Source organism: Rhipicephalus sanguineus, chromosome 4 (genome assembly GCF_013339695.2).
Source record: "Rhipicephalus sanguineus isolate Rsan-2018 chromosome 4, BIME_Rsan_1.4, whole genome shotgun sequence".
NCBI lineage: Eukaryota > Metazoa > Arthropoda > Arachnida > Ixodida > Ixodidae > Rhipicephalus > Rhipicephalus sanguineus.
Genome location: NC_051179.1, coordinates 137,202,445 through 137,274,533, shown reverse-complemented (window position 1 = coordinate 137,274,533; position 72,089 = coordinate 137,202,445).

The window sequence follows — 72,089 nt, the reverse complement described above, 5'->3', positions numbered from 1 at the left end:
TCATGAGACTTGTTCACAGCCACTGCGCTCTGCTGCATACTTCAATGCGTGCGGCGTCTTTCGCACAAATTCTGATGCCGCTATACTGTCGCTATCGAAGTTTGTTTGCATAGTGCTTAGTTGCAGTCTCAAGAATGCAAGAATGGGGCTGCTTTGCGTCCCGTGCCTTTCGCACATCAGCGATTTGAAAGATCTTGTTGATGTAAGCTTGACTTACATAGCACGATGAGATTACATAGTACATGCAAAGGAGATTCTAACAACCGTCCCACTATCGGGTCCGACGTTAGATGCAGTAGAAGAAGCATTTACGTACCAGCAAATATTTTGACGTACTGTGTCTTTGTTCTTCGTGCTAAATTATTCGAGAAGTTCTTTTAATGATAAATTGATTCTTAGCACAAGTGCTTTCTTTGCTGTCCACCGTCTGCGTCCCATACATTGCCTAGTTTTCTGCATAGTTTTTCGCCCATTTGTTTATTGTAATATGTCTTTTGTAACTATACTGCTAAAATGCGTTCTTTGCTTTATTCTTATTTTTGAACTGTCTGCGAACGTGGTTTTATTTCATATTTCGCGGGCTTTGTTTATAATCCTGAAAATATTCACCACGCAGCATGTACGCTGCCAAGAAAAGTTGGATCGGTTTTTTTTTAATGCGCTCTACGATGTGTCGCAGCGCAGTTGGCCCTAAAGCGAATAATAAATATGTCGCATAATTGACCTTATTTAATTAACCAGTTAAGCTTAGATAAAACATCCCATAACGAGCGCCGCATGACGGCAAACCAAATACCTTCGGCTTCTTTCAGCGGCTGTTAACCACTTGTTTTTCTTTTAATATTTGTTTCTACTTACGTGAAACACCCTGTATACTTATTCACTTTGATCGCTTAATACGGAACCACCTTGCTATTTGTCTTAAATGTATTCGTTTTCCTTTTTTTATGTCACCTTAAAGCATTCTTATTCTTACAAATTTGCAGGTAAGCAGAGCTAGAAATGGCAATAGTGTGAATGGCAATGATAACCTGCGGCGTTTTGTGCCGCTAGAAAACGTCTGAGGCGCTTCCTGGCGGCTCAGGTTCTCTCGGACAACAAATGGTAAAAGATTGCACGTTAGTGAATATGTTCCTAACGAACGCTTTACGCCAGCAGATAAGTAAAATATGGAAAATGACTGCAGTTTTATGTCCTCAATTAATTGCGAGCGCCAACTATGTCGTTCATCGTCTTCACACGATGCGTCACAAACAATATCACTACCAATGTTTTTGCCGCTGTACACCTGTCAATGGATGCGGTATTACGAAAACTATACGCTTGCGGACAAGGTAATACTGCACAGTGGTATTTGCGTCATCGTGCGGTGGCACTTAAAAGTAGATGGCAACCAGCTAGATGGTCGCCAAGTAGAACAGCGACACCAATAAATTACAGAAGTGTCAGGAAAAACCACTAACAGCGCAGCGGTTAAAGAGCTATCGTTTTAAGCAGCCAAACAAATCCCAATAAGTCGTTTAGAAATAAAACTAATATACCTTGAACAAGATAGTTTGTATCTTGTGATACGAACAGGTATTGTGTTAAAATTAAACTAAGTTGGTCACGGTTAAGAAATTGTCAAGTAAACACATTTCTACATAGGCCTTTGCTGCTTCAATATATAGATCCATAACAGCAAATTTGCAAATGTATCGAAGTATCTTAAGATACAATTGGGAAGTATTGTATCGGATACAATTATTCCGCAAATATCTTGTATCTGTATCTCAAATACTTCTTGCCCGAGTATCTTGTATTGTATCGCGATACAATTTCAAGGTATCTTTGCCCAGCCCTGTTTACAGGGAACCCAAGCTCAAGTTTGGACGCTCGCGCGGCTGAGGTGTGCGTTACTCGGGGCAGACGGTGCCCGGGAAGTCGATTTGTTGCCGGATTTGCCAGCGGCCGTGGCAAGGACACGTACGCACATTCAGCCCGGAGCACCGCTAGTCAGCAATAGTTACATTGTGACGCACTACATATGCAATCCGAGAGCTCTCCGCGTGCGCGGAAGCGGGGGTGGCAGTGATGTGGCCGTGGATGCCCCCAGTGGCGATAAGACCAGTGGCGCCGCTCGACGTTCCTCTGGAAGCCTACAGCTACACAGGAACGGCGAGAACAGACATTGGTAATGAAAGTGCGAGGACACTTAAATTACCAATTCAGCGTTCACCTGAGGAATGCAAAGAACACAAATTGCCATCCCAGCTGGAATCGAAACCAAGCATTCTGCGTGGCAGTCGGGCATATTCTACCACAGAGCCACACCAGGTCTAGAAACACCCTACCAGGCGTCATGTTGGTGCAACGTCAATTGTGGTTGTAGTGCCGGCTATCAAATTTTATAAAAAAGCATGACACACTACACATGTACTCTTGCGACGCAGGCGTCATGTCAGGTTAACGTCAATTGTGGTTCCAGTGTTGGCTCCGCTTTTATAGCAGCGTAATAAACATTACATGTGTATTCCTATGATTCAGCCAGATATATTCAAGCCTTGCTCGACCCTGGAGCAATACGCTAACGAAACTTATGTGTGATGTTCACATCATCGCACCGTAAAGTGCTTTTCATTTCGATAATACTGACGTATATAATGGAATGTGAGCGCTGACGTTACGTCAGACCAAAAGTTACCCTTTAAACGCCGGTGTTGTCGACGTGCGTGGTAAGCATACGATGTGCGCACAACTACCAGACCTACAAAAACACGTCGATTCACCTCGTACCGCTTGGCTCAAAGCCAAATAACTCGCTCACTACTTCGCATGAAACGGATTCTCACAACACCTGCGATTTCCCGATTTTTTTGTCGCCAAGCTTTATTCAGCAGCTCTATTATACAGTATATGTTGCACTTTCGCTTCCTACAGAAAGATACAATAGCATAAACATAAAGAATTATTGCTCAACTATGTTTATTTGCTCGGAAAAAGAAAAGGCTTTGTGGAGATATCGTACTTCATCCTGCCATCTGAATTCTGATACAGAGGGTTCTTTTTTCTGCAGCGAACCTGTAAATGGCTAGTGCTTCGTGTATATCCTGTGTGCAATAAAGAAACCACCAGAAATAAATAACACAAAATAAGGTTTCTTAGCGGGGCTGTAATTGGACCCCGGCCCCTGTGGCCCGACGGAGAGTGTATCAACCACCCGCCTACGCAGCCATGATTTAAGAAAGTGAATATATGTCAACCATATCAATGCATTGTACCCGCTGCGCAACACAAAGGAAAATGTATTCAGGAAAGATTTAACTTCGTGAAGGCGGATGACCAGCGAAGTTGTGTAGCACACAACACTGTTGACGCGCGCGGCGCACACACGCACACACACACACACACACACACACACACACACACACACACACACACACACACACACACACACACACACACACACACACACACACACACACACACACACGCATATGCACGGACGCACACGCAAGCACAAGCGCGCGGACGCAGACACGCGTATGCTCAAATTTATTCTTGGTCAGTTGTCATTACTTCACTTGATAGGCGTCTTCCTCCTCGGAAGTATGCACTTCACGCGGCCTTCCCGTTACGGACATAAGTGAAATTTGATATGGTGAAAGGAAGTTTGTGTTTCTGTTTGACCCTTTCGCTACCGAAGACACAGATTGTACCATTCCTGCCGAAGATGAGCTGGACTCGTCCACTATGAAGCAAGCATTTTGGGGCGCAGTAGTTAAGCTAACCTCATTCATTATGCTTTGTTCTCTTTGGCTTCAACAGATAGCGCAGAAAAATGTAACGCGCTCAAAGCATACATTTTGGTCTAAAAAGGACTTGACGCATGTAAACTGACTTAGAAGAAGGTGTCCTCCTTATGCGCGAGCGGAGCGCGCGCGGCGGTACTGCTCCATTCATAAAAAAAAGGCCCTTGTCTGCCGCAATTTTGTGAAATAAAGAATTTCAGTGTGCGTGGCAGCGAGTCACATAGTAGCAAAGTTTCTCTAAATCATCAGGTTCGGAAGACGACCGCGTTCCGACATATCGAGAGCGGACGCCGTTAAATGTAAGCAAACCCCACCGGCACGTCCATTGCTTGTTTTCACGGACTCACTTCGCTGCACTTCATTTTTTAGAATTGAAATTAGCACTTTCTGCACCGAAGGTTAGGGCACTTGCCGTGGTGAAATGCAGTGAAGCGTATCCTCTGTAGATTAAAAAAAATATTTTGCTTGTTTCTTGTGAACAAAGCGCCTTTCAATAATTTTTCGGATGTTATAAGCCACATAGAATTAAATAGGAAAATTTAAAGAAATCGGTATTTTTGTATTGTGTTCTGCCAAAAAGCTCTCCAGGGAAAGGTTTAACAGCCACGCCCACAGCAAAGGCGAACATTAAAAGACGAACGACCAGCAAGACGCCTTGCCCACGCTTGCCCCGGGAAACGCTACTCCCTACTTCGCTCTAGGTCTGAGCGAGAGGTCATATGCGTTTGTTTTTGTTTACTATTTCACTCTTACTTTTCAGGGGGAGGTTTTTCACGTGGATGCCCCAAAATCCCATGTACTAGGCGTAGGCATCTTCGCTGTAAAAAATAGAACACTTCCCGTGAATCTTCGTTGTATTCGGTGTGGCGAAACCAAATCTCTCTGCAGGACAAGATGTAGAGGCGACATGTATAATTGTGCACATCAGGAAAATTCCCAATTTGCCATAAGTTCATGTCCAACATGTGTTTCGGCCATCGCGCAATGCGCCTTTTAAGGGGCCGCTCTCGACGTCGACGAACGCTATAGAAAACGCGACACGCCAATACGGCTCAATCAGCATCAGCACAATAAAGGATTTCGTACCTTTCTTGAGAATTGTGTGCCATCTCTGCGTTGAAAGCTGAACAGCTTCGTTGGACATCCACCGCGTTTCAGAGGGGGAGTGGATAGGGCGAGAGGGGAGTGGAGAGGAGGTGTGCGGAGAGGGTTTGCGCATGCGCAGCAAGTGTGGTCACGCCGCACACCACCACCACCACCACCGGTTTGAACTCCGCCATAAGATGCTTCGCATCTAAAAACATTTCCTTCCGACACCTTGTGATGTATATTATGAAGCCAGTCGTTCACATTATTCTGCTGTTCGGGCGATACCTAAGCATCCCGGAGTAATCGCCCCGGAATGGCGCAACCTCGCATGACAAAAAAGGGGAATTGGATGAAACTACACACGGGAAGACGGAAATGAGTGACCGAATCGTTACAGAATGACACAACAATCTCGCAGTGGCGAGCAGCTGAAAAGAGCTGCTCTTAAAATCGAGGAATATGCCTAATGTCTCCACAAAGAACTCCAAGTCAACAAACGATCGTATTAGTTCTATGTGCTGAATACTGTAGCAAGTTATCGTTGGCCTAATTGGTGTGTACCAAAGGACATAATATCCACAAGAAAGAGAAAACACGGATGCATATTTGTTTAGGTAGGTTGTCTGAATATCGATGTATGACACAGCTGAGCCCACGTCAAAATCTATCAGCATCGATGTATTTCTCAGAGTCTTGGTCAGACGGAAATAAAATAACAGCTGTGCTGCAAGACGGGAGTGGGAGGGGACGCATTTAGTATGAGCCTCATTTTGGAGATTACAGGAGCCCGTATGTAAGCGTTGATTTCGGCGTTACGGCCTAAATCTACTGTGGTACCTCAAATGAAGCATTGGCGCTCTTAAGCCACCACTGGCCCGTGAACAGTGAGGTTGTCAGCACCTCAAGTGGAAGTTCTGGGCATTGAATGCACGTGCTGGATTAAGTTTCTGCGCGCACTTATATTGCTGCGTGTTTTAGAGCTTTCGTAACTACGTGAATTGTGTCAGCGAGGGTTTCAGTATTCTCGTCAGAAAATGGCCAGGCTGAGTGAACTCACGGATATTCCTCATATACCAATGTCTCAGCTTCCGTCATGCAAAAAAGAAGAAAGCGCTTCTGATAATGTTGGCGACACAACCATGTAGTTTGCGTTTCGTATTACTCGGGATAGGTGAACCTGGAGATAGAGTTTTTAACGGGCATAGAAATTATTCAGCTACGTCCACGTCATGATCTGTAGCTACCGACCAGATGTATAACATTTAACAGGCCCAGATGCAGATGAAACTCCACCAGTGTAGAAATATGAGACTGCTGGTGAAGTATCTTGCAGTTATTTTTTATGTATGGCAACTAGCACAAAACTAGATATTGCTCTCCTTGTGCGTCCTTGTTCTATTTTCGCGTAATGACAAAAAAACTGCAGTTTAGATGTGTATAACCCCAAGTGATGTCAAGGCATTGGAGATTTTGATCGGGTACACACAAACACACACACACACACATATACGTCAAAAATGTAGCGTCAAGTATATTTGGGCTCGCAACCTCTAGCTCCCAAACACAGGTGTATACTATTAACTACTCAGCCACAGGCGCGTTTTATTATTTCTTTTTTTATTTATTTGGTTTCGATACACAGAAAAGACGAAGAGACAGAGGAAATAGGGAGAGAACAGGCTGACAACCGCCACCTAAAGTGGTACTACGCCTGCCTGCTCCTTGCGTTCGCGGCAACCATTTATGGATCTCTCTTGCGCGAGCCAGGGCTTTCATCCAGAAACAATCCAGAACGTCGATTGTTTCCAAAGTATCTACATTCTTCAACTTTCGCCGCATTGCGCGTTTTCCTAACACTGTTTGAGTGTCCTGAAGTTGCAGTGCAAGCTAAGACGGCTGCAATTTAGTGCTGTGGCAACGTTTCATCGACAACACTATACACATTAAACATTTTCGGGGCTTGTTTTAAATTTATATCCGCACCAACGCCCATTTAACGCCCATTTTGCTGGAAACAACTTATTAAAAGGGTGTACATGGCCGCATGGTGCGAAGCTCCCGCGCATAATGATTTGTGTGAAATTCGGAAATCAAGAGAGTTCAGCGCGCCCTTATATTGATTTGCAGTTGTCGCAGACAACTGCAGTCATCAGAGGCCTCCCCGAAGCTCCTTAAGCATGAATGCAAATATTAATAATTTTCGGATGCGCTAATTAGCTGTCTTTATATACAATCCGCAAGATACCTCTACAACTGGTGAAATAATACGACTAATCGTAATGCAAGGCAACCTCCAGTGAATTGATGTTCGGTCCCTGGCAAACGGGCCCTGGGAATTTCTTTAGCCTAACCAATTCTGGGCAGGCGAACTTGGGAAAGGGAAGCACAAAATGCTGAACAGAAAAAAAAAATCATACTCCGGGCAAACACGTATGGGTGGCTCTAGGATTAGCGCCTCAGTACGATACGAAAAATATGACAGATTTACTAAACTCCTATAATCATGTATGTGTTCTCTGCTCGTATGCTCTCCTATTTTGACGCAGCGCGTGTATGACCGGGCACGCTTGTCAAACACAGCGCATGACAATGCGCAAGAGTGAAGCTGAACGTAGCCAAAAGTAGCAATACCGCACAATCACGGCGCGAAATTTGTGGCCAAATCAAACAGAAGTCATATTCTGAATTGATATTTTGTTGTTGAACGATCAGTGTATCTACCGAATTGATGCGAACGTAGAGTAAAGTGCACAATTTCTTTAATTTTGCTTCATGGTTATTGAAGGCCCAAAAGCAACTTGCTAATAAGAAAATATAACTTCAATCCGGAGAGTGTTTGCTGCAGGCAAGGCAAGAAAAGCTTGGAGGACGCTTGAGCTTATCTGTAAGAGCAGAACGCGACAGCATCACAGGGCCTCCTGCACATCACCTTCCGAATATTTAGCCTCGCTTCACTTTGTGGACACCTGAGCCATGCCGCAAGGATAGAAAGGCCTGCGCGCGTAACACTGACCGTTTCAAACTATCCCAGAATGCCTACTGCAAGTACTGTTGCGAAGTACCCACCACGCCATAATTCGTCATTTTGCGAATTGCCGAAGTACCCACTAGGCGTCCTAAAGGTGTCACGCGCACCCGAGCTACACGCTTTGTTGATACTGTTGCTGATATTGACGCTTAATTAGTCCTCAGCGCATTATAATGGCTGGGTAGCTTTGAGCCACCCGCTCGTTGCGCGATCCACATGTTTTGACGCCTGGTGCAATGCTACGCTTCTGCCATGCAATATTACATGCGTTAAAGAGACTCCTCGCACTACATGATGTTCGTGTAGGTTTCTTTTTTAGAAAGAGTTTTAATCGTTGGCGTTGCTCTGTGGTAAAATATCTGCTTGGCACGCGGAAGGCCAGGGTTCCATTCTCACTCGAACCGAAGATTATTATTTGTTATTTGCACCTATATCAAATTTTGGATCGCGGACAACACCGATATTTCGCTTACAGCCAAGGACTCCGGCACGAGCGCCGACGCCGTGACCGCAATTTCTTCAAAACGAGCTCTTTAACGCTATCGCGTTAAAAAAACACACTGCTGCTATCCCTTACGTTCACGGCGTGAGATACGCACTAAAGAGTGTTGCCAAAGTGAGCTTCAAGCTGTATTTTCTGCTCCCCGAAAAAGAGAGCATTCTGAGCAAACGTACCATTTCCCAAGATCCGAAGCCATGTATATATGTGTCAATAAGCGCATGGAGCGCTACGTAGGCTTTGGAGAGCACATCTTCCACGATATCCCGTTGTCGTGTGGACGATTCTACACAGGGAAGACCGGGCAGTATGTAAATAACCATCTGAGGAAACATCCCAGCAATATCAGGTCCTCGTCAGGCATCACGTTGTCAGCGCATCGTACACAGTGCTATGGCTGTATACCACACTTCACTAACTTTTACTGTGACTGTGCACCACACTTCACGTATTTACTAACTATTTATTCGGTGAACAACGCACATCACATCACCACGCAGCACTTCACAGACGCAGAAAAACACGGCGTGAGCATGCACGCGCATGTATACGCAGCAGGAGACGAGCGTCATAAATGAGTGGCGTCAGAGGCCATGCCCTAAGCAGTGAGCAGGCCTGAAGGTATTCTAGAGGACGCGGTTTAGAGGCCAGTGATTCGTGGTATCGACAGACTCCACGTTCGCTGTCTTTATTCCTGTTCGCCGTATCGATTCAAAGTCTCAAAATTGTAGCAATAAGACATCGAGCGATTGCAGCGTAAGCACTCTCATGCCAAATTCTATGACGAGGTGGAGTTCCCGCTACCTCACGATTCCATTCGTTCAGCATGGTGATAGGATACTGTTGTGTTGTGTCTATGCCACAAAGAAGTGCATATTAAGCAGCACAGAGATGCCAGCAATGTCTCTGTACTCTACCTGGTTAGTCCTTCTCGCAGCTATTCCCAAAGCCTGTAGCGTCGGTAGGTTCCAGCGCCACAAGTGCCACAATCTGGCCCGTAGCAGACTCATTTTTTTCTGAACTAGGGCTGTTGGTGAATTATCTGCGCAAGTTTTGACTGAGCGCTATGCGCGATGCAAGTGCGCTGAGGTGGTAAAAAAGCTCCTGTCTTCGACCCCATGTGTAACTTGCTGGGAGTGTATCATTTAAAATGCTGCAAAGTCGGCCCCAGTCTTGTTAGAACGACATACTGCAAGTAAAGCGCAAACGGTTGTCGGTGAGAGGGAGGCCTTGCCTCCTTATGTCGCAGTCTGCTTGTGTCCTTGCGCTCTTTGCGCTTTAATTAGTAAATCTGCAATTTAGTAAGCACGCAAACCTTCTCTGGGCTTAGGTATCATTACGTTACACTGTTGTATACTTCCTGTTGCTTCGCACCTGTGGATTTCGATGTTTGTAGAAGCTTATTTCGTTGCTTCTTCGAGCGAGTAGGTTTATACAAGGGAATCATATGACTGGCCCAGCTCCACATATTTTCCTTAATATCCGTTAGAATGTCTTGCAGTGCAAGCCCATTGCAGGGCAAAGACGACTCCCGTGTTTATCCACTTAATCCGGTCCTGTGCTTGCTGCGGCTACGTTTTCCCTCGAACGTCTTTGTAGCATCTGCCCACCTAACTTTCTAGCTCAATGAGGCGCTCTTTTCTCTTGAAATCTAGCGCGCTACTCCTAATGACCAACGGTTACCTTGCCTTCTCGCTAAATATTGTGCTCATGCACACTTCCGGATTGCCAGATATGCCATTAACACGCGTTTTTTCTCTGGCCCACAATGCTCCCTCCTTTCGTCATAATATCACACCTCTAGTTCTGCTTTCGTCCTCTATTTAAGTTGAAACCTTTTTGTAAGCCTCTAGGCTAACGCCCAGTGGGTCAGCACTGGTAAGGTGCAGCTATTATGAACTTTCCTGTTGCGGTATAGCTGGTAAACTGCCATCCATGATCTGACAATGCCTACCAAGCACGCTCCTTCTAACAGATTGCTTCTAGTCAAATGACTAGAAGAAATCACATGATGTTTCGCATCTGCTGTCACTGGCTGCCGCAATTAGATGTATTCGACGACCATTTACAGTGTCTCACTGTCTCTCGCAAACTGTTGCCTTCCGATAGTGTTGAGCATTAATATCATGTACGTATTAGTCTTAAAGGATCAGTGACATGAAATTTTAAGCTTGAGATGCGGCTCAAAAGATTTTTGAGCGTTGTATCGATTGCGTCCGTTGCGTGGAAGTTATTTTATTTCGAGGGCGAACAACGTGCCAAAGCTGAACTGGGCGTTCAGCACCCTGCGACATCCCCAGTATTTTGACGTGTTCAGCTGGCCCCCAGGCCACGCCCCAGGCGCTGAGTGACGATGCGCTAGAAACAATAACGTCAACAATATGAGTGTTGTCATCGTGGTGCCGACTAGCAGTGACGCCTGGCAGCGGCAGAACTTCGATTGTGTGGGTTGGTTGTCTCAAATCCTGCGTCTTCGCTGTGCCGCTTCGAATGATCTGTCGCATGTTCGTCAGCGTGTGATAATTGGGAGCGGCGATCCCAGCTGCATTACGTGCCAGCATGTCGTGAAACAGTTCTGCGTATCTTACACCAGTGGCATTTCAACGGCCGCAAGGAGGAATGTCTTTGTCGCGGTCAGCTGCAACGTTTGTTTATAAAAGCTACCAGGCACGACTGCGCGTACAATATGAGTCTATTCACGCGTCTCCGTGATGCATTAAACGTTGGTCTTACCACCAACGCCTCCTCAGGCGCTGGCCTTACACACCCAGAAAATGTGCTGTTCTTTGGAGCTTGATGGTGACATAAGCGAAACGCGCCAGCACGGACGCCTGGCTGGGGGCGAGACTCGCAGAGCGTCGACAGCGTTTGTGTGTGTGTGTGTGTGTGTGTGTGTGTGTGTGTGTGTGTGTGTGTGTGTGTGTGTGTGTGTGTGTGTGTGTGTGTGTGTGTGTGTGTGTGTGTGTGTGTGTGTGTGTGTGTGTGTTGGGGGGGGAGAGGGTGAAAGAGGGCATGCCCGGCGTAATGGATGAATCGGCAGACGCGAATGGTGTTCTGAGCTGTATGGACGTATTTCACCTTTAATAAATCGTTGAATAAATAGTTCGTTGTTCTTCGCCACCGGACTGCTTACTTTTGTGGACAGGATAGGAGTGCCTGTCCTGTCCAAAACGTTTCTTCCTGTTTTGTGCTCTTGCCAGCCAACATGGCCCAAGCGTGCGTCTCCAGATGCCTACTCGTCGCTGTTCGAACCGGCGTCGATTTAAGAATCACTTCTTTGCAGATGATCGAAGCGAGAATGATTCGCGACGTCGCGAATCGCAGCGATTTTCAATACCTCAGTTTTTTCTTCATTACTTGTAGACACTAATGACGGTGGCGACCGCGGTGGTGGTGACCAAGAATTAACTACACGTGCGCGCCTAGCAGACGAAATGACAGCTGAAACTCACGTCACGTTTTGTGTGGCCACGCGATCAGATGGGGTCCTTTCGGGTTGTGACCGCGGGAGTGACCGCGCTGGCAGCGCTGGAAAGTGGTGGGCTTTGCACCCGTTCTCAACAGCGCTCGTTACTGGTCATGCTGATCAATATTACATGCATTTATTCATCCCCCGTGGCATAATCAGTGGTAAATCAGTACTAGGGGGTTGATAAGTGCACGTGGACGTAAAAAGCGCGACATGCGTAAAGTTGATGTCCCTGCTTCTTTATCAGCGAAGCTGGTTAACATATCGTTACTTATAAATCGATCGCAGAAGCACATCATCTTAATGGGTATGTGCCTCTGTGCGGCCTACCAGAAAACTATCGTCTTCGTAAACTGGTATGTGGCACAGAAATTAGGTAAATCCCACTATTCACCACTGGCCCACCGCGAAATGACGGCGGCGAGCCGAAGACCCCGAGTACGTACATCAAGGTAACCCTGGGGAACGGGAAAAGCAACGGCGGCTGCGAGGAGACCCCGAGGCAATGGAACGCTTACGCCAACGACAATGTGCCCGTAGATCTATATGAGAGATGCAAACGCTTGGTTTCATCGCAAGTTTCTGTCTCTGATGTTTGGACATCTGTGTCGTGTCTGTGACTGTCTGTGGTTCAACTCAAACCTCTCTGCGCTGAGAATAAGCGTAGAAACAACCTACATCACCTATCCAAGGCTTAAAGACAACCTAGAAGCAACGAGATTAGTCTTCGGAATCGTCCAGTTTCGCTGTTTCAAGCCTTGCGTGGCTTAGCGCAAGCTTCGCCAATTCTTTTAAAGACGATAGTCTTTCTTGGGGAACTTAAACGCAGAAATTTTGGTCTGTCTGTCTTTCTGTTTGTCGGCACGTCCCTCGATTCAGCCACTCGGCCAAAGTTGAACCACTTGCCCAAGGGCCAGCCGTCTTGAACTGGTACGGCTGTTCATACTTGTGAACGTTGTCGATCAAAAAGTAAATATCATGCATATCTGAGGTACAGCATCACTGGGTAAGTATTAGGTGGCGTGTTCCTTTAATAGAAAATGCATACATACGTAATTTTAAGGACCCTAGTTTCTTAAGCTGCGCTGAAAATGCATAAGAATGGAAGCTTGAGTGAGTTGGTATGCGTTCATCTTTGTTGAAACAGCGCTCACTAGACGACGACGAAGTAAAAGAAGGCACAGGACAGGCAGCGCCTGTCCTATTGCAATTTGGTATTTTATAATTCTTTTCTCTAATTGATTATTCTCGATATTACGGTTCTTTTCTCATTCTATTGGCACATAACCCAAAGATTCTTATTTTATTTTCAATACTCGCTTGTAGTCCGATTAATTCAATTACTTTTGCCTAAATTTTAAATTTCCATGTAATGTTTACCGCCGGTTTCATGGCCAATCCCCCTTTGTGGGTAAGAGCCACTAGAAGAGGATCAAGCAAGCAAGCAAGCAAGCAAGCCTGTCCTGCGCCTTCTTTTACTTCGTCGTCGTCTAGTGAGCGCTGTTTCAACAAAGCTGAAAATGCGACTGCGCTGAAATTTGCCTTCCTCCGTGCCCTTCGCACGAGCTCATTGTTGTGTTTCGGTTTCGGTTCTGTTGCACTGTACGAATGCCATGGGTTGGTGTTGAAAAATTTTAGTTTTGAGAAGGCCAAGAAGGTGAAAAAAAATATTTAAAAAATGAAAAAGCAGCGTTGTGGGCGGCCTTCAGGCTGCCGGTTGTGGGCGCCGCTCTGGCGTTCCTGTTTTACCCAGGCGACGTGTAAATAAAAGAGTGTGTGGAGAGTACTCGTTGAGTGCGGACGTTTCTCTGCTTCAGCGCTTCGCGCCAAACCGCGTTTTCGGGCTGGCTGGCGTCCCCACCGGTCGCGTTGGTCACCGCCGGTCTTCGCCTGCTGCTGCGCCGGGACTACCAGCACGCAACACAGCACTCATGTTTCCCGACGTATTGCCAGATGGCGTCCATATCTCACACAGCGCCTCTTCTATCGTCTTTACACGACATTTGCAGCGAAGCACGCAGATACGCGGCCATTTTTTTTAGACCCACCGTTCTGCTTAGCCTGTACGATTCAGTAATCTTGTTAGGCAATTCGTTTCTTGAGTTACTCCGCAAAGTGATGCCATCGGCATATTGCAGGTTACTAAGCCATTTGCTGATAACAGTTTCATGAAGTATTATCCCAGAATACACCCCCCCCCCCCCCGCCCATTCACGGCCCTGAAAACCTCCTTTAAATATGCGGTTACCATCACTCGTGAAATCGTATCTTCCTGCCTTGCATCTTCCTGTTACTGGGATTTTGTTGCTTTCTTTATGGAGAACTATGGTAGCTCTGGAGCTGCTGTAGATTTTTTTCAGTATTTTTATATACGATTCGTCTACACCATCACTACGTAAGGCCTCTATAACTGCTGAGGTTTCAACCGAATCAGACGATTTCTCGTAATCGTTGAAGGCTCTATGTAGTGACTGGTTATATTCCGCGCATTTATACATGATTTGATTGGTAGTGTCAATGTTCTTTATTATCAAGTAGCCTCTCGGAAACCCTGCTTGGCAATTTGGCTAATCACCGTGAACGCTCCAGCTCATCGTTTTCATAGGCGAATTTCTGTTTTCTGCGTAAGCTGCCCTTTTTAAGATTTTTAATGCGCTAGACAATAAACAAAATACTATCACGACTTAGTTTCTACGCATGTGCTGCTTCTAAAACATTTCTGCCAGTGCTTGGCGGCGGCGCTTTTCGCTTTGTGGAGTGCACGATGACTTTTTTGAAACACTATATTTCTGCTTTTTTTCTGACATGCCAAGCAAAACATAATATAACTGAATAAGGGGTAGGCTTACATACGCACACGTGCATTTCAAACCTTTTACATAAAAAACGGCATGATTTTACAGGTGATGCTCCGCTTACACTGCCGCTGAAAAAAAAATGTGGTGCCCTTGTTTTCAGAAACGCTCCTAACTGCACATGTTTCGAATCCATAGAAAGCTGTCCACAAGCCTTGCAGTAAGCGCTGCGTATATTTAGCATTCATGAAGAGTAGTGGAGCGGACTTCAAAGAGCTTAGAGACCAAAAAAAGAAGAAGCGATAACTACAGGAAAGTAGGCACGCGAACAAGTGTTGACGCATATGGGCAACTATGCATATTGTGCTCATGAAGCGGAAGCAACAGCTAAAATATTGTCAATACAGAGACCCAGTGGCGGCCGTTCCATTGGAAAAACGTCGTGAAACGAGGCATAATAGCCTTCCCGAGAATAAGCGACTGGCAAAAGAGGGAGGGATTGTGGGCTTCGCCGTCTACTAGCGGTTTCCGGTTCGAGGCAAGCAGGCGGCGAACCGCTCCGCCGTAGGGATTTCATCGTTCTGCATTCTCGTACGCGGCATTATCGCCTTTCAAAAGCATGGTCGGCTGTTCAGCCGTTGGCTGCTCCAACTCGAGCGTTAAAGGCAAACGTATATATTGGTTCCCGTGGAACGAAAATGAAAATGTAAGTGGGCCGTGACTGTGAAGACAGCCACAGCGACTGGTAGTTTTTGGATCCCGAGCATTGGAGCCAGAGTGCGCGAAGACCATTTTGTCACTGGTACGGGTGTATTCTGTGCTACAGGCAAGCTTACGCATGTATTTTCTGCTAATATTATATCGAGAATGGAATTCTCGCGCAGGCCCACGTGGCAAGGACGCACCGAGCAAAAATCTCTAAAATGATGCTTCTCACGTGCAGCAGCGCATTGTGCAATAAAAACTATTCTCTGAATCCGCTGGTCTGCCAGAAAAACAGTTACAGTACCTGCGACCAGCAGAAAAGCATCGCATATCACTTGTGCGGAGTAAAAAATATTATTGCTTTTCATGGCATGCGGGGCTCGTCATTATTGCAGTCACGATTAAGCAAAACACCATATCATCTTCTGAAGCACTGACATCGCTGAGACTTGGACGGATAGGCAGACTTTTTTACGCAGTGGAAAAAAAAAGCCTGTGCGTGCCGCTGCTCACGCTCGTGTTCAGTCGAACGGGAATCGGCCGCATCCCATAGTTCCCTGCGATTGCTTATTTTACGGGTCGCCTAATCCACAATCACGTCTCTTCGTGTTGGGTGCCTGTGCGGATGCTATTTTTACTTCCGCAGAAAAAGGCACGTGCAAGGCGGACTCGCGCGTGACGCACATACCTCGTGCTAACAGTGGCAGACGTCGGAAAAGGTAGCGACTATGCACATGAATCCGACGCTTGCCATTGGAACAACCTGCGGAAGTCCGGGAGGACAATATTCAAGCTTCACAGATAAGCGAAACGCTGCACGTTCAATCGTTTTTAGGTGAGCAAACATTTTACAGACCGATTTGGCCGTACTGTCATGTGGCAATCAAAAGTACCGTTTGCAAGTCTTCATAAAAAGACCTGGTTTCAGTGCATGCTTCTGGTGAAATTCATTAGTATCAGAAAAAAAAAATGACGCAGCTCCACTAAGCCGCGCAAGCTTGAAACCGGACAACTGGATGATTGTGAAAACTAATCTTCTTGCTTCCAGGTTGTTTCTAGGCCTTAGCTAGTTGATGGAGGTTCTATGTTGCTTTTAGGTTGTGGCTGCGCTTTAGCTAGGTGAAGCTAGGCTACTTTTAGGTTGATTCTCAGGGCATAAAGGTTCCAGTTAAACCACAGACAGCCAAAGACACGATATGGTTGTCCAAACTCCAACGACAGCAACTCGCGCTGAAACCAAGCGTTCGCACCTCTCATAGATCTGCGGGCACGTCGTCGTTGGCGTAGGACTTTCATCGCCATGGGGTCTTCTCCCAGTCACCGTTGCCTTTTCAGTTACCTAGTATTTATCCTCTCGTTGTACGTACTCGGGGTCCTCGGCTCACCTCCGCCGCTTGGCAGCCATTTGTTGGAAGAACTGTTGCCTTCTCCACTTTTAATGGAACAGTGGTGAGTAGTGGTATTTACCGAATTTATGTGTCACATGTCCGTTTGTGATGATGATATTTTTCTGCGATCGACTCCCAAGGAACGATTTGCTAAACAGCTTTGCGGTTGAAAACAATGCACTTGAAGCCCGGAGCCATCACGAATATCTCAGTAAGAAAAATATCACCGACCATTAGGATACTGCCTAATGCGGATACTAGGCGCAGCTATTTAGGTGTTTTCATTTTGCGATAAGTTGAGACAAACAATTTGAGAGAGTCATGCACGTACGTACAGTTGCATACCACTATTTATTCGCATTAAGCATCTTCACACCCAGATGTCTCAGTGCCTGCGTGCAATCCACGTCGACCTTGTCTTTGACATTTTCTTGCACTGCCCGCTTCAGATTGGACATACTTCGTTTGGCCTTATTTACATATTTCACCAAGTAAGTGGCACATGCATGCCTGAAAAACACTATCGGAAGATCCATGTTTGAATCTAGGATGGGCACCACACCACCCATGGCTTAAAGCAATTCACCAACTTTTGCTGTACGGTGCGGCGTATCATGAGGGTGGGACGAGGAGTGCCCGCTCGGAGAACCAAAATGTACTCTGCCTTGTCCATGACTCCGTGATGTTCCCAAAACTGCGGCATTTAATCATAGCTGGTCGTTTCCAAGGCCTAGTGCATGGCTTGGTACTTGTTTGTTTCGCAGGCTCTCGATGTGTTTCTTCTGCACGGCGATGGCGACGCCACTCAACGCAGAAACGGGCGCCTAAGAGTGCCTCCGACCAACGCAGGTCTTCTATGCTTGCCCAATTCCTGTGGCACGTAATTCCCTTTCATTGGACACGGTAAACGAGTAGACAAATTTCTGTGGCACGTACTCGTTCAAACGGTTACGTCACCGACGGCTGCTATTACGCCACTGACTGCTGATATCTGCTGTGTTGGCCCGCCTTGACGACAGGTTCCTGTCTTAACAGCCTGTGCTACAACGGCGACCCGAACTGTCGTCGCGCCGTAAATCAGTTAAAGCCTTCTCGTGCTGTTTTCGTGGCCGTGGCCTAGTGGATATGTTATAATATTCCTGCTCCGCACCTTTTAGGCGCGAAGCTCCTTATAGCATCACCTGGTCGGTCGTCGCTCCATCCGGCGTTCTCCCGCCGTCCCGTCTCCCGTATCATTCAATAGATGGCGCTGTCCCATAGAGATGCATGCATACTGCAGTTGGGTGACGATATACATGATGGCGCTGTCCCATAGAGATGTGTGCAATACGTGTGCAAAAAAAGAAAAAGAAAAAAAGAAGAGAAAGTAAAAAAAGGGAAAAAAAGAAAAAAAAAGCAGCGGCACCCTGCACGCTAGATGGCGTGCAGTAATCAAAGCGGCGTATCGCTTTGATTACTGCTGGGCGAAAGCACTGAACATTTCACGGTGTAACCATAATTGCTTCAGGAGCTTCGCCCAAGCTCTTCATAATTCACCCGTGGATGTGCTGTAATTTTTTTCGTTTTCGCGCGCCTGCTTTTCTCTCCGCTATACTTTCCATCTTTCTTTCCCCTCCCCTTAGTGTAGGGTAGGAAACCGGATTTTTTAACTCTGGTTGAGCTCCCTTCCATTTGCTTATTTTTTATATGTCTGTAATTCTTAGCGACTAACTCTTAGCGACTTAGCAATAGGCTGTTTCAAGTAGACACTCCTCCTCCCGCTTTATTTGTCCTTGGAATTCATTTTTGCTTGAACATACCTCTATGGGCTTTTAAAAGGAAGGTTTTATTATATCGAACACCTCAACGTACGCCGAAGATGGGGGACTTCCTTGCCGTCAGGCAAGAGCCTGAAGTGCTTGGATTCAACTCGTGCGTGTAAGCGCGCACAACTTCGCGTGACAAAGAAAGACCTAATGTGGAAATGCATCCATCGCAAGCGTATTATTACGCCCTTACAGCAACGATCAGCGCCGCTTTTGGGATATGGGAAAGGACACTCGCTCAGTGGAGCTTGCACGAATGAAATTTTCACATAGCCAACATGCGAAATAAAACAAGGCCTTAATTACAAAAAGTTTGATACTTATACCTCGTTGCTTTCCTGAGTTCCAGTTGAAAGTAAGATGCTTAGTCTAACATTTATCTGAATGTGGAACCTTCTCTTGCGCGTGTTGTTGGTTGCGCGTGCTCTGCCTGAGTATAGTGATTGTAGCAAACACATTTCCGCGAATATAGCACAGGCTCCTTGTACGCTTATCAGTTAAAGAAAGCCGGATGGCCGGAAACCGTTTATACTGCAAGCAGTGGTGGGAACTGTAAAGGAAAGGAGGCAGACGGAGACGAGCTAACACACATAGGCAACTAGGCTACGTTGATAAAGCGGGTCCCAGAGCTTGATAACCGTCTATTCAGAGACCCAGCGGCGGCAATGCTTTGCAAACGTTGTACAACGCATCGTCATAGGTCGTTCCAAAATTCTGCCATCGCATCTGTCCGCGTAGATGCATATTTACGCGGCAGTTTGACTGGCGCAGAAGATAGGTCGTAGAGGGCGACTACATGGATGACCTGCACGCAACGTAACGACAGCAGCAGACGTCGTAAAATATAGCGTCTATGTAATTCGCGACTTGTCGACTGAAGAAGCCGCGGAAAGCCGAGAGGACGACCTCTAAGCCTCACAGCCAAGCGAAACGCAGAACACTAAGTCGCTCGCAGGTGAGCGGCCTTTTTTTTCGCCGGTTGAGGTGTATATAGTGAAATCTCGTAAAAAAAACGTGGGCTACGCCATGGCTTGGATAAATGAAAACAGGCTTGCATCGGTATAATCATACAAATTTCACTCAAAGTTCACGAATTGAATGGGTCGTTATTGTCGAAAAATTACAGGTTGTTCATCAGAAAAAAAAGCATAACTCTGCTGCTTGAGTGCAGCGGCCTCACTGCTTATTTCTTTTTCAGCCAGGGGTGTATTCGGAGCAAGATGAAAATGAGTGACCTAATGTCTTAGCGTAACATACTGCACGTTCTGTTTTGCTATAATGTTAACTGTGTCATCTTTTGGGTTTAACTTCTTTTTTTCAATGTCACGTCTTGATTATAAAGTTTCCAAAGTACAAATGTACTGCACTCATTAACTTGCTTAGTTTTTATAGCAAAATGAGAAGGTGTGTTTAGTTAGATCTGTTTCAGCTCTCAGCTCGTGCCTCGATGGCATTCGGAGAAGAAACAATCAGTTGTTCAATTTACGTGGAGGCTCAAGTGTGGATTCATGAATGCTTACACAACGACGCGTGTGATTGTTGAGAAGCATCTGGCAGACAAAGCCTAAAAGAATGTTGTGTGTGTGGTCGCAGTGGGCTCAAATCTTGTTTTACCCAATTAGCTTAGCGAGCCTAAAGGACCGCAAGTTTTTACTCGACGAATGATAACGTACACCCTAGAATCAAAATTTCGACTGGTGACATTCCTTTGTATAACAGGCTAGAATAAATTCACAGTAATCATGTCATTTGTTCTTGTAGTAGAGGTACGCGAAACGACACAAAGCGAAACAAAATGCAATCATGTTGGTTTTACAAAACGTATAAATGTATCTACATTGACCTAGACACTACAACTATTTAAGCAGAACACGTGCTGTGGCCTGGTTTCTTTCCATCTGCCCCAAAACCCATGTCGTGGTTTTGGTTAATTCGAATAATGCGTTTTCATTTGCAGTTGTCGTACCCTGCCTGTTTTTTAACGAGCACTCCTTTTAACAAGGAGGTGTGATATGAGTCTACTACAATACGACTGCTTTGATCTAACTAAATACTAAAAATATTTTGTGGTGCTTTCAGCATCTCTCTGTATGCTGTTTCTTAATATACTAGGTGTCTTCAAACTGTGTCGAACCTTTGGTCAGTAAAAATGCAATTATTGATTGCGAGGTACAAAACCCTAATCTCCTTTAACCCTTTCAGTCCCAGATTAGTTATTTTAAATGTAAGCAACCAGTTTTTAAATTTTGAGGTGTGCATGATGATGGTAATCCAAAAAAATGAAAAAAAAAACTCTTTGCTCACACTTTTCAATGAAGAGTAATTAATGTCGAAATTTTAGTTAATCATTATAATTTAATAATATTTCCTTTATTTTTACTTAATTTATTACACAAACAGTTATTTAGATGAGATAGCATAATGCCCAATAGCCAACATTTCAATTTTCGACGCAAAACTAAAATAAATGCCCTACTTCTGTATGGTGAAAGAAGCTGCCTCAGCGAAATGCGCGAACAGCATGACCGTTTCTGTAATTTCTTTGTTCACACGTGACCTGGCTATGCTGTACGTACCAGGTTAACACCACATGTAGAGCAGATGCTAAATGTGAGCTCTTGAAAAAGAACAACGCTTTATCTTTACCAGGTGCTTGCCGAGTGACCTAGAAAATTGATTATTCCAATTGGAATCACTGGGTCTGAAAGGGTTAAGCTAGTCTCATTGGTGACGCGCACGCATCTACCAGTGCTCCCTTCATTATTGGAAACGCTTCTTGAACGCATATTTAGGAAGGGTGATCAGCCGGGCCGTCGCATTCCACAGGTTGTTATGTCTTGTCTCTAATCAGGCCCTTTCAGTTTTCAGTTTCATAAAAAATCGAGTCCCACGGATCGATGTCGAGGAAGCAGGTAGCCCGGCGAACCGCAGGAATGTTTACCAGGCGAAGTTTCTTCCGCTCCAGAGATTTCTAGAAGTATTCGTACGGATTTCGTGGACACTAACCTTATGCCCAAATCCTTGGTCAAAATTTGAAGCAATCATTACCGATCTTGTTTGGAAGTGCTCTGACTATTACGCGACGGTCACACTTGACCAATGTCTAAGCTTCCTCAACGACATTCTCATTTCGACCTGCTGATGGCCTGTCTTAACGCGGCTCGCTGTCCACTGAGGTGCGGTCACCTTTGAAGCGGTTATAGCGCTTTTTACTGGAGAGGGCTCAAAGCGTCGCCACTGAAGGCATGTTGAATCTTCTCATTGGTCTTAGCTTGGTTATCGCCAACTTCTGCCAAAAATTTCATCAGACATCGGTGCTCATCTTTCGTAAATCTACAACTTAAGCAAATCTGACAAGCGCTCAGTGACGTCCTCGCTCGTGGGTTAGCAGCCAGCGAGTCAGGGGCGTAGCAAATTTTTTTCGGGGGGGGGGGGGGGGGTTCAACCAGACTTTATGTATGTTCGTGCGTGCGTTTGTATGTGCGCGTGTATATATACGCAAGTAAAGCTGAAAAATTCCGGGGCGGAGCTTGAACCCCCCCCCCCCCTTGGCTATGCCCCTGCAGCGATTGTTGCTTTTCACGGGTGGAACAATATTCACGTGTGCGCATGGATGTCCACCCTACCTGCCTGGCGTGAGTGAGACTTTGGCCCGTGTTCTGCGCAAGTACGACGTACGCGTAGCTCATGTACCCACGCGCAAGCTCAAACACACTCTCGTAAGCGTGAAAGAAAAATTACGAAAAGAGTGCTTTCCTGGTATTGTGTACGAAGTACCGTGCGCGAACTGCGATAGTGTGCACATATGTGAATCCGCGAACTTCGAGCGACGGCTGAAACAGCACAGTAATGACAAGGTATATGTAAACTGGTAGCGTAACTTCCGTAGAAGCCCACGTGTCAAGCCGGTGGCTAGTTGTTGCAACAGTCGCCCTCTATGTGAGGAGGGTACAAACAGAATTAAAAAAAAGAAAAAGATGACGTCACGACCGGAAGCGGAAATGACGTCACGTTTTAACGCGATGGGCGCGAAATTATGAAATTTTTTGACAGGGCGCCGCTTCTTACTTTTTTTATAGCTGCATGTTCTTTTTCTTATCACTATGACGGCTCCATAATGGAAGCCTGCAAGATAACGGGAAGACGAAAAAGACAGATTTGATAAATAAGGTGCATTTTATTGGCGAAATATTGCAGTTGAACAGGATATTACCCCAAAATATATAACACAAAATCAGAAGTAGCATAACAATTCAACGTGCACACTGTGATGGTGTAATGTGGGCCCAGGATCCGAAATAATTCAACCGGCAGTCAGGCAATTTTGTACATACAACACAGACTTTAACACAACCGACAACTCTGACGATTCACACACAACACACTACAGCATTCCTTATTTACATCCTAAACGTCCTACGCGCCTCGCACACAACTGTCCTACTCGCCGTTATGAACTGCTGCCGCTGCGGCGAGGTCGGTCGTAACCGGTACTCCTTGGTCAGTCAACAGTCACGCTACCTTGACCGTGGCGAGGTGGTAGTGGTGGCGATGATGGCACTGCAGGCCGGTAGATCACCAGGCCACTGCAGCGCAGGTTAGCTGCCCGTCGCCAACATGAGCCGCGGCCACCTCGTGACACCACTCGGGCCCCAGGACTTCAGGCCAGGAACAGACTAGGCTGCCGGTCACCGTGTCAGCAAGGGGCACAGAGCGGGAATCAGGCTCACCAGGTCCACATGGCTGCCGGACGCCTGGTTAAGCGATGTCGCGACCCGAACCGCCGACCAGCGGCTGCCGTTCCAACCGTGTCGTGCTCCAACTCCTCAAACCGCACGCCCCGCTCGCGCTTCCTTTTCGTCGTCTTCCCCTCCAAGGCGTACAGCAGAGCAGAACTGTCGTTCCCTCTTCGCCCCGTCACGGGCCACACAATCCACATCACACACACAAACCTTGCACACGTGTTGCTCTTGCATCCGTAGACAGCGCAGCGTTTCTTCGCGTAGCGTGGCGGACTCATCGTCCCGAAGGGCGACAGCACGCCGGCCGTGCGCTGGCAAAACACAGTCACTGAAACGGTTCCCGATGGCTGCGATGGGCTATATTACGTTCTGCCAGTACCACGACTAGAAAACAACGGTTATGCGAGGAAATATCTACGGACGACAGGCACAAACCTACTGCGCAAAAACGAGCAACGCCATTTGCATCTCAAAATTATCAAAATGCGCAAAACCGTTGGCCCATGTTACGAGACTGCCTGCATGTGCCCGCTGTTTCTGAAAATAAACGAAAAAAACTGGCCACTCAACCACATACCCAAGACTAAAGTTTGATTAAAGTAATCTACTAATTTAATTCGTGACAAATAAATTTAAAACTAATGAAAATAAACGCTTAATTAATTTTTTGTTTTCATTATTTGTCCCCCCCTCACCTAGTAGCGCTTTAATCGTCACGCGGGTGTTGATGTTTGTCGCAATAGGTTTCCGACCACTTTTCGTTCCGACTTTCGCGACCTATTTAGATTGACCTTGGTAATGATGTGAAAAAACGAGAAGGCGCCATCAAACGCCCTCGCCGAGCATGCGCAAGCCTCAAATAATGAGACTGGGGCAGAGCACGTGTCGTTGCTACCAAGAAGGACTTGACTTCTAGATTGTAGCTGGAATCTTTAATGATACAAACGAGAAACAACACGCTCAACCGCACGGACGGTAATCTGCCCCCCGCATACGCAAGATGTTTAGGTCATGTGCTGTAGATTGTTTAAACGCTTAGCTTCCGCCTTTCGCTCTCATTGTGAACAAGGCTCCCGTTCTGGGTGCCGAAACGTCATTACATTTTTATTCTCTTGTGGTCGGCATCTTCGTCTTTTTTTATTCAACCACTCCATCATTCCGCCGAAGGAAACCTACCGTACCTCGTTGGCTTACGCGAAAACATAGAAGGTAGGGCACGTTTTGGACACACCTCGTACTGCGGCACGAACATGTAGTGCGTACATAGAAACAAAACTGACACTTAAAATACCAGCGCAGTGACACAGCACTACAGCAATGCTGGATCACAGGAGAGTACCGAGCGTGTTCCACATAGACCTCGCGAGCGTATTAATATTTGCTGCTGCGTCGCTTCTTTAAGACTATAAGACGGAAAACGCGTGTTCTTCTTATAGATGGTGCCAGAAAGGTGCAGGACCACTGCTCTAGAAGTAGTTCTAAACCATGATGTCAGGGTTATCCATTCGAATTTTCATTACGATATTAGTTTATCATCTCTAAAAGCAAAATCCGGCTTGTCTAAACACTCTCTTCACCGTCTTACTGCCGCGATGTCTTTATTCCAGAATTTTTTACACTAATCTCGGCCATCCATCTTAGCTCGTTCCATTTTCCCTTACACCTCATCACGGTAGCCTTCAACTTCAAGCGTTGCGCACACATGGGCCCATCGTTAAATTTTTCTCTTGATTTTCTTTACCGCACAGCATTATATGGGAACGAACTTTCCCACCAAGTTGCGGCAGTCACTACACCTTCAACCTGCTTAGATGATGCAACATACTTAATTTCCGAATAACGTTACGTCATTATACTGTTAATCTGTCTCTTACGTAATAGCCCCTTTTGGGGTCTTTAATACATTAAAGCGATGTCAAGTGATGTTATAACAGGTGTATCAAACACGCGGTCCGCGGGCCGTATGTGGCCTGCGCACCTTGCGCTAGCGGCCCGCGGCTCACACGTGGCTGCCTTCATCCCATATTTTCCGTGAGGCACCTATGAAGTCACCAAGCTTTGAAATATAACCGTGCAACGAAAACTATATTTAAGAATCAGCGTTCCGATTTCAGTCATTCTGGAAATCGGCATAGATGTTTTTAATGTCCTGAGGCCCAATCCCTATCAGAAATGACTTATAAATGAGGTTGGAAAGGCCCGTCTTCTTTGAAGCGACAACGTTATCTCACATTTCGCAGGGTGTACCGTTGGACGAATTGATGCATAGCGTAACGAAATACGTATTTGTGGAGCGACGGAGAACAACGAAGAAAAACGAGAGAAGACAGTTGATGATCGCCTTAGGGAGCATGTATTGTCGATTAAGAATGGTGTGGGTTGACACCTGCCGTTCTATTGTGCTTCCTATGCACAACTGCTGGGTGTGCACCGCTGTTTATAGAAGCGTGTATTATATACGTCATCAGAGTAGAGGCCGGATTTTTAGGCACTAAAAAGCTAGTTTTAGGCGCCAAAAATAGGCGGGCAAAGCAATGTTTCAGGCTTCCAAAATCGTAAATATAAGCACAATAAATTTTTACATAAATGCAAATAATTTCAAACGAAGACGTGCGCGACCTCTGTCTACGACAGGTAAACAAAAATTGGCCGCGTATCTGCGTGCTTCGCTGCAAATGTCGTCTAAAGACGACAGAAGAGGCGCTGCGTGAGATATGGACACCATCTGGCAATACGTCGGGAAACATGAGTGCTGTGTTGCGGGCTGGTAGTCCGGGCGCAGCGGCAGGCGAAGACCGGCGGTGACCAACGCGACCGGTGGGGACGCCGGCCAGCCCGAACACGCTGTTTGGCGCGATGCGCCGAAGGAGAAGAAACGTCCGCACTCAACGAGTACTCTCCACAAACTCTCTTACTTACGCGTCGCCTGGGTAAAACAGGAATGCCAGAGCGGCGCCCCCTGTCATTCGTCCAATGCAATACTGAACCGAAACCGAAACACAACATGAGCTTGTGCAGAGGGCACGGAGGAAGACAAGTTTCAGCGCTGTCGCATTTTCAGCGCACCTTAAGAAACTAGGGTTGTAACATTGTAGGGCGAGTAGGGCCAGAAGGACCGTCACGACGAAAACCTGCCTCCTCAGTCGTATTCTCCTGGAACATTGGTGTGGCTTCGCGTTCTCTCCTCCGCTCCTGGCCTTTCCAGAAAGCTACTGCCTAAGTACGAAGGCCCCTACCGCGTCCTACGTCAAGCATCCCCAGTTAACTATATGACTTTAAGTTCCCCAAGAAAGACTATCGTTTTTAAAAATGTTACAGCTTAAGATGGCACAAAGGCGCTACATTTGAACATAGCGTGCTTTGTCCTGCGCGGTTCGCACTCCCGTGTTCCGCCGAGTGAGTCATGTGTGCACCGTCGAATCAACACTCCTGAGTGTTTTTCCGGCATGACTGAGAAGTGCAGAACAGGAGCAGACAACCAGATTCCCAAAAGACCAGAAGGGAGGGATTTCTCCTATTGCCCGGGTCGAATTGCGTAGAGCCAATTTCTCCCCTGGCAGTGAACCACCAGCGTAGCCAGGCGGGGGGGGGGGGGGGGGGGTTTCTACCTTCCCCCCTACCCCGAAACTCTTGTTTTGCGAGTGTGTATCTATACACGCACACATACAATCGCACACACGAACATATATAAAGTATGGTTGTCCCTTCGTCGCCCCCCCCCCTGAAAAAGATTTCTGGCTACGCTACTGCAGTGAACACCTTAAAAAGTAAATTACAAACAAAACAAAAGCTGCGTAGACATCACATTTTTCTTTCTTTTTTGTTTTGGGTCCTCACTCTCCTTTCCTCTGACGTCTCTCCGCGGTTTCGCATTCGCCAACCGCTCGGGCCGTGTCAGCGCGGCGGCGAGTGCTCGCCGGCGTGTCCCGCTTCACTGCTGCCAGCGGTTGTTGGTTGGTTGACCTAGAGGACTAGAGTTGGTTGAACTAGAGGACTTGGTTGAAACCCGTAGTTCCCAACAGTCAATCTTACGCGGCAACATGAATAACGGTCTCAAACAGCACCCGGGAGCGAAACTTGAGGCTAAATAGCGTTCATATAAGCGCAAATTTTGAAAATAGGCATTTATAGGCATTTTTAAGCATTTAGGCACGAACGCCAAAAATAGGCATTCCTACGCACTATAAAACACGATAAAAGCCCTTCTTAACCTCTAATTCATGCTCATATATCAAAATGGCGCGATAGAAGCGCAAGGAACAAAATAGGCATTTGCCTAAAATCCGGTTTCTAGTCATCACGTGAAGTGCTTGAAGCATATCACATACAGAAGAAGGGGGATGGATGCATCGGTGTCCCTTCGGTCTCTTTGTACAAGAGTAAATGCTTATTTTTAGATAGCGCTGTGCGATTCTTTTTTGCTTTGTAGTGCTGTTTGATAGTTTGCATGTGCTGCGCCGTCATTTTGTGCGGACTTCTCAAAATATGTATATTTGGGTGATGTGCGGAAAATGAACTAGTTGAAAGGGCGGGCGCCCTACCGTATCTTCTCGTTGTTCCTCGTCGTTCTCAGTCTCACCACAAACACTGCGATATGGTACATTTCATTGAAGATGCCCCCTTCCCGCTTTAACCGTCATTTCTGTCCAGACCCCAGCGCGAACAAATTTCGTAACTGGGTCCCGCTAGCTGAGGTGAGTTTGAGACCTCTGTGTTCAAGAGTATTACCGGGAGAAAAGACTACTTTATAGCTAGTGGTTAATCTAAGTGCTTGCGATGGCCGCGCACCGGTCGGCTGAAACACGACATTGATTAAACAAGAGATACTATTAATGTGAGGTGAAATAAGCTAATGACTTAAACCACCAGAAAAACAGGAAAGCACCTAAAAATTCAGGGCATCAGCGCGAGTTACAAGTCTTTGCCTACTCGGGTTATACGAACTTTTGGGATTTCATGTTGCTATACTCACAGAACTAATTGAAATCTACAGGCAATGAAGCCAAGAAAAGCATAGGGAACATTATTTGTGGTTTGTTAGCGGTAGTGTAATAGTGTTCATGTAAATTCAAAGGATTTAAAATGGAAAACAAATCACGCTTTCTGTCCGTAGGATCCGAACCCACAACCTTATAATTAGGCCTCCGATGCTCACCCATTTGAACTACGACAGAAGGCGCTCCCTCGTCCACTTTTTTGTAGTGCTGTTATGTGTGCCTAATAATTGGAGTGTTAGCCAGCGCCACTTGTAGCCCAGGCGGCGAGTGTTGAAATTTTGTTTTTGCCAGCGGACGTCACGGGGCACGTGACCTTGGCCCGAGGTGGCGGCTGACCGAAAAACCCTCGCATGCTACCTAAGGCATCATGTCAGCTGGGACGAAGCCCGCGCGATGAAAGTAGGAAATAAGGGGAATTGTCCGAAGAGCTCGTTTTTCTGTATTATGCACAACTAATAAAACGCACAGAAACTTAAGTCAAGGAAAGCATAGGGGACACTATTTGTGTTTTTTAACAGTGGCGTAATCATTCTCACCTGAATTAAAATGAATTAAAGTGGACGAAAAATCACCCTTTCCGCCGGTGGGATCCGAACCCACGACCTTCGAATTACGCATCCGATGCTCTACCATTTGAACTACGAAGAAGGGTGCTACTTTGTCCATCCACGCGGGAAATTAGTTCTCATCTTTTGATCCCATTTCGTATGCATGGGAGAGGCTGCTGGCTTAACACATGACATTCGTATCGAAAGCAAAATCCAGCGCTTGCTTTTTTTTCTATTGCATACCGCTCAAGGAACCTAAGAATTTTGACACATACCTAGCAGGCCTTAAAGGTAAATATTTCGGCAAGTTAAGCGATAGATATTTATTTGAATGTGGTAGAGTAATGGTTTGGGAAGCCGGAATAAAATTCACCAGCATAGCATGCTAATCTACTCGGCTTTGTTTCTAATGACAGAATGGTTCCGTTGCACTGTAGTCCTTATATCCTCATGTCAGAAACCCGCACGTGTTACACGTATCAAGGTCTTTTTATGGAAATTTACAGCCTACATACAGACGAGGTGAGGACATTCACGCGGCAATAGCCGGGCACGTTAAGGTGTGCAAACAACTATACCTGCCTGCCTAAAACTGGACGTCCTGATGTGATTTTGCAGCTTCTTTACGAGTGTTTAGAATAGGAATGACAGCACTAACATCTGTAATCAAGCTGGGATAAAGAACAAAAGGGAGCTTTATTGATTGCGACCACTCATTTCAACTCAGCCAGGAGAGGAATGACATTTATTAGGCCCTCGAAGAAGAGACAGAATTACTATGAATAAAGTGCCAACACATCCAGAATTATGAATAGGTTGCCTGCGTTGTTACAGGAACAGATATGGTGCACTCACTTTCGCGAGTTTATTGGTGAAAGCTGTGGCATACGAAATGGAATAAGTGGTAATGCTGTGCATAAGAATTAGGCTGGCGCTGCCGGCGCAACATAAAAAAAAACGTTTTAGCGAATGAGCATCTACAAATCGGTGCCATGACAAGGCGAATATTTATGTGCATGCTCGAAGAACTGATCCCCGTTGCTATTGAAAAAAAAATAATTTTTTTGCGCCGGTGAAATGGCGCAGCACACCTTTTTTCTGTCCTAATGCTTGCATTCTCCATGCTTCGTTCTTGCTTCGTTTTTGTTCGTTTTGTCGAGTATAAAGTGCTGCCGTACAGTTGTGACAAGAGTAATATCATAATGAGCAATTAGAACCTGAATTTACCATCCCAGTATCTCGAACTTGTTTTCTCTCTGATTTTCACGCAGGTGCCTGCGCTACTTCATCTTTCTTTGCTATGGCAGGCAGGCGTTCTATGAGATTCCTGTTCGTCGCCATACGAAATACTTTTCAGACTAGCCGGACTGAGGCATCATGGCCGATAGTGCTTATAAGTGCTATCACTCTATTGGCAGGCGAGAACAAAGCATTTGTTACTCCATAAGTAGGAGGAAACGCAATTAGGTTGTGTGCAGTTATTCAACTTGGAGAACTGCATTTCTTGCGCAATTTCTCGGACATAACTTGCAAATACCATGGAATACAGATTACAGGCACGCAAGCTGTTACTTATTAAATTGAAAATAATGGAACGAAACGAGTCGTGCGTCGATATGTAAATTGGCATGAAAAATGAGGTAGTTAATACCAAAAGGTTTATAGATGTGTCTCCATAGTGTTTTTTTTCCTCTAGTAACAAGGGCAAGTTCTCAAACCTAAGCTGCCAGCCGTCGCGCGGCCTTTCTGTGGCTTGAGATCATGTTTACCACTTATTAGAAGTGGAGGGCGGTTTAGGCTAGCAAATATTTATTGCACAGCACCATTCCCGGCAAGCAAGGATAGCCGGCTACACTCACGGCGCGGCTGATGTTTTGCGTGCAGAAGCCAACGGATGTGAACTGCACGCTAGTATATCAGAACTATCAATGGCAGTATCGATACTATGGATAGTTGTAACATTATCTAACTATCCATGGTAAAAAGAACTGTCTATAGCGCTGCCGATAGTAAATTCGATAGTACTATCGATAGTTCAAACTCCACCGACTCTTTGCAGCACAAACTTTCTTACTCGAGCGTGTGGCACAGCTAAATTTGAGCTAAGGAAGCCCGATTTTACGCATTTCCTATCTAACGAAAACATTTACATTCCCTGGCAATCACCCATAAGGTTCAGTGCTATCATTAACCCAATTTAGCCTACTAACCTGGCCACCAAATCTGATATAAAGATGTTTTTGCTGAAATGACTGAATGAAAAAGCGGGGATTCCCTTCTCATTTTCACCAGGACTGGTTTTTGTTCGAGCGGGCGCTGCAACGCTATCGCGTTAAAACATATAGGTACACTAATTAGGCCCGCAGCTTTCCCTTGACAAGGCTGCACGTCCCGCGGACTCGCAGCCGGTAGCGACGTACCGGATAGGGCTGGAGGGAGCGGTGGTTGCTTTTGTTATTTCATGGTTTATGCGACAGATAGCACTAATAAAAGCCCCGCGATCTTTCTCTCTCGCTCTGTTCACACAGTCACTGCATTCGTTCTCCGTGTCATCGCATGTCCTTTGGCGGTCATATCTCCGCGTGACAATCCACCTGACCTGCATCGCCCGGACGTGCTGTCCCATATGCCTGGGCCGCCCTCAGGCCTTCCTCGCGAACTTTTCAGGTGCGGAGGCATGGGTTGCCGATAGAAACAATGCCATGGAAGCTTTTTAGTGCCACTACGTCATAATTTAAAATTTTGAAAGACCAAACATTTCAGTATCAATTTTACGAAATTCCCCGCTTAAAAAATAATTCCAGCGTCCCAATGACTTCGTTAAACCGCGTTCCAACTGTATATGGTGGAGTAGGAGAAGCAGGCTGAAGAGTAAAAATGTTGACATGCTTGCATTCCTTCAACATAATGATTAGCTGACACATTACCATTAAGCTTAACTGTTCCGATTTAGGAGAATGAAAGCCGTTACATGTGGCTGAACTGCGCATCTTCAAACTTATATTGCATTTTGTGATTTCAAAATAAAAAAAATATCAAGAACTCAGTTTTTTAGTTACCAAGTGTAACTGCTTACTTTTCAATAGGAATTTACTGATAGACATTTTCCGGTATTTTCAATGCGGAAATCATTCATTTCTTTCGCCAAAAGGTTGCTTATATATTAGGCAAACTGAGTACTGCTGATAGTCGGCTATCGCGAATGATTTGGCAACATCGCCGCCAAATAACATAATCATTATTCACAGCTCTATTGATTGTACTACCGGCAGTAATACCACTGATGGTACTATTGATTCCATTGTTGATAATACTATCGATATTTCATTTACGCTACCGATAGTTTAAAAAGAACCATCGATGCTATCGATAGTCAATTTACGGACAGTTCTGCGTCACTAGTGCGCGTTAGAGATTCCATAAGAGATCGCAGCTGGGTGGCATATATTTTGCGCCTGGCAGCGAAGTACTTTTAAAAAATGCATGAGGAGGACACACATTTATGCAGTCAATTTAGGTTAGTAAGGAATGACAGAAAACGCGTTACCTTTACGACTCTTTCGAAAGCCCGAATTTGAACCTCCAGGCTCAGGTTGCAGCGTATTGTTTCTCATGCTTCAGACGAGGGAGCATCCAGGAGATCTGGTGTGGGTCGATGTGTGTGTTGGGGGGGGGGGTTTAGCTTGAAGTTCGAGCAAAATTACCTAAAGAGGCTATCTACACACATCACACAGGTCTCAAGCGTGCAGTTATAAATATAACCGAATAATCGCAGATAATGTGTTCTGAGAGAAACGAATTCATACATTTTAAAGAGTTCATACTCCTCAACACTTTCGACTACCGATGATGATGCGGACAATTTCTACCAAGGTGTAGGATGCCTACAACGAATGCTCGTTGTTTATTTAAGTTGAGGCTTGAGGTTAGCACTTAAAATGCGGCAGATCCGACGCACTGTGAGGATCCGTTCATTGCGAAGCAGTTACTAAGTAAAACACTATCCGGACTGCTCACTTCCAGTAAAGCGTCACTAAGACGATCCACATTTTTTTGTCTGTTGAGTATATGTGCCCACAGAGTCGAATTGCCAGTCTTTCCGACTACACAGCGTGCAACGCGCATGTAGCTCATGGCACGACGTAAGTAATGAACTCACGTTAGAGCTGGAACGTCATTTATCGCAACGAAGTGGAAGCTACGGTGCGATAATGTGCTTATCATAAGTCAGGGTGTTCGGCGTCTTCAAGCAACACTTGACCTATTTTTAAATGCGAAGCATTTTTAAACAAACTTCTGCGACCTTCAGCCTACCTCTCTAGGCGCCTACGACTTCGATCTCTCCTGCCCGTTTCCTTAATGTGACGTATACCAAAATTGGTATAGCATAACATGACTATATGACGAACATAAAGGACAGGTCACAACATGAAAATTATGATATGTTTGTCCTGTACATCATTATTTACATGCCACGGTTCTCGTTCTCTTACGGCCGTTTCGTTAAATTAATATACACCAAAATTGGTATGGAGTGACAAGATTGTATGGAGAACATAAGCGACAGGTAATGCCATGACAACCATGAAATGAATTTCATGTACAGCACGATTTACATGCCACGCTCATGGTGCGCTCTCGGCCGTTTCTCTTGCTTGATATACAGCAAAATTGCAGTGCGTGACGCGACTGTATGACGAACATAAGTGACGTACAGGTGGTAACATGAAAATCATGTCATGCGGTTCGTGTAGGGCATGATGTACCTGCCACGCTCATGGTGCAATCGCGGCCGTTTCGCTAGCTTGATATGCGCCAAAATTGACGTTGCTTCACGTGACTGTATGATGAACATGAATGGCGGGTCCTAACGTGCGAATCATGATATTCATGTCGTGTATGATATGATTTACAGGGCAGTCTTGTTGCCGTTTCTGCGGTTTTGCTAAATGGACATATGCAAATTTGGTGTGACATGACAAAAATGGCAGGTCATGCATTGTATATACCAGAATATGCGTTTCATTACCATGGTATACAACAGAGTGGACAGGCATGAAAAAGAGGCGATATATATATATATATAGTGCACTAGATGTCATGATATGAAGATTTTATTTGCCTCAAAGTCAAACAAAAGGCAATGCATGCAGCTCTTTTGCTGGCTGCTTCTCAATACATCAATTCCCACAGTGCGTGGGATCTGCCGGATTTTTTCCGCATAGCTTGGGGTCTCATAGGTGTAGATCACTGTGTCAGTGTAACGTGACATGGTTTTCAAATGTGAAACATTTCTTAGCGAACCAAAGGCAATTTGACTGTTTCTATCTATCTATCTATCTATCTATCTATCTATCTATCTATCTATCTATCTATCTATCTATCTATCTATCTATCTATCTATCTATCTATCTATCTATCTATCTATCTATCTATCTATCTATCTATCTATCTGTCTGTCTGTCTGTCTGCCTGTCTGTCTGTCTGTCTGTCTGTCTGTCTGTCTGTCTGTCTGTCTGTCTGTCTGTCTATCTATCTATCTATCTATCTATCTATCTATCTATCTATCTATCTATCTATCTATCTATCTATCTATCTATCTATCAAGCCGCCTACGTCTGAGCCTTTCTGAGATCGTCTGTTTAGCTTCGTATCTGCCAATATTAGCATGGTGATCATGCGTGTACGACGAGTATCATTTACAAGTCACGACATGAGTCAAGTGACTTGCCTATCGTCCAGAATCGTGTAACACCTATCTGCATACCACGGGCAAGTGGTACACACGTACGAACCACAGGTGATTCACTGTTTATATTACCCCACTCATTCGAAGTCTTAACGCGATTGCATCCAGAAGCGTCGTGTCGGTGGCGTTGTCGATGAGCGAAAAATCTCCATGGAAGCAAAGAATAAACACCATGGCTCGAGCCGTAATCGAACACTGGCCTTCTGCATGGCTGTCAAGTATTTTACGACATTGCTGCAAACTGCCTCAGAAAGTGACCCTACACAAGCTTCATGACGCAACATTGGCTATTGTGATTCCAGTGTTGCCTATCTACTGTTGTGTAAAAAAATGACCTACGAACGCCTATCACTCCGCAACCTATAGTAAAGCTTTGCTCGAATACGCTCACGGCCGCTAGTTACGAAGTGCACATCATCGCACAGTAACATGCACTTCGTTGCGAAAAAACCGACGCTTCTGCTCTAAGGACAACGCGTGGTTAAGTCTGACCATAAGCTATTTTCGCGGAAGTGTGGTCGACGCCGTTGACAAGCGCACGATATGCTCACAAGCGCTTAATTTACACGAAGACGCTGTTCCACCTCGTAACGCTTTATTAAAAGCTAAAAACCTGGCATCGTCCTCCAAGGTGGATCAGTGGTTACGGTACTGGGGAGCTGACCAGAAGGCCGCGGGTTCGATCCTGACCATGGCGTTCGCATTTCGGCGGAGGCAAAATGTGAGTCCCGTGTATGTACGATGTCAGTGCACGTTAAAGAACACAAGATGGTCGAAATGTCCGGCTTCCTCCCCTACGGCGTCCCTGATATTCATATCGTGCCTTAGGGACGTAAAAATATATAATTATTAAAAATCTGCCATCGACGGCTACTCGTTGTCTACTTCGCGTTAACGTCATTCGTGGGACCTGCCGGATTTTTAGAAAAGTATAACGACCACTACGAGCAATTTTTCTAGGTCATTGCGTCATATAACAGTAAATCTGACCACTGAATGTAATTTTGGCTCGGATGTTGGAATATAATTAAAATTTACGCCGATGTGACACGAAATGTAGAGTATGGAAACAAAAACACGCGCGTTTCATACCGCTATTTTTTTGCCTTTCAGTCCCTCAGTACGCACATTATGTAATGAACATCACATTGTTATAAAAGCAGACATACATACCTAGACCACTATAGGCGCTGTCCCGACATGATATTAACGCGATAGCGTTAAAGAGCTCGTATCGCAGAAATTCCGGCGTCGGTGTCGTCGTCGGCGCCGTTGGTTGCGAGCGAAAAATCGTCATCTTGTCCGTGACCGAAAAATCGTAAAAGCTGCAAATCAATTAAATAATAAAAATGTTGGGTCCGAGTAAGAATCGAACCCAGGCCGTCTGCGTGGCAAGCAGGTGTTCTACCACACAGCCACACCTCTGCTTCGAGCTCCACTGAAAGTAACTTTCATGCTTCCCAAAAATACGCGTCCCGTACACAGGTGTCACAGTACGAGATGTAATATCGCAGTAATATTGCGTGGTACAAGCGTACATTGCCATCGGGCGGCACACCCTGTCAATATCATAACGACTTGGTGGTTTAAAGACAGCTACCCATTACAAAAGGCACACACATTACTGCGCGTATTCCCTTAAGACCACGTAGTGGGTGCATCGAACGTTCGAAAAAGTTTCTCGCGCATAACTGCTCCTGGCTTAAAGCGTGCTACCCATTACATAAGGTACATACCTTAGTGCGCGCATTCTGTTAAACACTCGTAGTGTTCGAAGTGCGCACTAGGGGCAGGATATCGCTATCGCGTTCAACTCTTAAAGGTGAAGCTTACGCGTCCCCCAATTTTTTTATACGTTTTTTTAAATGCGACGCATTTCTTAGCGAACTTCTGCGACTTTGAGCGTATCTATCTATCTATCTATCTATCTATCTATCTATCTATCTATCTATCTATCTATCTATCTATCTATCTATCTATCTATCTATCTATCTATCTATCTATCTATCTATCTAGCCGCCTACGACTTTGTGCTCTCCTGGCTGTTTCGTTAATCGGATGCCTTATTACCAACATAAATGACAGGTCATATCATGAAAATCATGACACGCATGTCATGAACAGCATGATTTACATTCCACGACGTTAGGCTCTTGCGGCCGTTCCGTTAATTTCATATACACCAAAATTGGTACGGCGTGACAAGAATTCGTGGTGAACATAATGGCAGGTCCTAATATGCAAATCCTGACGCGCATGTCATGTGCAGCATGATTTGCATGACATGGTCTCTGGGCGCTCGCGGCCGTTTAAATGAAGGGATATATACGAAAACTGATATGACGAGACATTTCTGTATGACGAACATAACTGACGCGTGGTAACATAAAAATCATGACATGCATATCATGTATGGCATGATTTACATGCCACGCTCATGGCGCACTCGCGGTCGTTTCGCTTAATTGATATACACCAAAATTGGTATTGTGCTATGTGACTGTATGACGAACATGAATAACAGGTGGTAGCATGAAAACCTTGACATCCATGACATGTATGTCATGATTTACACGCCACGCTCATGGTGCATTTGCGGCCGTTTCGCTTGCATGACGTACACCAAAATTGGTATTGCGTGACACGACCGTATGACGAACGTAAGTGAGAGGTGGTAACATGAAAATCATGACATGCAAGTCATGTACAACATGATTTACATGCCACGCTCATGGTGCGCTAGCGGCCGTTTCAGTAGATTGATATACACCAAAGTTGGTATTGTGCTATGTGACCGTATGAAGAATATGAATAACAGTTGGTAAGATGAAAACCATGACATGCATGTCATGTATGTCATGATTTACATGCCACGCTCATGATGCATCGCGGCCGCTTCGCTAGCTTGATGTACACCAAAATTGGTATTGCGCGCAGCGACTGTATGACGAACGTAAATGAGACGTGGTAACATGAAACTCATGACATGCAGGTCATGTACGACATGATTTGCAAGCCACACTCATGATACATTCGCCGCCGTTTTCCTAGCTTGATATATACCATAATTGATATTGCGCGACGCGACTGTATGACGAACGTGAATAACAGGTGGTAACATGAAAACCGTGACATGATGTCATGTATGTCATGATTTACTGCCGCGCTCATGGTGCATTCGCGGCCGTTTCGCTCGTTTGATATACACCAAAGTGGTATTGCGCGATGTGACTGTATGACGAACATAAATGAGAGGTCTTAACATGCCAATCATGTTATGCATGTCATGTACGGTATGATTTACATGCCACTGTCATGGTGTGCTTCCGGCCGTTTTGTTAACTGGATATATACCAAAATTGGTATGGCACGACACGAGTGCGTGATGAACATAAGCGACAGGTCATGCATTGTATATGGCAGAATATGCGCTTCATTGACATGGTGTATACCAGATTGTGCATGCATACGTGCATGGCAAACATGCGATATATGGTGGACTAGATGCCATGGCATGAATGATTTCATTTGGCTCAAAGACAAACAAGGCGATGTATGCAGCTCTTTGCTGGCTGCTTCGCATTGCATCGATTCCCACAGTGCGTGGGATCTGCCGAATTTTTTTTAAGCAGCTTGAAGCACTGTTGTTGATCTGTGGTAAGATATGTTACTGCCATTCAGAACTACTGGGTTCCACCCCTGCTCCAGCCGAGCTTTTTCCAATGTGAAGCATTTCTTTGCCTACACAAGGCATTTTAACCGTTTCTATCTATCTATCTATCTATCTATCTATCTATCTATCTATCTATCTATCTATCTATCTATCTATCTATCTATCTATCTATCTATCTATCTATCTATCTATCTATCTATCTATCTATCTATCTATCTATCTATCTATCTATCTATCTATCTATCTATCTATCTATCTATCTATCTATCTAGCCGCCTATGTCTGGGCGTTGTTGTGGTCATCTCCTTAAGTTGGTATGACCCAAGATTAGCTCAGAAGGACGTATAAGTATAATAAACACGGTTAAGAGATCATGAAATCAGTGTAATGCAATCCTTCTCACATACCTAATAAAATCCTTTCTCTCAGTAAATAATTAGAACTAACAGACAAGAATGCCGAGGAAAGTGTAGGGGATGTTCTTTGTATTACTTGTTATGTAAATGTGAAGAAATAAAGTGGAGGAAAAAATAACTTTTTCCTCCGCTTGCCAAGCACGCTGAATCAATCGCCGCCGGCGTTCTGATTCCCGTGCTGCAGCTCGACGAGCTGAGGATCAAGCGGCTTCGCGTTGACAAGCTTTGCGCAATCCTAACGCAAACTTCCGGCATTTTTTCTGCGCCAGTTTCCAGATTCAGTCATTAAAGGAGTAAGATATGAGGCCAAGTGGCGGGAAAATTTTTTTAATAGTAATAAACACTAAAGATTGTTAGTCTGCACTATAAAGCACACCTTTCTAGGCATTATACAGCAAGTCCTATTTTTCTATTATTTTTCATAATGAGAAATTTTATTAAAAGTGAGCCCTACGAGAACATTCCTAACTCAATTTCCACGCAACTAAAAACCTAATATTTTTGTAGGGACATAAAAGAAGCTCAGGCCATTGCAATGAACAAAAACAAAAGAGATCAGATTATAGTAGGGTACGCATTTGGGCTGGTTGCTCTCAAAAGAGCCTTCTCCCTTTTTCCTCTGCGTACTCGAAAATTATTAAACGCGGAATTGCAAGTGCTTGCATGAAGGCGGCGCTAGACCGGTGTTGTGACCACCAAGTTGAAGCAAGTTTTCTTTCACAAGTAGCACACCTGAAGCTCGCAGGTTTTCCAGCAACACCTTTGACTAACATTGCCGAAAGCCTCGTAGCAGGCTTGAAAAACAAGCGCTCAGCTACTGTGCAACTCGAAGCAAACTGTTGCGGTTATCCCGTATGTGCAGAATGTAGCGCACGATCTCCAGAAAGTTGTCAGCAGGGCAGCCGTTAGGTTGCTCTTTTCTGAACGAAATAAGCTTGGTAGCCTGTGCGAGCAACTCAACCGAGAGGTAGAGAACAAAAAAGATGCACTAAGAAGCACAGCCAGAAGTTTGTTGAATGTCGTCAAGGTGTTGTGCACATAATTCCACTTTCTTGCGGGCGTTATCATGTCGGTCAAACAGGGATGTGCGCTAATCGCATGCGCGAGCATTCGAACAAGGTTCAGAAACAAGCTACAGATAGTCAGTTATCTCTTGATTGTAACAGTTGCGGTTGCATTCCATCTTTTAAAGATACCACTTTCTTGTGAAGATAACATGACGAGTGCGCGCGTCTCATTTCAGAAGCTTATCACATCCACAATAGCGGCGAGGCACGTGTAAGCCTCCCCTCGATTTCCCTCCTTCCGAAGGAGATAGAACTAATGCCCCATTGATCGCCTTACTGCCTCTGCGCAGGCTGAGTCTTCAATTTTCTGTAGTTTCATTACGACAGCAGTGAAGTATATTTATGCTGACTCAAGGAATAAAACATCTTTTGTTCTTAGTCAGTGCCGTGGTCTCGTGTCCTTTCTTGTCCCGTCTTTTAAGAGCTGTTTTTCGCTCGTAGGTCAGATTAATATAAAACACAGTGATTATTAAGAAAAAATTATGCAGTCTGCCGCGGTAGTGTAGCGCTTACGGTGCTCGGCTGCTGACCCGAATGTAGAGGGTTCGATCGCAGCCACGGCGGTCGTATTTCGATGGAGGCGAAATGCTAGAAGAGGCCCGTCTACTGTGCGATGTCAGTGCACATTAAGGAACACCAGATGGTCTAAATATCCGGATCCCCTCACTACGATGTCCCACATAAACATATCGGGGTCTTGGGACGTTAAACCGCAGATATTATTATACTAAAAGCTTATGGTAGTATATTTGTCCCAGTAGTAACTACGATATTTAATAACTGCCTGGAGAGAGAGAGAGAGAGAGCGAGAAGAGGAAAGGCAGGGAGGTTAACCAGACGAAAGTCCGGTTTGCTACCCTGCGCTGGGGATAAGGGAATGGGGACTAGAAAGAGGAAGAACACTTCCACATTTCCAAGCATGTGGAAAACTGCTCGTGTTTTCCAGTATTTAAGTCGGGCTCTAAAACAGATGCTTCATATATCGCCCGATTTCTCTACTATGTGCCACATCAAAGATCTTCGAGCTGGCTCTTCACGACATATTGTCTTTTAGTGTGAAAAACTCATTGATTCCTAATCAGCATGGTTTTCTCGCTGGCCGCTCAACTACCACAAATCTTGCTAGTTTCATGACGCAGATCTCCACACCTATTTCTCAGAGAGGACAGGTTGACGTAATTTACTGTGACCTGAGCAAGGCTTTTGACGTAGTCAGCCACACGCTGATTATGGTTAAACTTGCGCACTTTGATGTTGACTTGTCAGTTGTGAATCTCCTGCAGAGCTATCTGCTCAATGGATATTGTTATGTTGCCGTAAATGGCCAAACGTCTTCTTTGTATAAAGTGACTAGTGGGGTCCCTCAAGGGTCGGTATTAGGCCCACTCCTATTTTTAATTTACATTAATGATGTTTCTTTTGCCATTCGTAATTCTTCTTTCCTCTTGTATGCCGATGACATCAAGATTTTTAAGGAAATTCATTCAGTTAACGACTGTCGCTTGCTGCAGTCAGACTTGCGCTCTTTTTCGGAATGGTGCGACGGTAATAACCTTTCTCTGAATACCTCGAAGACAAAATTCATGTCTATCACTCGCAAAACATCTAGCGTGTCATTTCAATACTCTGTCAATTCTGTGCCGTTATGCAAGGTTTATGAAATCAGTGATCTTGGTGTTGTTGTTGACAGCGCGTTAAACTTTTCTTCTCACGTTAAGCGTGCTGCTATGCGGGGCCTTCGTTCTCTCGGATGTGTTTGTAGAATATCTCGAGAATTCAGGTCTCCCATGGCCCTACACAAATTGTACACGGCAGTATGTCTTCCGCAACTTGAGTATGCGTCCGTGATATGGAATGGCATTGCTCAATCCAGCGGTAACACCATTGAACGAGTCCATTAATCCAAATAATCCAAATAACGAGTCCGTTAAATTAATATACACCAAAATTGGTATGGAGTGACAAGATTGTATGGAGAACATAAGCGACAGGTAATGCCATGACAACCATGAAATGAATTTCATGTACAGCACGATTTACATGCCACGCTCATGGTGCGCTCTCGGCCGTTTCTCTTGCTTGATATACAGCAAAATTGCAGTGCGTGACGCGACTGTATGACGAACATAAGTGACGTACAGGTGGTAACATGAAAATCATGTCATGCGGTTCGTGTAGGGCATGATGTACCTGCCACGCTCATGGTGCAATCGCGGCCGTTTCGCTAGCTTGATATGCGCCAAAATTGACGTTGCTTCACGTGACTGTATGATGAACATGAATGGCGGGTCCTAACGTGCGAATCATGATATTCATGTCGTGTATGATATGATTTACAGGGCAGTCTTGTTGCCGTTTCTGCGGTTTTGCTAAATGGACATATGCAAATTTGGTGTGACATGACAAAAATGGCAGGTCATGCATTGTATATACCGGAATATCCGTTTCATTAGCATGGTATACAACAGAGTGGACAGGCATGAAAAACATGCGATATATATAGTGCACTAGATGACATGATATGAAGATTTTATTTGCCTCAAAGTCAAAAAAAGGCAATGCATGCAGCTCTTTTGCTGGCTGCTTCTCAATACATCAATTCCCACAGTGCGTGGGATCTGCCGGATTTTTTCCGCATAGCTTGGGGTCTCATAGGTGTAGATCACTGTGTCAGTGTAACGTGACATGGTTTTCAAATGTGAAACATTTCTTAGCGAACCAAAGGCAATTTGACTGTTTCTATCTATCTATCTATCTATCTATCTATCTATCTATCTATCTATCTATCTATCTATCTATCTATCTATCTATCTATCTATCTATCTATCTATCTATCTATCTATCTATCTATCTATCTATCTATCTGTCTGTCTGTCTGTCTGTCTGTCTGTCTGTCTGTCTGTCTGTCTGTCTGTCTGTCTGTCTGTCTGTCTGTCTGTCTATCTATCTATCTATCTATCTATCTATCTATCTATCTATCTATCTATCTATCTATCTATCTATCTATCTATCTATCTATCTATCAAGCCGCCTACGTCTGAGCCTTCCTGAGATCGTCTGTTTAGCTTCGTATCTGCCAATATTAGCATGGTGATCATGCGTGTACGACGAGTATCATTTACAAGTCACGACATGAGTCAAGTGACTTGCCTATCGTCCAGAATCGTGTAACACCTATCTGCATACCACGGGCAAGTGGTACACACGTACGAACCACAGGTGATTCACTGTTTATATTACCCCACTCATTCGAAGTCTTAACGCGATTGCATCCAGAAGCGTCGTGTCGGTGGCGTTGTCGATGAGCGAAAAATCTCCATGGAAGCAAAGAATAAACACCATGGCTCGAGCCGTAATCGAACACTGGCCTTCTGCATGGCTGTCAAGTATTTTACGACAGTGCTGCAAACTGCCTCAGGAAGTGACGCTACACAAGCTTCATGACGCAACATTGGCTATTGTGATTCCAGTGTTGCCTATCTACTGTTGTGTAAAAAATGACCTACGAACGCCTATCACTCCGCAACCTATAGTAAAGCTTTGCTCGAATACGCTCACGGCCGCTAGTTACGAAGTGCACATCATCGCACAGTAACATGCACTTCGTTGCGAAAAAACCGACGCTTCTGCTCTAAGGACAACGCTTGGTTAAGTCTGACCATAAGCTATTTTCGCGGAAGTGTGGTCGACGCCGTTGACAAGCGCACGATATGCTCACAAGCGCTTAATTTACACGAAGACGCTGTTCCACCTCGTAACGCTTTATTAAAAGCTAAAAACCTGGCATCGTCCTCCAAGGTGGATCAGTGGTTACGGTACTGGGGAGCTGACCAGAAGGCCGCGGGTTCGATCCTGACCATGGCGTTCGCATTTCGGCGGAGGCAAAATGTGAGTCCCGTGTATGTACGATGTCAGTGCACGTTAAAGAACACAAGATGGTCGAAATGTCCGGCTTCCTCCCCTACGGCGTCCCTGATATTCATATCGTGCCTTAGGGACGTAAAAATATATAATTATTAAAAATCTGCCATCGACGGCTACTCGTTGTCTACTTCGCGTTAACGTCATTCGTGGGACCTGCCGGATTTTTAGAAAAGTATAACGACCACTACGAGCAATTTTTCTAGGTCATTGCGTCATATAACAGTAAATCTGACCACTGAATGTAATTTTGGCTCGGATGTTGGAATATAATTAAAATTTACGCCGATGTGACACGAAATGTAGAGTATGGAAACAAAAACACGCGCGTTTCATACCGCTATTTTTTTGCCTTTCAGTCCCTCAGTACGCACATTATGTAATGAACATCACATTGTTATAAAAGCAGACATACATACCTAGACCACTATAGGCGCTGTCCCGACATGATATTAACGCGATAGCGTTAAAGAGCTCGTATCGCAGAAATTCCGGCGTCGGTGTCGTCGTCGGCGCCGTTGGTTGCGAGCGAAAAATCGTCATCTTGTCCGTGACCGAAAAATCGTAAAAGCTGCAAATCAATTAAATAATAAAAATGTTGGGTCCGAGTAAGAATCGAACCCAGGCCGTCTGCGTGGCAAGCAGGTGTTCTACCACACAGCCACACCTCTGCTTCGAGCTCCACTGAAAGTAACTTTCATGCTTCCCAAAAATACGCGTCCCGTACACAGGTGTCACAGTACGAGATGTAATATCGCAGTAATATTGCGTGGTACAAGCGTACATTGCCATCGGGCGGCACACCCTGTCAATATCATAACGACTTGGTGGTTTAAAGACAGCTACCCATTACAAAAGGCACACACATTACTGCGCGTATTCCCTTAAGACCACGTAGTGGGTGCATCGAACGTTCGAAAAAGTTTCTCGCGCATAACTGCTCCTGGCTTAAAGCGTGCTACCCATTACATAAGGTACATACCTTAGTGCGCGCATTCTGTTAAACACTCGTAGTGTTCGAAGTGCGCACTAGGGGCAGGATATCGCTATCGCGTTCAACTCTTAAAGGTGAAGCTTACGCGTCCCCCAATTTTTTTATACGTTTTTTTAAATGCGACGCATTTCTTAGCGAACTTCTGCGACTTTGAGCGTATCTATCTATCTATCTATCTATCTATCTATCTATCTATCTATCTATCTATCTATCTATCTATCTATCTATCTATCTATCTATCTATCTATCTATCTATCTATCTATCTATCTATCTAGCCGCCTACGACTTTGTGCTCTCCTGGCTGTTTCGTTAATCGGATGCCTTATTACCAACATAAATGACAGGTCATATCATGAAAATCATGACACGCATGTCATGAACAGCATGATTTACATTCCACGACGTTAGGCTCTTGCGGCCGTTCCGTTAATTTCATATACACCAAAATTGGTACGGCGTGACAAGAATTCGTGGTGAACATAATGGCAGGTCCTAATATGCAAATCCTGACGCGCATGTCATGTGCAGCATGATTTGCATGACATGGTCTCTGGGCGCTCGCGGCCGTTTAAATGAAGGGATATATACGAAAACTGATATGACGAGACATTTCTGTATGACGAACATAACTGACGCGTGGTAACATAAAAATCATGACATGCATATCATGTATGGCATGATTTACATGCCACGCTCATGGCGCACTCGCGGTCGTTTCGCTTAATTGATATACACCAAAATTGGTATTGTGCTATGTGACTGTATGACGAACATGAATAACAGGTGGTAGCATGAAAACCTTGACATCCATGACATGTATGTCATGATTTACACGCCACGCTCATGGTGCATTTGCGGCCGTTTCGCTTGCATGACGTACACCAAAATTGGTATTGCGTGACACGACCGTATGACGAACGTAAGTGAGAGGTGGTAACATGAAAATCATGACATGCAAGTCATGTACAACATGATTTACATGCCACGCTCATGGTGCGCTAGCGGCCGTTTCAGTAGATTGATATACACCAAAGTTGGTATTGTGCTATGTGACCGTATGAAGAATATGAATAACAGTTGGTAAGATGAAAACCATGACATGCATGTCATGTATGTCATGATTTACATGCCACGCTCATGATGCATCGCGGCCGCTTCGCTAGCTTGATGTACACCAAAATTGGTATTGCGCGCAGCGACTGTATGACGAACGTAAATGAGACGTGGTAACATGAAACTCATGACATGCAGGTCATGTACGACATGATTTGCAAGCCACACTCATGATACATTCGCCGCCGTTTTCCTAGCTTGATATATACCATAATTGATATTGCGCGACGCGACTGTATGACGAACGTGAACAACAGGTGGTAACATGAAAACCGTGACATGATGTCATGTATGTCATGATTTACTGCCGCGCTCATGGTGCATTCGCGGCCGTTTCGCTCGTTTGATATACACCAAAAGTGGTATTGCGCGATGTGACTGTATGACGAACATAAATGAGAGGTCTTAACATGCCAATCATGTTATGCATGTCATGTACGGTATGATTTACATGCCACTGTCATGGTGTGCTTCCGGCCGTTTTGTTAACTGGATATATACCAAAATTGGTATGGCACGACACGAGTGCGTGATGAACATAAGCGACAGGTCATGCATTGTATATGGCAGAATATGCGCTTCATTGACATGGTGTATACCAGATTGTGCATGCATACGTGCATGGCAAACATGCGATATATGGTGGACTAGATGCCATGGCATGAATGATTTCATTTGGCTCAAAGACAAACAAGGCGATGTATGCAGCTCTTTGCTGGCTGCTTCGCATTGCATCGATTCCCACAGTGCGTGGGATCTGCCGAATTTTTTTTAAGCAGCTTGAAGCACTGTTGTTGATCTGTGGTAAGATATGTTACTGCCATTCAGAACTACTGGGTTCCACCCCTGCTCCAGCCGAGCTTTTTCCAATGTGAAGCATTTCTTTGCCTACACAAGGCATTTTAACCGTTTCTATCTATCTATCTATCTATCTATCTATCTATCTATCTATCTATCTATCTATCTATCTATCTATCTATCTATCTATCTATCTATCTATCTATCTATCTATCTATCTATCTATCTATCTATCTATCTATCTATCTATCTATCTATCTATCTAGCCGCCTATGTCTGGGCGTTGTTGTGGTCATCTCCTTAAGTTGGTATGACCCAAGATTAGCTCAGAAGGACGTATAAGTATAATAAACACGGTTAAGAGATCATGAAATCAGTGTAATGCAATCCTTCTCACATACCTAATAAAATCCTTTCTCTCAGTAAATAATTAGAACTAACAGACAAGAATGCCGAGGAAAGTGTAGGGGATGTTCTTTGTATTACTTGTTATGTAAATGTGAAGAAATAAAGTGGAGGAAAAAATAACTTTTTCCTCCGCTTGCCAAGCACGCTGAATCAATCGCCGCCGGCGTTCTGATTCCCGTGCTGCAGCTCGACGAGCTGAGGATCAAGCGGCTTCGCGTTGACAAGCTTTGCGCAATCCTAACGCAAACTTCCGGCATTTTTTCTGCGCCAGTTTCCAGATTCAGTCATTAAAGGAGTAAGATATGAGGCCAAGTGGCGGGAAAATTTTTTTAATAGTAATAAACACTAAAGATTGTTAGTCTGCACTATAAAGCACACCTTTCTAGGCATTATACAGCAAGTCCTATTTTTCTATTATTTTTCATAATGAGAAATTTTATTAAAAGTGAGCCCTACGAGAACATTCCTAACTCAATTTCCACGCAACTAAAAACCTAATATTTTTGTAGGGACATAAAAGAAGCTCAGGCCATTGCAATGAACAAAACAAAAGAGATCAGATTATAGTAGGGTACGCATTTGGGCTGGTTGCTCTCAAAAGAGCCTTCTCCCTTTTTCCTCTGCGTACTCGAAAATTATTAAACGCGGAATTGCAAGTGCTTGCATGAAGGCGGCGCTAGACCGGTGTTGTGACCACCAAGTTGAAGCAAGTTTTCTTTCACAAATAGCACACCTGAAGCTCGCAGGTTTTCCAGCAACACCTTTGACTAACATTGCCGAAAGCCTCGTAGCAGGCTTGAAAAACAAGCGCTCAGCTACTGTGCAACTCGAAGCAAACTGTTGCGGTTATCCCGTATGTGCAGAATGTAGCGCACGATCTCCAGAAAGTTGTCAGCAGGGCAGCCGTTAGGTTGCTCTTTTCTGAACGAAATAAGCTTGGTAGCCTGTGCGAGCAACTCAACCGAGAGGTAGAGAACAAAAAAAGATGCACTAAGAAGCACAGCCAGAAGTTTGTTGAATGTCGTCAAGGTGTTGTGCACATAATTCCACTTTCTTGCGGGCGTTATCATGTCGGTCAAACAGGGATGTGCGCTAATCGCATGCGCGAGCATTCGAACAAGGTTCAGAAACAAGCTACAGATAGTCAGTTATCTCTTGATTGTAACAGTTGCGGTTGCATTCCATCTTTTAAAGATACCACTTTCTTGTGAAGATAACATGACGAGTGCGCGCGTCTCATTTCAGAAGCTTATCACATCCACAATAGCGGCGAGGCACGTGTAAGCCTCCCCTCGATTTCCCTCCTTCCGAAGGAGATAGAACTAATGCCCCATTGATCGCCTTACTGCCTCTGCGCAGGCTGAGTCTTCAATTTTCTGTAGTTTCATTACGACAGCAGTGAAGTATATTTATGCTGACTCAAGGAATAAAACATCTTTTGTTCTTAGTCAGTGCCGTGGTCTCGTGTCCTTTCTTGTCCCGTCTTTTAAGAGCTGTTTTTCGCTCGTAGGTCAGATTAATATAAAACACAGTGATTATTAAGAAAAAATTATGCAGTCTGCCGCGGTAGTGTAGCGCTTACGGTGCTCGGCTGCTGACCCGAATGTAGAGGGTTCGATCGCAGCCACGGCGGTCGTATTTCGATGGAGGCGAAATGCTAGAAGAGGCCCGTCTACTGTGCGATGTCAGTGCACATTAAGGAACACCAGATGGTCTAAATATCCGGATCCCCTCACTACGATGTCCCACATAAACATATCGGGGTCTTGGGACGTTAAACCGCAGATATTATTATACTAAAAGCTTATGGTAGTATATTTGTCCCAGTACTAACTACGATATTTAATAACTGCCTGGAGAGAGAGAGAGAAAGCGAGAAGAGGAAAGGCAGGGAGGTTAACCAGACGAAAGTCCGGTTTGCTACCCTGCGCTGGGGATAAGGGAATGGGGACTAGAAAGAGGAAGAACACTTCCACATTTCCAAGCATGTGGAAAACTGCTCGTGTTTTTCCAGTATTTAAGTCGGGCTCTAAAACAGATGCTTCATATATCGCCCGATTTCTCTACTATGTGCCACATCAAAGATCTTCGAGCTGGCTCTTCACGACATATTGTCTTTTAGTGTGAAAAACTCATTGATTCCTAATCAGCATGGTTTTCTCGCTGGCCGCTCAACTACCACAAATCTTGCTAGTTTCATGACGCAGATCTCCACACCTATTTCTCAGAGAGGACAGGTTGACGTAATTTACTGTGACCTGAGCAAGGCTTTTGACGTAGTCAGCCACACGCTGATTATGGTTAAACTTGCGCACTTTGATGTTGACTTGTCAGTTGTGAATCTCCTGCAGAGCTATCTGCTCAATGGATATTGTTATGTTGCCGTAAATGGCCAAACGTCTTCTTTGTATAAAGTGACTAGTGGGGTCCCTCAAGGGTCGGTATTAGGCCCACTCCTATTTTTAATTTACATTAATGATGTTTCTTTTGCCATTCGTAATTCTTCTTTCCTCTTGTATGCCGATGACATCAAGATTTTTAAGGAAATTCATTCAGTTAACGACTGTCGCTTGCTGCAGTCAGACTTGCGCTCTTTTTCGGAATGGTGCGACGGTAATAACCTTTCTCTGAATACCTCGAAGACAAAATTCATGTCTATCACTCGCAAAACATCTAGCGTGTCATTTCAATACTCTGTCAATTCTGTGCCGTTATGCAAGGTTTATGAAATCAGTGATCTTGGTGTTGTTGTTGACAGCGCGTTAAACTTTTCTTCTCACGTTAAGCGTGCTGCTATGCGGGGCCTTCGTTCTCTCGGATGTGTTTGTAGAATATCTCGAGAATTCAGGTCTCCCATGGCCCTACACAAATTGTACACGGCAGTATGTCTTCCGCAACTTGAGTATGCGTCCGTGATATGGAATGGCATTGCTCAATCCAGCGGTAACACCATTGAACGAGTCCATAAAAAATTCCTCAGCATATATAACCATCGCTTTGCTAAAAATGACTCTGGATCTCGTTCAAGTACTGCTGAATTATTATCACTGCCATCACTTCACTGCCGACGAAATCGCTCGGATCTCTTATTTCTTTACAAGCTAGTCCACGGTATCATATCCTGCCCTGTACTTCTCAATTGCGTAAATTTTCGAATTCCGCGTAAGTTAACCAGAGAGAACAGACCGTTTCATGTACCCGCCTGCTTCTTCCAACACTCTACCGTTCACAGAATACAAAGTCTCTATAATGTTAATTTTCTTGATCTTGACGTTTTTCATAGCCCACAATCATTGTTTTTATCCGAGCTTTGCACTGTTTTGACATAGTGTGGCACAATGTACAAAGTCTTCCCTTCTCAGTCTTTCCACATAGTTGTATATATGCAATCTAATTTTTTATGTCCTGTCAATATTTCTCGTGTTGTCTTATTTTACTCCTCCCATTTTATGTTCATTTCTCTTTGTCTACGTGTTTTTGCTCTTTTTATTTCTGAAAACTGTCTGTATTGTATTGTTTATTTTTATTGTTTTTTGTTGCGTGCGCCAGCACAAAGACCTTACGGTTGTTCCTGGGCACGTTAAATAAATCATTGATTGATTGATTTAATATTATTATTATTATTATTATTATTATTATTATTATTATTATTATTATTATTAATATTATTATTATTATTATTATTATTATTATTATTATTACCTAAAGACTATGCACTAATACCAGGAGCATCTTTGGATAATAGGTAGCCATATCATATCTTGTAGCACGATTTTACTTATTGAGGTTCACTGCATACCCTGTAATGTGATTGTGAAGTTTTAATGAAAATTATTTATTAGCAATAAAGTTCTTGATTGGCCGAAGGAAACACAGCGCCGACCAAAAGTAAAAATATATTTTTCAAAATTCGGCAGATCCCAGGCAATGTGGGAATCGATGTAATGCGAAGCAGCCAGCAAAGAGCTGCACACATCGTCTTGTTTGTCATTGAGGCTGATGAAGTCAATCATGTCGTGACATCTCGTTCGCTATATAACGCGAGATTGTCATACATGCATGCGTGTGCAATCTCGGATATGCCATGATAATGAAACATCTATTCTGCTCTATATATACAATGCGTGACCTGCTATTTATGTTCGTCACGCACTCCTGTCATGCCATACCAAATTAGGTATATGTCCAGTTAAAAAAAAGTGGCCGTGAGTGGACCATGAGCATGGCGCCTAAATCACACCCTACATGACATGCATGTCATAATTTTCGTGTTACGACCTGTTATTTATGTTCGTCACACAGTCACGTCGCTCAATACCAATTTTGGTGTATCAAGCTAGCGAAACGGCCGCCAGCGTACCATGACTGTGGCACGTAAATCATGCTGTACATGACATGCGTGTCATGATTTTCATGTTAACTCCATTTAATTGTGTTCGTGACACAGTCACGTCGCGAAATACCAATTTTGGTGTATATCAAGCTAGCGAAACGCCGCCAGCGCACCATGAGCGTGGCACGCATGTCATGCGGTACATGACATGTGTGTCTTGATTTTCATGTTAGCTCCTGTTATTTCTGTTCGTGACACAGTCACGTCGCGAGATACAAATTTTGGTGTATATCAAGCTAGCCAAACGGCCGCCAGCGCACCATGAGCGTGGCATGTAATTCATGCTGTACATGACATGCGTGTCATGATATTCATGTTAACACCTGATTTTTGTGTTCATGACACAGTCACGTCGCGAGATACAAATTTTGGCGTATATCAATAAGCGAAACGGCCGCCAGCGACCCATGAGCGTGGCACGTGGGTCATGCTGTACATGACATGCATGTCATGATTGTCATGTTACGTCCTGTTATTTATGTTCCGCAAGCAGGCACGTCGCGCGGTACCAAATTTTGTGCACATCAAGTGAGCGAAACGGCCGCCAGCGCTCGATGAGCGTGGCACGTAAGTCACGCTGTACATGACATGTGTCATGATTTTCATGTTACCACTTGTTATTTGTGTTGGTCACACAGTCGCGACGCGCAATACCAATTTTGGTGTATATCAAGCTAGCAAAACGGCCGCGAGCGCACCATGAGTGCGGAATGTAAATCATGCTGTACATGACATGCGCGTCATGATTTGCACGTTAGGGCCTGTCACTTATGTTCATCATACCCTCTTATCACGCCGTACCAATTTTGGTATATATCAACCTAACGAAACGGCCGCAAGAGCACCAAAACAGTGGCATGTAAATCATATCGTTCGTGACATGGATGTCATGATTTTCATGTTATGACCTGTCACTTATGTTCGTCATGAGGTCATGTTACTAAATACCCCTTTTGGTGTACATCCTATTAACGAAACGCCCAGGAGAGCACAAAATCGTAGGCGGCTAGATAGATAGATAGATAGATAGATAGATAGATAGATAGATAGATAGATAGATAGATAGATAGATAGATAGATAGATAGATAGATAGATAGATAGATAGATAGATAGATAGATAGATAGATAGATAGATAGATAGATACGCTCAAAATCGCAGAAGTTCGCAAAGAAATGCTTCGCATTTAAAAGACGTTTCGGCTTCCACACGGGAGCCTTGTTCACTCTCGACTTCATAAAGTTCTTGATTGCGTACCGAATAACAACAAAGATAAAAGCTTTGAGAAAATCAACAAAAAAGAATTTAAACAAGTGCAGCGCTTACACAACGTGATCAGGAGTGCTAACATCCTCCACATTTGTATCTAGTTCCATGCTGGACCTCATCTGGCTTTCCTCAAACGGCACCTCACCATTTTTTTCTAGCTTGTTCGCAGCATCCGTGCCAATCACTTGTGAGGCATCCTTTACAGTGAAGAAGCCAAGCTCGATGGCAACTTGCTTCAAAATATTAAGTGTGCCTCTGTTAGCGTTTTGAAATGATACACAGCGTCATGCAAACCAAATTTGATGATTGGCAGGCCCACACAGGTGTCCTTGAGCGTAAAAAACACATTGACGACGTTCGGCGTCCACCTGGTGAGTAGTTTATTACTTTTAAGATAAAAAAGGATGTGTTTACAATGCTATTAGAGCATTATTACATGTTCGCACTTGGTAAGGTTGTTTAATAAGCAACAAAATACTACATCTCAAGCTAATCTTTCTGTTTCGGTTTCGTAGGTGATGAGTGGTTCAACATTTTTGCTTGCATCTTTTGAAGAAAAACTGCGTATGCAAAAAAATTTATATAGCAAAATAATGGGCGATAAATTGCACATATACCATAAGTAAAAACCAAAAAAATACATTTTGAAAAAATTCTTTTCCACATGGCCTCGTACCTTGAAGTACCTTTTCTATATACCCCACGGTTTGTTACAAACCAGGTATTATTAACAAGCCTGATTCCACTGTCATATTGTGTAACAGAGAGCGTTGTGTACCTGAGAACTATTGTATTTGTGGGCACAATTGGTTGAATACAAAGCATGAAGTAAAGTAACACAATGGCAAGTTGGGCGAGTTGGTACGTATTCATTTTTCTAGAAAAGCAGCACACAAAAACGTTCTCTTTCTTGTGTACATTTTTTATGCGAAGTTTTTTTAAATGAATTCAGTAACCTGGTGTGCGCAGAAGTGCTCGACTAAAGCTTTTCATGTGGCACTGCATTTTCTGCAGATAGGATCGGATGTGTCGGAGGGTTCTCTTTTCTTGTTTGTAAGGTTTTTAACGCACGTGCACATTTTCGAAGAGGAAGCAGCCCGTCAAAGTAGACAACGTGTAGTTAAAGTTTTTCGCATAGCGTGACCATGTAACATGTTGCGTAGCGCTTCCTTCATTGTATGCCAAACCTCGACAACGTGCTCAATTAAAAAAAGTTCTACTATATTATGCTTCGCTCCAAAAACATTATCATTGGTTGTCAAATGAATAAAGATGTGTTCACTGCTGACAGTAGACAATTCTGCCTAACTGACATTGAGAGGAGCTCGTGTGGTTGTGGTTTGCGCATGTTCACATGGAGCTTCGGCAGTTACTTTCAGTGGATCTCAGTATTTGTATGGCGATTCGTTAACAATTCTCTATTGTCGGTAAAATATAGAGATAATAGAAGCCACAGAAAATCAGGGAAGCTACATCATGACTTTTCTATCAGCCAGGCGTCTGTTATGCTCGACGTCAAAGATTTACAACTCTTCAAGCCGCCGCATAACTTTTATATCTGGCTCTTTGATATGAGCTTGCGTACTTTTTCATATGATTTCCCATTTACCATGCTCATCGAACTCTCATATACGCCTCGCTCAACTTTATACAATACTTATTACTTCTATAGGCAAACCTGTATTGATTGTGTGGCGCTTGTCTTGTCTGTTTTTAATGTCACGTGGTCGTGACGTCGACGAAGACAGCAGTCGGCGTTTGCAGAATGAAACTGTTTATTTGGCCGAACTTGTGGGCGGGAACATGAGAACTAGAACTACAGCAATACACGCTGTACAATGATAGCGGCGAACAGGGCGTCGTCCGTCGATCAACTGACATGCGGTCGAGTGCGTCGGTTTTTATACAGGTGCTATCGAACTTTCCAGCGATATCGCTGGTGGCGGCGTTATCTCTCGATAAAGCTGGAACATTCGCGTGCGGCGCGAAATCTTAACAAAACGATCTACTACAATCGAGAAGTCTCTCGAACACTGCTTCGCGGGCAGCCTCGAGCGTTGATAACCGCCCTTGCTGGTCAAACCCAAAAAACATCAAAATAGGACAAGAAGTGGGCGTGGCATTGCCCCCCTCTGAAAAAGCATCGTCCCGATGCTTGTGAAAGAACAAAGAAGAGAAAAAAAAACACAAGTGCATACACAAATAAATTACAATAACAAAGGTAAAAGTCGAGTCCCCAGATTCGCTAACGTGCAAAAAACGGCTTAAGACGCACGACGTGGACGACTTCAGGTCGTGCGCGGCGTCGCTGGGAGTTCGTAATGCCGTCCGGGATGACCTCGTAGTCAAGTGCGCCGAGACGTCGAAGAACCTTGTAGGGTCCGAAGTACCGCCGATGGAGCTTTTCGCTAAGGCCACGTCGGCGTATCGGCGTCCAGACCCAGACGCGGTCGCCGGGCTGGTATTCCACGAAGCGTCGTCGCAGATTGTAGCGACGGCTATCGGTGTGCTGCTGGGTCTTGATGCGCAGGCGGGCGAGCTGTCGAGCTTCCTCGGCACGTTGTAAATAAGCGGCGGCGTCGAGGTTTTCTTCGTCGGTGACATTCGGTAGCATGGCGTCCAGTGTCGTCGCCGGGCTCCTTCCGTAGACCAACTTGTACGGCGTCATCTGCGTCGTTTCTTGGACGGCCGTGTTGTAAGCGAAGGTCACGTACGGAAGGACGGCGTCCCACGTCTTGTGCTCAACGTCGACGTACATGGCCAGCATGTCGGCGATGGTCTTATTTAGACGCTCGGTGAGGCCATTGGTCTGCGGGTGGTAGGCGGTGGTGCGGCGGTGGCTCGTCTCGCTGTATTTTAAGATCGCCTGAGTTAGGTCCGCAGTAAAGGCGGTACCTCTGTCTGTGATGAGGACCTCTGGGGCGCCATGACGCAAGATGATGTTCTCCACGAAGAACTTGGCTACCTCGGCGGCACTGCCTTTGGGCAAAGCCTTTGTCTCGGCGTAGCGGGTGAGGTAGTCAGTTGCTACGACGATCCACTTGTTGCCGGAAGTCGACGTCGGGAACGGCCCCAGTAGGTCCATCCCGATTTGCTGGAACGGCCGGTGGGGTGGTTCGATTGGCTGCAGAAGTCCCGCTGGCCTAGTCGGCGGTGTCTTCCGTCGCTGGCAATCTCGGCAAGTCTTAACGTAGTGGGCGACGTCGGCAGGAAGGCGTGGCCAGTATTATTTTTCCTGTATCCTCGCGAGCGTTCGGGAAAAGCCGAGGTGGCCAGCCGTCGGGTCGTCGTGCAGGGCCTGCAGAACCTCTGGTCGCAGTGCCGAAGGTACAACGATGAGGTAGTCGGCCCGGGCCGGAGAGAAGTTCTTCTTTACGAGGACGTCGTTTTTCAAGAGAAATGACGCCAATCCCCTCCTGAATACTTTTGGAACAACGGCGGTCCTGCCCTTGAGGTATTCCACAAGGCCTCTGAGTTCCGAATCGGCTTGCTGTCGTTCAGCGAAGTCGTCGGCACTTATGGTTCCCAAGAAGCAGTCATCATCGTGGTCGTCCTGCGGCGGTGCGTCGACGGGGGCACGAGACAAGCAGTCGGCGTCGGAGTGTTTTCTTCCGGACTTGTAAACGACGGTAATGTCGAATTCTTGGAGTCTTAGGCTCCACCGTGCGAGGTGCCCTGAAGGGTCCTTCAAGTTGGCTAGCCAACACAAGGCGTGGTGGTCGCTCACAACTTTGAAGGGCCGGCCGTAGATGTAGGGGCGAAACTTCGATGTAGCCCAGATGATGGCCAGACACTCCTTTTCTGTTGTGGAATAGTTGAATTCTGCCTTTGATAGCGACCGGCTAGCATAACTGATGACCCTTTCCAATCCGTCGGTCTTCTGCACAAGGACGGCGCCGAGTCCTACGATGCTTGCGTCGGTGTGGATTTCCGTATCGGCGTGCTCGTCGAAATGCGCAAGTATCGGAGGCGTCTGCAGGCGTCGTTTCAATTCTTGAAATGCCTGAACTTGCGACGTTTCCCACCTGAATTCGACGTCGGCCTTCGTGAGTTGCGTCAGTGGCTCGGCGATCCGTGAAAATTCCTTGACGAAACGTCTGTAATAGGCGCACAAGCCGAGAAAACGGCGTACGGCCTTTTTGTCGGTGGGCGTCGGGAAGTAAGCGATGGCAGCTGTTTTCCGCGGGTCCGGGCGAACACCATCCTTGCTGATCACGTGACCCAAGAACAAGAGCTCCTCGTAGCGAAGCGGCACTTTTCAGGCTTCAAAGTGAGTCCGGAGGTCTTGATTGCTTGAAGTACAGCTTCAAGGCGCCGAAGGTGTTCGTCGAAGTTTGAGGAAAACACTACGACGTCGTCCAAGTACACGAGGCACGTCTGCCACTTCAAGCCGGCCAGTACTGTATCCATAACCCGTTGAAAAGTCGCAGGTGCCGAGCAAAGACCAAAAGGCATGACCTTGAACTCAAACAGGCCGTCTGGCGTTATAAAGGCAGTCTTTTCTCGGTCTCTCTCGTCGACTTCTATTTGCCAGTAACCGGTCTTGAGGTCCATCGACGAAAAGTACTTTGCGTTGTGTAATCGATCCAGGGTGTCGTCTATCCGGGGAAGGGGATACACGTCCTTCTTCGTGACTTTGTTCAGGCGACGATAATCGACGCAAAAACGAAGAGTCCCATCCTTCTTTTTCACTAGCACCACGGGGGATGCCCACGGACTCTTCGACGGCTGGATGATGTCGTCGCATAGCATTTCGTCGACCTGTTTCTTCACGGCCTCCCGTTCCCGCGTCGAAACCCGGTAGGGACTCTGACGGAGTGGTCGAGCATTTTCTTCTGTTATAATGCGGTGCTTAGCAAGGGGCGTTTGTCGGACCCGCGATGACGACGAGAAACAGTCCTTGTATTGCAGGAGCAGGGTTTTGAGCTTATCTTGCTTGACCTTCGGAAGGCTCGGGTTGACGTCAAAATCCCGTTCGGGACCTCTATTCGTCGAAGCAGGTTCGACAGCATCGAAGAGGGCGAAAGCATCGCTGGCGGCTACACATTCATCGATGTAGGCAACCGTCGTACCCATGTTGAGGTGCCTATATTCGTGGCTGAAGTTTGTCAGCAGTACCTTTGCTTTACCGTCATGCAGCTCGGCGATACCTCTTGCGACGCAAATTTGACGATTCAGGAGTAGTTGCTGATCGCCGTCGATTACGCATTCAAGGTTCGCAGGTTTTTCGGTGCCGACGGAAATAATGACGCTGGAGCGTGGCGGAACGGTCACCTGCTCTTCTATCACATTCAGTGCATGGTTCCCTGGCGTCGCGTGGGGCGGGAGCGCTTTGTCTGAGGTTAGTGTTATCGACTCAGACCTCAGGTCGATAACGGCGCCGTGGTCACTTAGGAAGTCCATTCCGAGTATCACATCCCTGGAGCAGTTTTGTAGGATTACAAAGCTCGCAGGATAAGTGCGGTTATTGATGGTGACTCTCGCCGTGCAGACACCAATCGGCGTTATCAGGTGGCCTCCAGCTGTCCGGATTTCTGGTCCACTCCAAGCGGTCGGTACTTTCTTCAGCTTGGTGGCGAATGGCCCACTGACGACGGAATAGTCGGCTCCGGTGTCGACGAGAGCTGTGACGCTGTGGCCGTCGATAAGAACATCGAGGTCGCTTGTTCGTCGTCTTGCGTTGCGGTTAGGTCGTGGCGTCGGATCACGGCTTCGTCGATTTGTCCCGCTGTTTCGACGTTGCGTCGTCAGGTTTTCTTCGGGCCGCGAAGTTTCATCGTGAGGTCTCCGTCCGGTTTGCATCGTGTTCTGAAGGTCTCGTCGCGTTGTCGTCGTCGGCGGCCGCGGAGGATCTTCGGCAGTTCGTCGTACAGCAACCGCACCTCCATCGGTTGCTGCCCTTAGTTTCCCGGATACGGGCTAGGCGACCGGCCCCGGTTTTGGCCAGTGTACTGCCGGCGGTGCGGTGACATGTAGCGGCCGGGCGACGGCGAGCGGGAAGGTCGTCGTTCTTCCCACTGTGTTCCGGTGAGGTAGTCGTGGATGTCGCGAGGCCGTTCACCTGGCTGCGGGCGCGGCGCGTTGACGGCGAATCCGCGTAAACCCATCTGTCGATATTGGCATCGGCGGTATGTGTGGCCGGCTTCCCCGCAGTGATAGCAGAGCGGTCGGTTGTCAGGGGCACGCCAAACGTCGGTCTTTCGGGGGGCGCAGCGTTGTCCTGTCGACGGGCGGTATGGCGTCGGTGGTGGTGGCGGCGGTGCCTGGCGGCGGAACTGCTGCGGCGGCGCGACGTCTTGACGTGGGCGAGGAGGGGGGGCGTTGCGTCGGGCTGCAGCAGCATAGCTCATGGCTTCCGGCTGAGCCTGCGGTGCTTCGGGAATTCCAAGCGATTGCCGGACTTCCTCGCGGACAACGTCGGCGATTGAAACCACTTGATGCTGCGGCGAAGGTAACAGTTTGCGCAGTTCCTCCCGCACAATCGCTCTGATGGTGTCACGCAGGTCATCAGACTGCAGCGCCTGAACCTCCCCGTAGGTCGTCGTAGGAATGCGGCGGTTGTACTGCCTAGTGCGGATTTCTAGTGCCTTTTCGATTGTGGTGGCCTCCGAAAGGAATTCCAAGACCGTCTTCGGCGGGTTGCGCACAAGTCCGGCGAAGAGTTCTTGCTTCACTCCCCGCATCAGGAAGCGAACTTTCTTTTCTTCGGACATGGCTGGATCGGCATGACGGAATAGGCGAGTCATTTCTTCAGTGTACAGTCCGACGTTCTCATTGGGGAGCTGTACACGGGTCTCGAGAAGGGTTTCAGCCCTTTCTTTCCGGATGACGCTCGTGAAGGTGTTGAGAAATCCGGTGCGGAAGAGGTCCCATGATGTTAGCGTGGACTCTCGATTCTCGAACCAGGTCCTTGCGCCATCTTCAAGGGCGAAGTAGACATGGCGTAGCTTCTCGTCGCAGTCCCAGTTGTTGAACGTGGAGACCCGGTCGTATGCCTCCAGCCAGCTTTCTGGATCCTCGCATGGTGATCCGCGGAATGTCGGCGGCTCCCTCGGTTGATGCATGACGACCGTTGCAGGCGCCACAGCGGCTGTCATTGTGGCTGTTGTCTTCTTCGTTGTGATCCTGGTCTTGTCCGGTAGGGGTCCGTATTGTGGGGGTAGTCCTTCCAGTCTGCGGCTGGCTCGACTGCCGCTGATGGTGTCGGTGTCTTCTTCGCGACGTGGGCTGGGTTCACGGTTTGACGGGGGCGTCCGGATCATGGAAGAAGCAGCACCTCCACCAGATGTCACGTGGTCGTGACGTCGACGAAGACAGCAGTCGGCGTTTGCAGAATGAAACTGTTTATTTGGCCGAACTTGTGGCCGGGAAAATGAGAACTAGAACTACAGCAATACACGCTGTACAATGATAGCGGCGAACAGGGCGTCGTCCGTCGATCAACTGACATGCGGTCGAGTGCGTCGGTTTTTATACAGGTGCTATCGAACTTTCCAGCGATATCGCTGGTGGCGGCGTTATCTCTCGATAAAGCTGGAACATTCGCGTGCGGCGCGAAATCTTAACAAAACGATCTACTACAATCGAGAAGTCTCTCGAACACTGCTTCGCGGGCAGCCTCGAGCGTTGATAACCGCCCTTGCTGGTCAAACCCAAAAAACATCAAAATAGGACAAGAAATGGGCGTGGCATTATTTTGCTCTCTGCGGTTTTTGTTGTCGCCCGACTTGTAATCGTGTAAACTGGTAAACTCTCCCTACTTTTCCTGATTGTATAAAGTGACACCGATTGATTCGCCATACCTCAAGCATGGTGCATTTACATTTTAAATACCTGTGTGAACCTCGGTCATTCAAATGTTCAACGCTGTTGAACAGCGCAGGGTTACACAAAATAAGATACTGTACTATCAATAATTTTAATAGAAAAAATGAGTTAAAAAATTATGGCAGCTTGGCACTACAGGTGCCAAGCCTTGAAAAAAGAGGGGAGCAGGGTGGCCTTCCTTGTTTCTGTTTATTTTTTTCTTTCTTCTCTTTCTTTGTTTCTCTTCATTTCTTTCTTTCTCTTTGTCTCTCTTTCTGTCTTTATCTTTTTATGTCTATATTCCCTTTATTTTTCTGTGTTTTCTCTATCTCTTTCTTTCTATCGCTTTCTTTCCTTCTGTCTATATTTTTTTCTTACGTTTCTCTCCTTCTCTCTCTCTCTCTCTATTTCCTCTTTCTCTTTCTTTCCATCTGTTCCTTTCTCTCTCTCTTTCACGTGTTTTGTGTGCTCCACTTCGCAGAGCAGAGTTTTCGTTTAACGCTCGCACTTGCTCCATTGGGTAGTGGGTCTTGCCCAAATCGTGTGGCGCCTACCCACCTGTGGTTTTCTGCGGACACCAAAGCTTTTACGGCGGGCTGAATGAGCTCCGCTTTCAAAACGTTCGCTGTAGCAGTTGGTGGCACTTACATGGTGTCACGAGAAAACAGCAGACATATTTGTTAACCTAAGTTGCAAATATTGTTTGTTAGCAGGCATAAGTATTTACATTTGCCGGAAAACTGCACACACAATTAAAGATTCATAAAGAGTACACGATGTCCAAGCAGCAGATACAGTAGAATGACGAAAAGAAGAACGAAGTTGCATGTCGCTAACAACATCATTCTTTTTCAGGTTTGATTACGGGACCTTTGGCGCACACTTTCTACGCTCGTCCAGTGATCGTTGCCGGATCGACGATTTCAAGCATTGGGTTAATGCTGAGTTTCTTCGCCAGAACAGATGAAATTATGACAATTACGCTGGGCGTAATACATGGTAAAACACTTTTGCATGCGCTATTAGTGAAATGAAAGATCCATGCACACCACGACGCTCTTGCACCTATTGGAAGTCGTTTTCAGACCCACCGGAACGGTTTTGTTGCAGAACAGTGTGCTCATATATCGCTAGGAAAAATTAGGGCAGCTTGCACTAAGTCGCGCAAATCTGGGTTACAGTAGAACTTCTGGGCACGTAGCTGGTCCTGGGTTGGGTAGGCTTTTATCCCCTCACCTGTCTCTTTCCCGCCCCTTGCCACACTATACTGTGCATGGCTGTGCTTGCTCTCTCCAGTGGAACAACAAGGAAGGCCGTGTACGTCGTGAAACGCGTCGTGTTGAGTGCTGTGTGCATCGCATATTCGCGCGAGGCGACGGATGCCATGCCTCCTTCGCGGTGACTACTTACGGGGCCATTGGGATGGCCAAAGTGCACTACGCGCTGCCCCTGTGCCTCCTGCGCCCCATCCAGTGGCATGTGATCGACGCCGAGCACCGCTGTATGCTCCGAAAGTGCCACGGATATCCGCGCAAATGGCGCCTTGCGGACACACTAGCGGAGACCCGCGCCTGGCTGGCGTCACTCACATGCGGATTGCGCGTGCTTTACCAACTGGAGCGCCTCAATAGTGCACCGGATGGAACAACCATCCTATCTCAGTTGCGTGCACTGCCCGATTCCCGTGTTGGCATGCTACTCAGCACAATCGATGCCGTCGTCGCGGACAGCGCCCCAAAGATTCACCCGTGGCCTCCCCCTCATAAGCGAGTGCCTCTTTCCATCGGTTTCGAGCTCCCGGGGGTCCGCCCTAAGCGGGACACACCCGCCTGTGTCATCGCGCAAGAAGCTGCTGCAAGAATGGAACATGACCTGGAAGGAAGAGTGCAGTTTTTCACTGACGGCTCCGTGTTCCAGGACAATTCTGCGGCCGCCGCCTGCACGGCACCGCAGCTGGCATTCAAGCGCCAATGCCGGCTTGCCTACCTTGCGTCTTCCACCACGGCTGAGCTGGTAGGAATTCACCTCGCTGCTGACCTCGTCCGTGAATCGGCGCACATCGATAGCGCGGCGATCTTCACGGACTCGCGGTCGGCACTCCGCCAGCTCGCCAAAGGAAGACTCCTCTGCGGCGACTGCGGTGAGGAAGAAACGCTGGAGCATCTGCTCATCTTGTGTACCACCCTAGCTCCGCAACGGGAGCACCTCGCGCGTGCCTTCAGGAGGCAAGGTTTGCCCTGCGCGACCATGAACGATGTGCTGCACCCGGCCGGAGCCATGGACCGTGTTCGCGGTGCCCTACGCGCGTTGCTCGAGTACATTGATGCCGCGCAACTCGCAGACCGCCTCTAGGCCGTGCTCAAGGCCTGATCAGCGATGACAACGAGATATCTCCCCCTTCCTCTGACCCGGGCCTCCTACCTGTTGTGATCTTCCCTGCCCTCCCACCATCTGTCTCCTCCTTCCCTTTCCCCTTCCCCTAACGTGACGCGGTCGTGGTGTCCTCGACTGAGAGACAGTTACTATCTCACTCCCCCACCTTTCTACTTTTCATCAAGAACCTCTTCTCTCTCTCATATAGCAATGCGCCACAGAATTGGGCAAGTCCCACTTCTCATCACACTGGTCCACTAAAAATCAAGGGAACACATGGGCGGCAAACTTCGATTAGGGGCCGCACGTTTCGGCTTCTCTTGTTAACGATGTGTACCGAGTAGGCGTCTGGTGATTAAGCACGTACCGGTTCACGGTAATTAAATTTTCAATATACGACACAAGGCGAAAATCGACCATAATAATCTGCTAAAAAAACTCCTATAGCGCGCAAGTGTCACAGAAGTTGGGCAATTTCCACTACTCACCACACTGGTCCACTAAAAATTACGGGAACGCAAGCTCGGTAAACACACATTCGGGGCCGCTCGTTTCAGCTTCTTTTGTCAAACGCCTGTGCCCAATGCTTGGGTGGCGATTTTCTATCTAGGACACATAATGAACCTTGACCGTAGCAGGCCTGCTGTAAGAAACGCCTGTTGAAAAATCGGCGTACAATGGTAAATCTTAAATTTAGAGCGTGTAATCTTCCTGCGGCACATCCAAGCAGTAACACGCCTATCGCAGCAGTTTCTCGAAGTTGACATTGGCGATTGTCACAAATGTATGGTATGCGTAATTAGGAATTAAAATAATACTATTGCGAAGACGATGCTACAGCTCCACTGACTGCCCGAGTTTCATTCAACACCGGGCAGTAATGAAATGCTGAGCCTTTGAAACCATTCACAAACATATTCAGAGCAAAAAATAAAGCAAGGACGCACAGAGAGGCTGGCGACCGTACAAACAAGGAACAGATCTAACAAATTGAACGAGAATTTACTCTATATTGTTGAGCAAAGCATGAGCAAATTATGGCGCGTCTTTGAACAATACAACTATTGTCTATTTTTGCGTGAAGTGCATATGTATATTTTATTACCTCGGTATTGGAGTTCGCACTAAAACACGGTAACAGTTGGTGGCCGTTAAACTAAAGTAATTTTACTGATGTTTATGGCGCACAGACTAGTGTTTGCACTGACATCAATCTCGCTATGCTGTTGTGCGTATTGATAAGCGTGATGAAGTGATTTCATACCCTGCCATGCCAATTTTTTTTTCCGACAGGAGCATAATGCAAGAAGGCCCGTGTAAACGCCATAGGCGCTCAGAAAGGTAACCGAATACAACACGGCGGCATGCTTGGTAATCATATCTCTGTTAACACATAGGACATGAAGCAAATAAACATTGTTTACTTGCAACCTAAACCGAAAAATGCGCCCAATAGGTTTTTCAGAATACAAGCTAATGTATTCAGTGCTGCCTTATATCCAATGGCAGAGATTCAAATGAATTCCCTTAGGATAATTTTATATCAAAAGTTTTTGTTCGATCACAATGTACCGCGACATGTTTCAACATTAGGATGTTGTGCTTGAATTCACAGAGCACGGACTTCTGAAGTCTAATACCTTGCGTTGTATTCGCAGGAGTAATCTCTGTTGCCTTCTTGTGTAACTAGTTGGTTTTGAATTTTTTACTGGAATTGTTTTGCTATAGAAATACAATGACTCTCCATTTGCGAGCACAGGCACAGTTTAACATTGAACGCAAGTGAAGCAAAGAAAAAACAACTTTATTAAACGGTCCAGCGACTGAAGCGCATAAATTATTGACAGTTGACTGTCCTCCATCTGTACCATTTTCCACGGCAGCATCGGTGCAAATTAAGCTTCTTCCACGCACTCAAATAACGCAAGGTACTGACCAATCAAACTTGAAGAGCTCACAAATACAAATATAGAAAAGTCGCACCTTGAACCACTTTAAGCTCTCTCAGTGTTAAAGATAAAGAACTAGCTATAAACACAACAAACATATATAAAGCAGGCGACAAGACAAATTTGGACTAACCATTGCATTTTACTGCAGGAAATAACCATTAAAAAATATCCGGCATCCATCCGACGCAAGCGCAAGAGTTATTACATAGAGTACGCATAAAACACGCCTTAGGAAACATAACGTAATGCCTATTTACCCATAAACGGTTTTTTTTAGGAACCGTTTTTCGTTGTCATAGAGGCCTATTGAGGTGGAACTACGCACGTGGAATCAGGTGGACCTTGCGCTGATCCTAATTCCAGAATTTGAAATTCCCTCATCAGTTATCAAACAGGCCGCGGCAAGTCCATGCCGTCAGCAGTCGAAAGGGGCGTTCTGCGCTCCCTCACGGAATCATTAACGCATGTGATTATTCGACCGATATGAAAATTTGCACAGGAAAAAGGAACACAGTAATTTACCTGTCTCAGACGGTGCCAATTTAGTCATGTGGTTAGTACCACACGCGCTAGTCCTAAGCTTCTCGGTGATGCGCCTGCAAGAGCTGGCCATTTTATGGGGGGGTGGAAAGAGAACGGTAAGATCACATCTCCTTGCAACCTTTAGTTTTTGTGCGATATAGTCTATGAATATATGTTGTCGCTTTCGGTTTTGCTTTCAAGATTTACAACATCGCTTTTGCGCACGCGTTTTCAACAAGGTTATCGCGAATGCTTAGAAAACCAGCAACAATCAGTCTTTAATGCTTCCTCTGGAAACTCGACTGCATCTTCGATAAAAACAATTTAGGAAAGCATTTCTGACGCCGACCTTAGCTATGAGCGTCTTAGTTACATTTTAGTAGCATCAAATATATAGGCAAAAGCCTCTTGCTGCATACAAGTCAATGCTCCGACAGATATGGCGGCCTGTGTTCAAAGAGAGTTCGAAGTCCAGAAACCTCATGCACTTTTCATGCGTAAGTCGAATTGTAAAATCCAGTGCATTAGAACATCTCAAAGAGTCCATCAAACCTGCAGCAGCTGCGATCAGACTTTCATTATGCGGTAAGCTTAACATCACCAACATGGCGGGAGACCTCAACAATCTGATCATGATCCGCATTCTTTAAAGATCTAATGCAGGCGACGTCTTCGAATGTAAATATCAAGACCAAATTCAACCACAGATAAATACAAGTAGTGTGATTTCAGAGAGCGTGAATTCGTGTCGCCATCCTGATGTAATTGCAACCTCACGTGATGCCGCCATTATGTACGTCGTAAGATGACGTCACCCCATGGCTTCGTCACTTGGTGAAAAGAGCGCCGATCCCGGACGTCATCCAACGCCACGTGAGGTGCCGAAAGCTTCACGTAGGGAACAGCAGATTCGATTGAGAACATTAAGGTAAATTAAAAAGTGTCTGACACTGTCGCTCGTTAACTTTTGAGAAAAATCTGGTCCCCGATGGTATGGTGTAAGTTAGGGAATTACGAAGTATTCAACAAGGTTTCGCCTTCAAGTATTACAGAGTGCAAGATGCTGCTGAACATTTTCGATCACCTTTTAGCGTCGCATTTTTTATTTGCTTTTCAGAATAGTTCTCGTGCGTGCCTTATTTTCATGTATCCGTTGTGTATTTCCAGTCTTTGACTGTGAATCGTGTACTGACTTGCGCTTTTTTTCCACATTGTTGCTGGAAAGTTTCTCCACATATGGTCCCCGAGATAGATATCCACTCGCACTCCTTTGTGCTATACGAATGTTGAAAAACGTTCAGTGAAGAAACCATTTTACTCAGGGCGCAATGATGAGCATAGAATTCCGCCAACCAATTTGTTGCTTTCCTTAGCACAGAAAAATTGTATATTCCCGATTGCTTGGCAACAATTTTGCCGTGCAGAGCCAGACATTACCGTGTCCCACTGTTTTTTCTCCCTGTGCATCAAGATGAATGTGATTGCCTGAGAGCTTATTATACAACAACTAATTAATCGTAATAATATATTTAGAGCCCTAAGACGCTCACGTCGTCGTGTAGGACGGTGTAGATACACTGACTAAATTGTCAGCGGCCGTACTTGGCGTGTTTCGTTGCTTATGTTATAGGCACACTGACAGTAAAACGCCAACCGCAGCTGGGTTCTGTATTGCGCGTGTCCAGATAAGAATGTAAAGTATATTGTAAATTATTGCGTGTGTCTTGATCAGAAAAAAAAAAAAACATGTCGTCCCGCTCACCACTCCCGATTTTCGTAAAGTTTATACTGGGTGTAGGTTTCATTCCCAGGACAGTGATAGGTAACTTAGTTTAGCGAAAAAGTTTTACTCGCCTAAAAAAAACTATGTACATTTTGGTTGCACAAAAGCTTTTGTGCTAATTTCAGAGTTTCTGAACTCTGATCGCCCACAGCGAAAAACGGGGCGTGTCTGAGTCCCAATATTTATTCCCATCAAATATTAGGTGAAATTCAATCTGATGAATATTTCACTTGTCTATGCTTTCCAAGGGCTTTTTTAGAAACAAAATTACACATATTCTAAACGGAAAGAAATACCTGTATTTGCGAAATTTATTACTGCATGCATGTATGTTGACTTTGATATCTGCGCTTTCCTTTAAAAATTGTGAATTTTACTAGCACCGTCACATTTCAAGGTTCTGGTGAAGCGTATGTGGTTTACCAGAAACGCCGATGTTTCAAAAAAGTTTTCTCAAAAATATATATTTTTAATTTTTTTAATTTCTCCTGTTTACCACGTTTCAAGTCATCTTTTTCCCTCCCCTTCCACAGTGGTTTAATGGTTATGGTGCTGGAATGCTGACTCGAAGGTCGCGGGATCAAATTCCGGCTGCGCGGTCGCATTTTCACTGGCGGCGCAAATGCTTGAGGCCTGTGCACTTGTATTTAGGTGCGCGTTAACTTCCAGGTGGTCTCAAATTCGTGAGCGCGTCACTACAGCGTCCTTCATAACTATTTCGTGGTTTTCAAAAGTTAACCCCCAACAATTGTTCCAATATTTTTTCCCTGAAACATTTTTCGACAGCACAGGGAAATAAAGTACGCCTATTATTAAATTTCGCTTGTTCTTCGATGGGAATAAATATTGGGACCCAGACGGAAACCACTCTTTCGCTCGGTGCGCTCGAAGTTCACAACTTGAGAAAGTGGCGCAGAAGTGTTTCTTGAGGCCAAAATTTGCATTTTTTTCAAGTGACAATTTTTGTTTCGCCAGAGTAACTTCGAAATCATTGCGTAGGACTGACACCTCTGCCTAGAGTAGATTTCTTCAAAATCGAAAATGGTAACCAAGACCTAGTGTTCGTTCTGATCTTCACACAACCTATTAAGCTTTATCCTCCATGATTGAGTGCATATGAGATTAATTTATGACAAAATATAAATCCTTGCAGCCATTGGAGCAGGCATGGTCTTCATCGTGGCTCCTACCATAATCAGCGAGCACTTCGTCAAGAACAAGGGGCTTGCGATGGGCCTAAACTTCGCTGGCGTCACCGTCGCCCTATTCGTATTCCCAAAGCTTTTGGAGCATCTCACAGCCGCGTATGGTCTGCGTGGAGCTCTTCTTATCTTCGGCGCTATTTGCATGAACGGACTCGCATTTAGCCTATTCACCCGTACCCCTGATTGGCGGAAAACTGGTATCGATGACAATCGCATCATCAGTGAGTTTACTCTGAAAGCCATAGGAGTCGAAAAGACGAAGCTGCACCATGCATTCACGGTACTCAAAAGTCCCACGTTCTATCTCATAATGTACAGCTTCAATGCCTACTGCATGTCATACGACTGCTACATGTCGCTGTTCGTCGACTTCGCCTGCGATAGAGGAGTAGCAATATCGACTGCCGTCTATGTCTTCTCAGCGGGAGCCATTTCTGAAGGTCTTGGAAGGTTCGCCCTGCCCTTCGCCGTTGACCGAGGTTTGTTTAGAAAAAACGTGGCGCTTACGATCATGTTGGCTGCCGAGGCGGTGGCGTTCTTGCTGCTTCCATTCTTGCGCATTCACGGACTCATCTTCGCCATGGCCATCGGAATCAACTTCATCATGGGCGCTAGTATGATTCTTTTCCCGGTGACCTTGGAGTCTTACTTCGGACATGAGAAAATGTCAGTGGCCTTTGGCATTGTCGTCGCATCGGCCGGGCTGCAAGCATTTGCGAGGCCATCATTAATAGGTATGGCTTATATTTTTACTTTCACAAAGTAAATTCTTAGTCTAACCATAACGTTGTCGAGTACATCCTTTAGGTTTAGGTAGGGGTAATTCTTTCTCAGTAGTATTTTTGGCATTGTCGTCTCCCATATAGAGACATAGGCCGTTTCCATACACGTTGGCAATCAGTTTTAGAAAGCTGTACTTCGTTTATTCATAGCATCACTATTTATGACTAACATTTCAGGCATATCGAAGCTATGAACATATACTATCATTGTTGGCAAGAAACACCGTTAGCCATTTGATACAAGATGAAGCTGGACCTCGCAAAAAATTTATCAGCAGACGGTGCCTTGCCCGACATTAATATGCACCGCTCCAAGATACAGATGGTGTGTGCAAATATCAGACAGTATCACGTGCATAAAAACAGAACCGAACTCGTTTTGCGCGTCGTGTTTTTCTGTGTGCTTCTTTGCGCACGAAAGAGCACTGTCATGTGCTTGCTAGTCCCCTGTCACTCACTATGGAGCCATCCGGCTTAGACTATGGAAAACATCTATCCAATCTGTTTGACGACGCTGATGCAACCCCTACTAGGATTCCCGCTTTTTTGCAGGGACAGCTTCTGTTGTACCACAGCTACATCCGTTTGACGGAAAAGTAACAGCAGTCAGAATTGTGGTAGGGAGTGGAAATCGAAGGATCTTGTCATCCCGATTTCCCGCTTCCCAATCCCCCACATGCGCGGACGTTGCTCAGTGCAATGCTACATTGCGAGGAGTTAACTAGTAACGTATCTCACGCCAACGCCGTTGTTGTGTACTCCGCAAAACAGCACCACCCGTAAGACAGAGATGAGCAACAAAAAAAGCTTTCGAGAAGTTTAAGGGAACTGAAAATATTAATGTATTTATTTACAGGTATAGTTAGATTCATCTAAACACGTTCAGTAAGTCAAATCAGAACGCTTCTTAAAGCAAGTGACCCAAGCTGCTACACTTTTGCGGGTTCAGGAATTTTTTTTCGTTTATACTGGATAAACAGACTTCATCAGGTATACAAAGTAAACCGTAGCAGAGTCGAAAGAAGTTTATTTATGTGCAGCGTGCATATAATTAACAGGGCAGATATATTTGGAATTCAATGTAAGAGATAGGCCATCGAACCTCCACCATCTCTACTCCGTTCTTGTACCGTGCACAGAAAACTCAATCTGCTAGGCTGTGACGTATTTGAACTTCAGTAAATGCATAACCAGAAATTTTCGCAACTTCAACACGAGAAGGAAGCTCCCAAGACCATCCCCGGCAGCTTAGTCATACACCTATTAGGTTCTATGTATGACCAGAGTATGACCTATGTGGTCATACTCTGGTCCCTGGTCATACACATATTGCCACGGCCACTTCTTGTCTTGTTTTGATGTATTCGGGTTTGACCGACAGGGACGGTTATCAACGCTCGACGCTGTCCGCGAAGTAGTGTTCTAGAAGCGTCGCGATTGTAGTAGATCGGTTTGTTAAGATTGCGCCCCGCACGCGAATGTTCCAGTTTTGTCTAGAGATAACGCCGCCACCAGCGATATTGCTGGAAAGTTCGATAGCGCCTGTATAAAAGCCGACGCGCTTGATCGCTTGTCAGTTGATCGACGGACGACGCCCTGTTCGCCGCTATCATTGTACAGCGTGCATTGCTGTAGTTCTAGTTCTCATTTTCCGGCCACAAGTTCGGCCAAATAAACAGTTTCATCCTACAAACGCCGACTGCTGTGTTCGTCGACGTCACGACCACGTGACATCTGGTGGAGGTGCTGCTTCTTCCATGATCCGGACGCCCCCGCGAAGCGCTGACCCAAGCCCAAGCCGCGAGGAGGACGACGGCAAACAAAACCCGGATCGTCGAACAAGCCGCAGGCAGAAGGGACTGCAGCCAGAGTACGGGCTCCCTCCCGAAAACACCAGGCAGCCCCAGGTCCCAACACCGACCCCAGCGACGATGACCGACCCCGTGCAGCCTGCGCCGATACCTCTCCGGCAGCCCAAGGAGCCGCCAACTTTCCGCGGGTCGTCATTCGAAGACCCGGAAACCTGGCTCGAGACCTTCGAAAGGGTCTCAGCGTTCAACAACTGGGACTCCGAGGACAAGCTGCGCCACGTCTACTTTTACCTCGAAGATGCAGCAAGGACCTGTTTCGAGAATCGGAGTCCACTCTTCGAACCTGGGACGCCTTTCGCAGCGCTTTCGTTGAGACGTTCACAAGCGTCGTCCGAAAGGAAAGGGCCGCAGCCTTGCTGGAGACACGGGTCCAACTTCCAAATGAAAGCGTGGCCATCTTTGCAGAGGAAATGACCCGGCTATTTCGCCACGCTGACCCTGCCATGCCCGAGGACAAGAAAGTCCGCTTCCTCATGCGAGGAGTAAAGGAACAGCTCTTCGCTGGACTTATGAGGAATCCGCCGAATACCGTCGAAGAATTTGTCTCCGAAGCAACAACAATCAAGAAAATGCTTGAGATGCGAACACGGCAATACAACCGCAGCTTCTCGACCACAAGCTACGCCGACGTTCAAGCACTAGGATCCGCCGACCTGCGTGAGACGATTCGAGCAATCGTGCAAGAGGAGCTGCGAAAAATTCTACCTTCGTCGCAACCTCAAGTGGATTCCATCGCCGACGTCGTGCGCCAGGAGATCCAGCATTCACTCGGTGCGCCTCAGCTAGCAGAGCCGCAGCCGCAAGCTATGAGCTATGCTGCTGCAGCCCGCCGTCATGCTCCTCCTCCACGCCCACGCCAAGACGACACACCGCCGCAGTACCGTCGCCAGACGCCGCCAGCGACGCCCTACCGTCCACCGGTCGGCCAGACGCCGCCGCCGCCACCGACGTCCTACCGCCCACCTGTCGGCCAGCGCTACACCCCGAGGAAGACCGATGTCTGGCGTGCCCCTGACAACCGCCCGCTCTGCTACCACTGCGGGGAGGCCGGCCACACGTACCGCCGCTGCCAGTACCGTCAGATGGGGCTACGCGGATTCCCCGTCAACGCGCCGCGCCCGCAGCCAGGCGAACGGCC